At 43.5% G+C, this 72,089-nt stretch overlaps 1 protein-coding gene across 1 annotated transcript; it reads left to right on the top strand.

Annotated features, from left to right (window-relative positions):
• The first annotated feature begins 20,602 nt into the window (after positions 1 to 20,602).
• On the top strand, positions 20,603 to 52,089 carry LOC115118268 (membrane-associated guanylate kinase, WW and PDZ domain-containing protein 2-like). The gene is made up of 8 exons (XM_065022166.1): positions 20,603 to 20,796; positions 21,014 to 21,265; positions 26,618 to 26,803; positions 40,243 to 40,513; positions 43,516 to 43,729; positions 44,142 to 44,285; positions 44,542 to 44,727; positions 51,655 to 52,089. Exons 1-8 carry the CDS (start codon positions 20,691 to 20,693, stop codon positions 52,087 to 52,089), a joined length of 1,794 nt encoding a protein of 597 aa, XP_064878238.1. The 5' UTR covers positions 20,603 to 20,690.
• The last annotated feature ends 20,000 nt before the right edge of the window (positions 52,090 to 72,089 follow it).

The following is a 72,089-nucleotide window of genomic DNA, read 5'->3' on the forward strand; positions in this document are numbered from 1 at the left end:
CTTTAAACGCAAAATGTAGGATAAAGCTGAACAGTACTGTATTTCTTCATCAGCATCTTTATCCTTTCCTTAAAAGAATGATAAAAATACACTTTCAAAATGCAGATGTTTATTTACTTCAAATCAAAGTTTATTTGTCAAGTGTGTTGAATACGACGAATACAACAGCACCTTACAGTGAAATGCTTACTGACAGGCTCTAACCAATAGTGCGAAAAAATCGTATTAGTTGAACAATGGTGAAGTAAAGAAATAAAAACAACAGTAAAAAGACAGTGAAAAACAGTAGCGAGGCAATATACAGTAGCGAGGCTATAAAAGTAGCGAGGCTACATACAGACACCAGTTAGTCAGGCTGATTGAGGTAGTATGTACATGTAGATATGGTTAAAGTGACTATGCATATATGATGAGTAGCAGTAGTGTAAAGAGTGGTTGGTGGGTTGCGGGGCGCAATGCAAATAGTCCGGGTAGCCATTTGATTACCTGTTCAGCAATCTTATGGCTTGGGGGTAAAAAACTGTTGAGAAGCCTTTTTGTCCTAGACTTGTCACTCCGGTACCGCTTGCCATGCGGTAGTAGAGAGAACAGTCTATGATTGGGGTGGCTGGGGTCTTTGACAATTTTTAGGGCCTCTGACACCGCCTGATGGAGAGGTCCTGTATGGCAGGCAGCTTAGCCCCAGTGATGTACTGGGCCATACGCACAACCCTCTGTAGTGCTTTGCGGTCGGAGGCCGAGCAATTGCCGTTCCAGTCAGTGATGCAACCAGCCAGGATGCTCTCAATGTTGCAGCTGTAGAACCATTTGAAGATCGCAGGACCCATGCCAAATCTTTTTAGCTTCCCGAGGGGTAATTGGCTTTGTCATGCCCTCTTCACGACTGTCTTGGTTTGTTTGGACCATTCTAGTTTGTTGGTGATGTGGACACCGAGGAACTTGAAGCTCTCAACCTGCTCCACTACAGCCCTGTCGATGACAGTGCTCGGTCCTCCTTTTCCTGTAGTCCACAATCATTTCCTTAGTATTGGTTACGTTGAGGGATAGGTTGTTATTCTGGCATGACCCAGCCAGGTCTCTGACCTCCTCCCTATAGGCTGTCTCGTCGTTGTCGGTGATCAGGTCTACCACTGTTGTGTCATCTGCAAACTTAATGATGGTGTTGGAGTCGTGCCAGGCCATATGCAGTGATGGATGAACAGGGAGTGCAGGAGGGGACTGAGCATGCGCCCCTGGGTGGCTCAGTGTTGAGGATCAGCGTGGCAGATGTGTTGCTACCCACTCTCAACACCTGGGGGTGGCCCGCCCAGAAGTCGAGGATCCAATTGCAGAGGGAGGTGTTTATTCCCAGGATCCTTAGCTTAGTGATGAGCTTTGAGGGCACTATGGTGGGATAATGGTGTAGATGTGAGCCATGACCAGGTTTTCAAAGCACTTCATGATCACAACTGTGAGTGCTACGAGTCGGTAGTCATTTAGGCAGGTTACCTTGGTGTTCTAGGCCACAGGCACTATGGTAGCCTGCTTAAAACATGTTGGTATTACAGACTCGGACAAGGAGAGGTTGAAAATGTCATTGAATACACTTGCCAGTTGGTCAGCGCATGCTCGCAGTACACGTCCTGGTAATCCGTCTGGCCCTGCGGCCTTGTGAATGTTGACCTTTTGAAAGGTCCTACTCACATCGGCTGCGGAGAGCCTTCCGGAACATCTGGTGCTCTCATGCATGTTTCAGTGCCATTTGCTTCGAAGCAAGCATAGAAGTAGTTTCGCTCGTCTTGTAGACTCGTGTCACTGGGCAGCTCTCGGCTGTGCTTCCCTTTGTAGTCTGTAATGGTTTGCAAGCCCTGTCACATATGATGAGGCCGGCAGCGTAGCCTAGTGGTTAGAGCATTGGACTAGAAACTAAAAGGTTGCAAGTTAAAATCCCTTAGCCGACAAAGTACAAATCTGTTGTGCTGCCCCTGAACAAGGCAGTTAACCCACTGCTCCTAGGTGGTCTTTGAAAATAAGAATTTGTTCTAAACTTGTTATGGCTGCAATCCCCCTATCAGGATAAGTGTCATCAACAACCGCTGAATAGCATAGCGCGAAATACAATAAATATTACTATAAATATTTATATTCATGAAATCACAAGTGCAATATAGGAAAACACATCTTAGCCTTTTGTTAATCCACCTGTTGTGTCAGATTTTGAAATTATGCTTTACAGCGAAAGCAATCCAAGCGTTTGTGTAAGTTTATCGATCGCACGATAAAACATTAAGTACACTTAGCATCAGGTGGCTCGGTCACGAAAATCAGAAAAGCAATCAAATTCATCATTTACCTTTGATGATCTTCGGATGTTTTCACTCACGAGACTCCCAGTTACACAACAAATATTATGTTTGTTCCATAAAGATGATTTTTATATCCAAAATACCTCCGTTTGTTTGTCGGGTTATGTTCAGAAATCCACAGGAAAGAGCGGTCACGACAACGCAGACGAAAATTCCAAATAGTTTCCATAATGTCCACAGAAACATTTCAAAAACGTTTTTTATAATCAAGCCTCAGGTTGTTTTTAAAACATATAATCGATAATATATCAACCGGCACTGTTTATTTTTCAGTAGGAGAGGGAGAGTCAATGGTTGCCCCACTGTGTTGCTCAAGCAAAACTCATGCGAACACCCAGCTATCCACTGACGCAATGTTATCTTTCTCGCTCATTTTTCCAAATAAAAGCCTGAAACTATGTCTAAAGACTGTTGACACCTTGAGGAAGCGATAGGAAAAGGAATCTGGTTGATATCCCTTTAAATGGAGCAAAGGCAGGCTATGGAATATGGAGCTTTCAAAATAGAAGTCACTTCCTGGTTTGATTTTCCTCAGGTTTTTGCCTGCAGTATCAGTTCTGTTATACTCACAGACAATATATTGACAGTTTTGCAAACTTTAAAGTGTTTTCTATTCTAATCTGTAAATGATATGCATATTCAAGCATATGGGCCTGAGAAATAGGCTGTTTACTTTAGGAACGTTATTTTTCCAAACATAAAAATACTGCCCCCTAGTTGAAAGAGGTTCATATAAATAGCGTCAGAGATGCAGGAAAGAGGAGTCTGTTGGGTGAATTTGTAAAACAAAAAAAGTACACGTGTTGTTTCTGCAGGGGGTACATAGAGATGTGGTGAATGAGGTTGATTGGAGGCTCTGGTGGAAATGGGCAAGTGTGTTTAGCCATGGAACAAACGTTAGTGTAGGTGTGACAGTCGTTTTACACCCGCTCTGGCTCTGAGGAGCCTCATTCAGGCTCAGCGGGGGTGTTAAGGGACATCAGTTTGAACTAGTGGATGTTTGGAGAACTAGACATCCCAACACAAGACAGTATACATGGGTGTAGGTCTTTGGGGCTAGGGTGAGTGCAGCCCGACTCAATCAGTTTTACATGTCCAGGAATCAGCAATTGTTTTTTTGTATCACCACATTAACATGGCTCTGCTGTCTATTTCACCAGGGCCTCGGAATGCATCCTATTGCATCCTATTCCAGACTTTTTAGGAAGGTGGGGGCAGCGAAGAGAGGAGTATGAGTCTCAGAGTCAATGGTGAGATGTGTGAAAAATCCAAATTCGGCTTTTCTGTAAACAGTATACAGCTCTCTCACCCTCAGAGGTTACGAGAGTATTGGGGGAACTCGAGCGTAGTATAAGTCTGGTGGAGGTAGAGCTGGTGAGGTAAGGCAATGTAGGTCTCCATGCTAATTAAGCTCAATTACATAGGGACCTTGGCAGTTTTATCCGGGTTAAAGCGAATGACGCACTTGTAAGAGCTAGTTCTCCATGCTCAAGGAGATGGATGCTCCCACTTCCTCCTCCTTTGGTTTGGAAAGACAGAGCGCTGAAGCCAAGGGTATGCATTGTCGATGGCTGTCCGATGTGCGGGTGACCTCTGTGGTGGGGGAGATGCGGGAGCAGACTGTGGAGTTGTATTCTGAATTGTACAGGGCAGAACTGTGTGATCCTATTTGTGCTCAGGTTTTGTTTGCAGACCTCTCTAAGCTCTCTCTGGCAGAGAAGGATGATATTGACATTCCCCTGTTCTCCCATGAACTGGCAGAGGCCGTAATCCAGATGTCCCCCGGCCGTGCACCGGGGTCGATGGACTCCCAGTGGATTTTAATAAACATTTCTGGGGAATAATTGCACTGGACTTCTATTGTATGTCCGTGAGTGCATTGGAATAGGAGAGTTGCCGATGAGCTGTCGTCGTGCGGATCTGACTCTCCTACACAAGAAAGGGGACTTGTGTAAATTTAGGAACTGGAGGCCTGTGTCATTGCTTTGTGCGAACTACAAGATATTTGCCAAGGTCGTCGCTAACAGGCTGATGTTCCATCTGGACTCTGTAGTACACAAGGACCAGACATATTGTATCCCAGGATGCTCCATCACGGACAGCTTGTTCTTAATCAGGGACATGTTGGACTTGTCGAGAGTTTCTAATGTGAACTTTGGACTGGTCTCTTTTGACCAAGAAAAGGCTTTTGATGGAGTGGAGCATGAGTATCTGTTTAATGTGATGTCGGTGTTTGGGTTTGGGGAAATGTTTTTTGCCTGTGTGAAGATGTATGCTGGGTATGCTGGGTGTCATGTATGGTCAAGGTGGGAGGGGGGCTCAGTAGGCCAGTCTGGGTGAGGTGGGGCATTAGACAAGGATGCTCTCTATCGGGGCAGTTATATACACTAGCCATTGAGCCTTTTTTGGGCCTGCTACGCAGGAGACTGCAGGGAGTGTGTTGGACAGGCATGGGTGTGTTGACAGGCATAGCAGTGTCGGTGTATGCAGATGACGTTTCTGTGATGGTCAGGGATGGGCAGAATATGTAGGCACTTGAGACTAGTCTGAAGGTGTACGAAGGAGTTTCTTCAGCTAAGGTGGACTGGGGCAAGAGCAATGTTCTGTTATGTGGGGCATGGAGGGATAGCCCCCCCTGTGCTTCCAGGTCTTTTTCCAGGGGGTTTGTATGTATAGTGCGTATGTTATCGTATGTGTGGGTATGCGTGTGTCTGTGCAAATGTTTGTGTTGCTTCACAGTCCCCGCTGTTCCATAAGGTGTTTTTTAATCAGTTTTTTTAAATCAAATTTTACTGCTTGCGTCAGTTACTTGATGTGGAATAGAGTTCCATGTAGTCATGAATGAAAAACACATATGAATTTAATCCCCTATTGATTTGATTCGTCTGTATACTGCATTTCAGTTTTAAGATGCAATTGTATAAACAATTAAGTAAACCTGACTGTATTAAATGAATGTAATTCATAACTCATACATTTCTCACTTTACTTTCCCTGCTCCCTCACCCTTCTCTCTCTCGCTCTCTTCCTTCCCATCCCTTTCTCTATTTCTGCTGCTGTGCATTCAGGTACCAGAGCAGTGGGACCCCCATGGTAGTCCCCAGACCAGTCTGTCAGCCCCAGTGCTTCCCTCAGGCACACCCTTCCCTACCCAGCCACAGCACAGCACCTCGGTCCCCGACTCTACAGAGGGCTTCGACCTCAACAAGCCCGACCCATACGACCTCTATGAGAAGTCTAGGGCCATCTATGAGAGTAGGCGTAAGTATTGTTTCATGGTATAAGGCAGTGGCGATTTTAGCATGTAAATGTAAATCTTGGTGGGGAAAACTCACTTTTTTATTGCATGCCAGCAAAGCCACTCTTCCTGTTTCTGCACTTTAGTATTTTCCTTGACTGGGAACATATGACAAATTAATATTTGCTTCATCCAGTAGTGGCAGAAATTAGCTCTACTACAACCAAAAACGAACAACCAAATCAACATACAGTAGCTTCATTACATTAATGATATACCCCCTGTAGGTGTAAAACAAATATATATATATATATATATATCTATATACAGTGGGGAGAACAAGTATTTGATACACTGCCGATTTTGCAGGTCTTCATACTTACAAAGCATGTAGAGGTCTGTAATTTTTGTCATAGGTACACTTCAACTGTGAGAGACGGAATCTAAAACAACTATCCAGAAAATCACATAGTATGATTTTTACGTAGTTAATTAGCATTTTATTGCATGACATAAGTATTTGATCACCTACCAACCAGTAAGAATTCCGGCTCTCACAGACCTGTTAGTTTGTCTTTAAGAAGCCCTCCTGTTCTCCACTCATTACCTGTATTAACTGCAGCTGTTTGAACTCGTTACCTGTATAAAAGACACCTGTCCACACACTCAATCAAACAGACTCCATCCTCTCCACAATGGCCAAGACCAGAGAGCTGTGTAAGGACATCAGGGATACAATTGTAGACCTGCACAAGGCTGGGATGGGCTACAGGACAATAGGCAAGCAGCTTTGGTGAGAAGGCAACAACTGTTGGCGCAAGTATTAGAAAATGGAAGAAGTTCAAGATGACGGTGAATCACCCTCGGTCTGGGTGTCCATGCAAGATCTCACCTCGTGGGCCATCAATGATCATGAGGAAGGTGAGGGATCAGCCCAGAACTACACGGCAGAACCTGGTCAATGACCTGAAGAGAGCTGGGAACACAGTCTCAAAGAAAACCATTAGTAACCCACTACGCTGTAATGGAATCAAATGCTGCAGCGCATGCAAGGTCCCCCTGCTCAAGCCAGTGCGCTGTGTCCAGGCCCGTCTGAAGTTTACCAATGACCATCTGGATGATCCAGAGGAATAATGGGAGAAGGTCATGTGGTCTGATGAGACAAAAATAGAGCTTTTTGGTCTAAACTCCACTCGCCGTGTTTGGAGGAAGAAGAAGGATGAGTACAACCCCAAGAACACCCATCCCAACCATGAAGCATGGAGGTGGAAACATCATTCTTTGGGGATGCTTTTCTGCAAAGGGGACAGGACGACTGCACCGTATTGAGGGGAGGATGGATGGGGCCATGTTTCGCGAGATCTTGGCCAACAACCTCCTTCCCTCAGTAAGAGCATTGAAGATGGGTTGTGGCTGGGTCTTCCAGCATGACATCGACCCGAAACACACAGCCAGGGCAACTAAGGAGTGGCTCCGTAAGAAGCATCTCATGGTCCTGGAGTGGCCTAGTCAGTCTCCAGACCTGAACCCAATAGAAAATCTTTGGAGGGAGCTGAAAGTCCGTATTGCCCAGCGACAGCCCCGAAACCTGAAGGATCTAGAGAAGGTCTGTATGGAGGAGTGGGCCAAAATCCCTGCTGCAGTGTGTGCAAACCTGGTCAAGAACTACAGGAAATGTTTGATCTCTGTAATTGCAAACAAAGGTTTCTGTACCAAATATTAAGTTCTGCTTTTCTGATGTATCAAATACTTATGTCATGCAATAAAATGCTAATTAATTAATAAAAAATCATACAATGTGATTTTCTGGATTTTTGTTTTATGTTCCATCTCTCACAGTTGAAATGTACCTATGATAAAAATGACAGACCTCTACATGCTTTGTAAGTAGGAAAACCTGCAAAATCGGCAGTGTATCAAATACTTGTTCTCCCCACTTTATATATATATTGGTTCTGTGTTCATGCTTCATTTTTTTTGAATCGCTCTATGTTCTTTATTATTATACTCACCAACTTTTATTTTTTATGTATTTTTTATTTCACCTTTATTTATCCAGGTAGGCTAGTTGAGAACAAGTTCTCATTTGCAACTGCGACCTGGCCAAGATAAAGCGTAGCAATTCGACACATACAACAACACAGAGTTACACATGGAATGAACAAAACATACAGTCAGTAATACAGTAGAACAAAAGAAAACAAAAAGTCTATATACAGTGAGTGCAAATGAAGTAAGTTAATTAAGTAAATAAATAGGCCATAGTGGTGAAGTAATTACAATATAGCAATTAATCACTGGAATGGTAGATCGGCAGAAGGTGAATGTGCAGGTACATATACTGGGGTGCAAAGGAGCAAAATAAATAAATACCAGTATGGGGATAAGGGAGGTAGATAGATGGGCTGTTTACAGATGGGCCATGTACAGGTGCAGTCATCTGTAAGCTGCTCTGACAGCTGCTGCTTAAAGCTAGTGAGGGAGATGTGAGTCTCCAGCTTCAGAGATTTTTGCAATTCGTTCCATTCATGGGCAGCAGAGGAAAGACAAAGGAGGAATTGGCTTTGGGGGTGACCAGTGAGATATACCTGCTGGAGCGCGTGCTACGAGTGGGTGCTGCTATGGTGACCAGTGAGCTGAGATAAGGCAGGGTTTTACCTAGCAGAGACTTGTAGATAACCTGTAGCCAGTGGATTTGGCGACAAGTATGAAGCGAGGGCCAACCAACGAGAGTGTACAGGTCGCAATGGTGGGTAGTGTATGGGGCTTTGGTGAGAAAACGGATGGCACTGTGATAGACTGCATCCAGTTTTTGAGTAGAGTGTTTTAGGTTATTTTATAGATGACATCACCGAAGTCGAGGATCGGTAGGATGGTCAGTTTTACGAGGCTATGTTCGGCAGCATGAGTGAAGGATGCTTTGTTGCGATATAGGAAGCCGATTCTAGATTTAATTTTGGATTGGAGATGCTGAATGTGAGTCTGGAAGGAGAGTTTACAGTCTAACCAGCCACCCAGGTATTTGTAGTTGTCCACGTATTCTAAGTCAGAGCCGTCCACATTAGTGATGCTGGACGGGCGAGCAGGTGCGGGCAGTGATCGATTGAATAGCATAAATTTAGTTTTACTTGCGTTTAAGAGCAGTTGGAGGCCACGGAAGGAGATTTGTATGGCATTGAAGCTCATCTGGAAGTTAGTTAACACAGTGTCCAAGGAGGGGCCAGAAGTATACAGAATGGTGTCGAGAGCAACATCATTGATGTATACAGAAAAGAGAGTCGGTCCGAGAATTGAACCCTGTGGCACATCCATAGAGACTGTCAGAGGTCCGGATAACAGTCCCTCCGATTTGACACACTGAACTCTATCAGAGAAGTAGCTGGTAAACCAGGCGAGGCAATCATTTGAGAAACCAAGGCTGTCGAGTCTGCCAATAAGAATGTTGTGATTGACAGAGTCGAAAGCCTTGGCCAGGTCGATGAATACGGCTGCACAGTAATGTCTCTTATCGATGGCGGATATGATGTCGTTTAGAACCTTTTTAGAAGTAGAATCTCAAACTGAGGTGCACCCATGACCAGCTCTGAAACCAGATTGCATAGCGGAGAAGGTATGGTGGGATTCGAAATGGTCAGCAACCTGTTTGTTAACTTGGCTTTCGAAGACCTTAGAAAGACAGGGTTGGATAAATATTGGTTTGTAGCAGTTTGGGTCTAGAGTGTCACCCCCTTTGAAGAGAGGGATGACCGCGGCAGCTTTCCAATCTTTGGGAATCTCAGACGATACGGAAGAGAGGTTGAACAGGCTAGTAATAGGGGTTGCAACAATTTCGGCAGCTAATTTTAGAAAGAGAGGGTCCAGATTGTCTAGCTCGGCTGATTTGTAGGGCCAAGATTTTGCAGCTCTTTCAGAACTTCAGATATCTTGATTTGGGTAAAGGAGAAATTGTGGGGGCTTTAGCCGGTTGCTGTGGCTCGTGCCAGGCAGTTGACCGGGGTAGGGGTAGCCAAGTGGAAAGCATGGCCAGCCGTAGAGAAATGCTTATTGAAATTCTCAATTATAGTGGATTGGTGGTGACAGTGTTTCCTAGCCTCAGAGCAGTGGGCAGCTGGGAGGAGGTGCTCTTATTCTCCATGGACTTTACAGTGTCCCAGAACTTTTTTGAGTTAGTACTACAGGATGCACATTTCTGTTTGAAAAAGCTTGCCTTAGCTTTTCTAACTGCCTGTGTATATTTGTTCCTAACTTCCCTGGAAAGTTGCATATCACGGGGGCTATTCGATGCTAATGCAGAACACCACAGGATGTTTTTGTGCTGGTCAAGGGCAGACAGGTCTGGAGTGAACCAAGGACTATATCTATTCCTAGTTCTACATTTTTTGAGTGGGCATGCTTATTTAAGATGGTGAGGAAGGCACTTTTAAAGAATAGCCAGGCATCATCTACTGACGGGATGAGGTCAATGTTATTCCAGGATACCCTGGCCAGGTCGATTAGAAAGGCCTGCTCGCAGAAATGTTTCAGGGAGCGTTTGACAGTGATGAGGGGTGGTCGTTTGGTCGCAGACCCATTAACGAATGCAGGCAATGAGGCAGTGATCGCTGAGATCTTGATTGAAAACAGCAGAGGTGTATTTGGAGGCTGAATTAGTTAGGATGACATCTATGAGGGTGGCCGTGTTTACTGATTTGGGGTTGTACCTGGTAGGTTCATTGATAATTTGTGTGAGATTGAGGGCATCAAGCTTAGTTTGTAGGATGGCCGGGGTGTTAAACATGTCCCAGTTTAGGTCACCTAGTAGCGCGAGCTCAGAAGATAGATGGGGGGCAATCAATCCACATATGGTATCAAGGGCACAGCTTGGGGCAGAGGGAGGTCTATACCAAGCGGCAACAGTGAGAGACTTGTTTCTGGATGGGTACATTTTTAGAAGTAGAATCTCAAATTGTTTGGGTACAGACTTAGACAGTAATACAGAAATCTGCAGGCTATCTTTGCAGTAGATTGCAACACCGCCCCCTTCTATCCTGGCGGAAAACGTTATTGTTAGGAATGGAAATTTCAAGGTTTTTGGTGGTTTTCCTAAGCCAGGATTCAGACACGGCTGAGACATTTTTGGGTTGGCATAGTGTGCTAAAGCAGTGAGTAAAACAAACTTAGGGAGTAGGCTTCTAATGTTAACATGCATGAAACCAAGGCTTTTACGTTTACAGAAGTCAACAAATGAGAGCACCTGTGGGTTGGGAGTGGAGCTAGGCACTGCAGGACCTGGATTAACCTCCACATCACCAGAGGAACAGAGGAGAAGTAGGATAATGGTACAGCTAAAGACTATACGAACTGGCCGTCTAGCACGTTCAGGAAGTAGAGTAAAAGGAGCAGGTTTCTGGCCACGATAGCATAGTTTCAAGGCATAGTGTACAGACAAAGGTAAGGTAGGATGTGAGTACATTGTAGGTAAACCTAGGCATTGAGTAATGAAGAGAGAGATAAAGTCTCTAGAGATGTTCATACCAGGTGATGTCATCGCATATGTAGGAGGTGGAACAACATGGTTGGTTAAGGCATATTGAGCAGGGCTAGAGGCTCTACAGTGAAATAAGACAGAAATCACTAACCAGGACAGTAATGGACAAGGCATATTGATATTAGAGAGAGGCATGCTTAGCCAAGTGAACATATGGGTCCAGTGAGTGGTTGGGCTGGCTGGGGAAACAGCGATTCAGACAGTTAGCAGGCCGATGCTAACAAGCTAACAGTTAGTAGGCTGGGGCTAAACAAGCTAGCAGGTAGTAGACTGGGGCAAGCTAGCAGTTAGCAGGCCGGGTTAGCAAGCAAGCAGATAGCATGGGCTAGCAGTTACAGACCAGGCAGGTAAGCTAGTAGTTAGCAGGCCGGGCCCGGCAGCTAGCAGTTAGTAGACCGGGGCAAGCTAGCAGTTAGCAGGCCGGGTTAGCAAGCAGTTAGCAGACCGGGCAGGCGAGCTAGCAGTTAGCCGACTGGGTCAGGCGAGCTAGCAGTTAGCCGACTGCACCAGCTTCATGACTCCCAGCATCATTGTTACAACATTTTGGAAGTGTACATCCTATATCTAGGAGATATAAGACATGTTGGGAGAGTCAGGAGGGTGCGATAATGAGGGTGCAATAATGAAGGACTCGTTGCGCTATCAACGCTGCAGGGGTAATATTCACTTCGCCCTGTTCCGGGATGAAGTCGAACACCCTGACTTTCAGTGCGACAATTGCCTGCTCGCGGAGGGCTACAGAGAAGAAGTCGCTACGCTGGGCATACAAATAGCTGATTTGCACAGACTACTGGGAAAGCCAAGACTTGCAATTTTCTCATTTTCCTCCACTCCGAGGGCCTTGCATCACAATGGAATGATGGGAATATCGCCTTCAGACAGATTTTCTTTGGTTTTGGAGCTTTGGAGCCTGATGTTCCAGCACCATCTTTTCATGGAGTGCCGGAGGTTCCTTCCATATTGGCCAACATTGCGATGGTATCGCCGGGGTTTAAGGTGGGTTCTGCTTCACTGGGGTCTGTGGTTCTTGGTCAACTAAATTTATTTGAGGACAATGTTAACATTACATGTAAGTCAGTTTTTACCATCTCCTCTTTGGTCACTGTGAGAGTTCAACATGTTGTATCTGAAAGTGGTGACATGCCTAATGGTGCTAACTGGAGAAATGTCATTGCTATTCCTACTTTGTTTAATTTTCCTAATTACTATAATCCAATCTTTCCTGTTGTTCTGAAATCTCAAAGTAATCTGATTTATATTGAAACTCTAAAACTTTACATTCAGAAAAGGTTTAATCATTTTAAAATCTTAATATTCGTAGTTTATTACCTAAAACGGATAATGTCAAGATCTGGGCCTCTCAGGCAGACCCTTTATTTGATCTGAAACCTGGTTAACTGATACAACTCTGGACTCTGAGGTTGTGGTGTTGCTATTTACACAACTAATCTTCTTTCTGTGTCTCTGTTAAAGGCTACATCCAATCCTATACAATTTAAAAGTGTTCGGTTTATGTCTTCAATTGAGTTCAAACTCAAAAATAAGAGTTAAAGGAATCTATCCTTCCTCCTCTACCAAGAAATGTGTACTAGAACTCACTGATTTAATTGCCATTTTTACAACCCCAGAGGTGTTGATCACTGGAGAGTTTAATCTTGCATGGGGAAAGCAGGATGCTCACTATTTAAATCATTTTTGCACTAATTTAAATTTGACCCAGCTGATTACAAATCCCACTTCTCCTAACTTAAAGGGCCCTATGGAATTGCCTTTTATTGACCTCATATTTACAAATAGTGGGGTATTTGTGTCACATTTACTCAAGCTCCCCCTCTCCGGCGCTCGACGTCGCCAGTTGTCTAATCATTACGCACACCTGTCACTATCATTACACGCACCCGCGCCTCATGACATTCACCTGGACTCCATCACCTTCCTGATTACCACCCCTTTATCTGTCATTCCCCTTGGTTCTTTCCTCAGGCTTTATTGACTCTGTTTCATGTCTCTATGCTTTACGTGTTTCTTGGTTTGTTCTATTTATTATTACATTTACACTCCCTGTACTTGCTTCCCGACTCCCTGCGTACACGTTACAGAATAACTTCCTAGGGGAAAAAACAGGAAGTATTGTTTTTACTGGTGACGTCAGGTACAAGTGGCACTGCCGAAGCAACTGAGGAGGCCTCAGCTGGCTCGTCAAGCTTCCATGACTCAGATAGCTAGACAGGTTCTCAAACCACGGATGGCTCGTCAGGCTCCCCATGCCTCAGCTGGCTTGTCAGGGCCTCCCGGGTGGCGCAGTGGTTAAGGGTGCTGTACAGCAGTGCCAGCTGTGCCACCAGAGACTCTGGGTTCGCGCCCAGGCTCTGTCGTAACCGGCCGTGACCGGGAGGTCCGTAGGGCAACGCACAATTGGCCTAGTGTCGTCCGGATTAGGGAGGGCTTGGCCGGTAGGGATATCCTTGTCTCATTGCGCACCAGCGACTCCTGTGGCGGGCCGGGCGCAGTCTGCGCTAAACCAAGGTTGCCAGGTGCACGGTGTTTCCTCCGACACATTGGTGCTGCTGGCTTCCGGGTTGGATGTGTGCTGTGTTAAGAAGCAGTGCGGCTTGGTTGGGTTGTGTATCGGAGGACACATCACTTTCAACATTCGTCTCTCCCGAGCCCGTATGGGAGTTGTAGCGATGAGACAAGATAGTAGCTACTAAACAATTGGATACCACGAAATTGGGGAGAAAAATGGGTAAAAATAAAATAAATAAATGTCATTCTCCCATCCCGTGCCTCAGCGGCTAATCAGGCTCCCATCCTGCGCCTCAGCCGACTCGTCAGGCTCCCATCCCGCGCGTCGGCCGGCTCATCAGGCTTCCATGCCTCAGCTGGCTCGACGGGTATCTCAAGCCTCAGCAGTCTCCCCACGCCTCAACCGGCTCTTCAGGCTCCCATCCCGTGCCTCAGCCGGCTTGTCAGGTTCCCATCCTGCACCTCAGCCGACTCGTCAAGTTCCCATGCCACGCCTCAGCTGGCTCGTCAGGTTCCCATCCTGCGCGTCAGCTGGCTCGTGGGGCTCCCACCCTGTGCCTCAACTGGCCCCCATCCCGCTCCTCAGCCGGCTCATGGGGCTCCCTTCCCGTGCCTCAGCCGGCTTGTGGGGGCTCCCATCTCACGCCTCAGCCGGCTCTGCGAGCTCCCATCCCATGGCTTGTCAAACTTTCAAGACTCGGTTGGCTCAACAGGTTCTCAAGCCTCAGGTGACTTGTCAGGCTCGCATTCTACGCCTCAGCCGGGTCTTCAGGCTCCCATCCCGCACCTCAGCCGGCTCTACGGTTCCCGAGCCTCAGCTGGCTCTTACAGGTTCCAGCAGATGCGACCGGCCCTTGGCGGCTGGAGCCGTCATATGGCGGCTGGGGCCGCACATCAGAGAGGGGGTACTGTCATGTTTACCCCTGGTCCCCCTCTCTAGCGCTCGATGTTGCCAGTTGTCTCATCATTACGAACACCTGTCACCATCGTTACGTGCACCTGCGCCTCATGACACTCACCTTGATTATATCACCTTCCTGATTACCTCCCCTATATCTGTCACTCCCCTTGGTTCTCTCCTCAGGGCGTTATTTCATGCGTTATTACTGTTTAATCTCTGGACGCTTTTCGTGTTTCTTGTTTTGTTCTATTTATTACATTTTCACTCCCTGTACTTGCTTCCCAATGTACACATTACAATTTGCTTTGGATAATAGTGACCACTTTCCTATTGTATGTGTCAAGGATAGATTTAGATCCAAACCTTGTTTTTATCAACAAGGAATTTTAAAAATGACAATGAACAGGCCTTTTTTGAGGCATTTATTTTGGGCACTTTGATTGTATTGCATCTATTCCTGACCCAGAGTTGGCTCTGAACCACTTCTCAAATGTTTTCAATTGTATTGTAGATAAACATGCTCCCTTTACAAACGGAGAATTCAAAATAGGTCTTGCCCTTGGTTCAGTCCAGAGCTATCTGAAGTTTTACACATCCTGCCTGGAAGTCATACATTTCAATAGTGTGCAAAGCTGTCATCAAGGCAAAGGGTGGCAATTTGAAGAATCTCAAATATTAAATATATTTTGATTTGTTTAACACTTTTTTGGTTAGTACATGATTCCATATCTGTTATTTAATAGTTTGTATGTCTTCACTATTATTCTACAATGTTGAAAATAGTTAAAATAAAGAAAACCTTTGAATGAGTATGTGTTCTAAAAATGTTGACCGGTAGTGTACACCCTGTTTATGGTTTCAGAATTATCTTAGTGACAGAACTCCAGCTATCTTGACAGACGGGATTCAATCTGCATTTCTTGAGATTCAAAAAGGTGTTCCTCAGGGTTTGATTGTGGGTCCATTATTGTTCACTCTGTAAATTAATGACATATAGGTAACACTGTTAATACTTGTAACATTCATCTCTATGCAAATGACACAGTTTTGTAATCTTGTATATGATTTTGATTCACTTATAGATATTAAATTAGTGTTACTTACAAGTAAAACCAAGCTCATTCAGGTTTTCTAGGTTATGAAATGTTGACCCTGAGGACCTGCATATTTGCCCAAACTTAGCTTGTTTCTCAATATAAGTACCTTGGTGTCTGGATTGATGACAAATTGTCCTTTGTAACTGACTATGAAGCGAAACAGCCCATGCAAAACAAACAGATATTTAAACAGTCAGATTTTGATGGGGATTGTTGTATTATGTTAATTGATTGATGTGTGGGCGCATCATTTGACACTAAGGGAATTGTATTATCAACACTGCATGTGAATACTAAAATGCAATCAGTATAATTTATGCAGATCATGTTTTTGTTGTTCAGCCTAGATGAAGAAAGGACTCTTACTCCAAACAGATTACAAATCAGTGCTGCATTCTTTCCTCTCTTGGCCACGGTAGTCTATGTTTGTGCAATCTATTTCTCTGTATTAAATTTTTGGTCTATTTCTTCCTCCTCTCTCACCTGTCTTTGTCTGTCTCCACCCCCTTTTCCCTCCCTATCTCTTTTGCCCTCTCCATCCCTCTCCGCTCCCTATCTTTCTGCCCCTATTTCCCTCTGTCTCACTCTGCTTCCTCCACCCCTCTCTCTCTCTCTCTCTCTCCATTCCTCTCCCCTCCCCCTCTCTCCCTGCCCCTCACTCTGTCTCTCTCTCTGTCCCCCTCTCTCCCCTCGTCAGGTCCAGAGTACCAGGATGTGGAGGTGCACCTGTTGAGGGAGAAGACTGGGTTTGGCTTCCGCATCCTGGGGGGAGACGAGGCCGTGCAGGCTGTGAGTCCGGATGCCCGTGACAAGGCTCGTATGGGACGGGCTGGACAACACACACACACACCATATAATGCATACCTAACACACCATAATACAACCAAACTTAACAACATGTAATACACACCTCACACAAGCACGTATATCCTCATTTAACACACCTGCTGCCTGCTGCTGCCTACACACTTAATAGCATACACACCGAACAACATATAATGCCAACCTAACATCATAAAATACACACCTAACACCATAGTAACCACATACACTATAACACACACTTAACGTAATTTTACACACAATATAATCAAATTAAACCTGACAACTGTATAATCACGCTCTCTCTAGCTGACGTGAGTAAAACCGTTAAACAGGTGATAACCTTTTAATGTTAATTCACAAGGCCGCAGAGCCAGACGTATTACCAGGACTTGAACTCAGAGCATGTGCTAGCAAGTGTCTTCACTAATATTTTCAACCTCTTCCCTGACCCAGTCTGTAATATCTACATGTTTCAAGCAGACTACCATAGTCCCTGTGCCCAATAACGCCATGGTAATCTTAAAAAATTACTATCGCCTCGTAGTACTCCTGTAGGAATGAAATGCTTTGAAAGGCTGGTCATGGCTCACATTGACACTCAAATTCGCATACCGCCCCATCTGATCCCCAGATGACGCGCAATCTCTATTGCACTCCACACTGGCCTTTCCCACCTAGACAAGAGGGACATGCTGTTTATTGACTACAACTCAGCGTTCAACACCATAGTGCCCTCCAAGCTCATCAATAAACTATGGACCCTGGGACTGATCACCTGCCTCGGCAACGGGATTCTGGATTTCCTGACGGGCCACCCCCAGGTGGTGAGGATAGGCAACATCACATTCGCTACGCTGACCCTCAACGCGGGGGGCCCTTCCGTGTGCTTGCTTAATCCCCTCCTGTACTCCCTGGTCACCCATGACTGCATGGCCACACACGACCCCAACACCATTATTAAGTTTGCTACCATTATTAAGTTTGCCACACAACGGTGGTAAGCCTGTTCACTGACAACTATGAGACTGTCTACAGGGAGGAGGTCAAAGACCTGGCAGAACAACAACTGCTCCCTGAACGTCAGCAAGACAAGTTCCTTGGTGTCCACATCACCAACAAACTATCATGGTCCAAACACACAAAGACAGTCGAGAAGGGGACATGACAACACCTTTTCACCTTCAGGAGACTGAAAAGATTTGTCATGGGTCCCACAGATCCTCAAAACGTTCTACAGCTTTTCCATCGAGAGCATTGCATTATGCCTGGTATGGCAACTGCTCGGAATCTGACCGTAAAGTGCTACAGAGGGTAGTTTGTACGGCCCAGTACATCACTGGGGCCAAGCTTCCTGCCATTCAATACCTATATACCAGGCAGTGTCAGAGGAAGGCCCAAACAATTGTCAAAGACTCCAGCCACCCTATTCATAGACTGTGTTCTCTGCTACCACAAAACAAAGTCTGGAACCAAAAGGACTCTGAACAACTTCTACCCCCAGGCCATAAGACTGCTAAATAGTTAGTTAAATGGCTACCTGGACAATCTGCCTTGAACCTTTTTGCACAAACTTTTTTGACTCCTCACATTCACTGCTGCTACTGTTTATTATCTACAACTTTATTCCTAGTTATATGTACACATCACCCTCAATTACCTCAAACCCCTGCACATTGACTCGATACTGGTACATTGTGTAAACAGCCAAGTTATACTCATTGTGTATTTATTATTACGTGTTTTACTTTTCTATATTTTCTTTCTGTCCGCACTGTTGGGAAGGTCCCATAAGTAAGTATTTCGCTGTTAGTCTACACCTGTTGTTTATGAAGCATGTGACAAACACAATTCGATTTGATTTAAAAGGTCCACATTATGTAACTTTTTGTACTACCCAACTGATTTCAGATAGAAATGCAAGTTAACGATCTGTCATTGTCATTGAACGCAAGTCTGATAAGCGGTAGATCCATTCTAAACTCAGCAACAAAAAAAAAACATCCTCTCACTGTCAACTGCGTTTACTTTCAGAAAAATGTATGTAAATATTTGTATGACCATAAGATTCAACAACTGAGACATAAACTGAACAAGTTCCACAGACATGTGACGAACAGAAATGGAATAATGTGTCCCTGAACAAATCATAAGTAATAGTCAGTATCTGGTGTGGCCACCAGTTGCATTAAGTACTGCAGTGCATCTCCTCCTCATGAACTGCACCAGATTTGCCAGTTATTGCTGTGATATGTTACCCCACTCTTCCAGCAAGGCACCTGCAAGTTCCTGGACATTTCTGGGGGGAATGGCCCTAGCCCTCACCCTCCGATCCAACAGGTCCCAGATGTGCTCAATGGGATTGAGATCAGGGCTCTTCGCTGGCCATGGCAGAACACTGACATTCCTGTCTTGCAGGAAATCATGCACAGAATGAGCAGTATGGCTGGTGGCATTGTCATGCTGGAGGGTCATGTCAGGATCCAATGATGCTGTGACACACCGCCCCAGATCATGACGGACTCTCCACCTCCAAATTGTTCCTGCTCCAGAGTACAGGCCTCGGTGTAATGCTCATTCCTTCGATGATAAACTCGAATCTGACCATCACCCCTGGTGAGAGAAAACTGTGACTCGTCAGTGAAGAGCACCACAGTGACCAGTGGGTTTGTGCCCACAGGCGACGTTGTTTCCGGTGATGTCTGGTGAGGACCAGCCTTACAACAGGCCTACAAGCCCTCAGTCCGGCCTCTCTCAGCCTATTGCAAACAGTCTGAGCACTGATGAAGGGATTGTGTGTTCCTGGTGTAACTCTAGCAGTTGTTGTTGCCATCCTGTCACAGTACTGTACAGGTGTTGTTATACGTGGTCTGCCACTGCGAAGACGATCAGCTGTCCGTCCTGTCTCCCTGTAGCACTGTTTTAGGCGTCTCACAGTATGGACATTGCAATTTATTGTCTCGGGCCACATCTGCAGTCCTTATGCCTCCTTGCAGCATGCCTAAGGCACATTCACGCAGATGAGCAGGGACCCTGGGCATCTTTCTTTTGGTGTTTTTCAGTAGAAAGGCCTCTTTAGTGTCCTAAGTTCCACAGGTGCATGTTCATTAATTAATTCAGTAATGAATTAATAAACAGAAAATTCCAAATGGTCTACTACATAATGGACTATTATTTGGAACTGGAGCATTCGCCTTGTTGTATTCTAGAACAACCCTCAGCGTGAGACATACAGTGCATTTGGAAAGCATTTAGACCCATTGACTTTTTCCACATTTTGTTACGTTACAATTAATTAACGAATTAATACAACACGGCGAATGCTCCAGTTCCAAGTAATAGTCCATTATGTAGTAGACCATTTGGAATGTTCTGTTAATTGATGCTTACACAACACCTCTCCAAAAGGGGAGACCCCTTCACCATGTTGTTAGAACACTTGCAGTATCTCAGAAAAGACTACACTAAATACAGCTACCCCTCCCCATGGCCGGTCCTAAACCTTCAATGTTTACAGATCTGTGAGTTGGAAGATTTAGCAGTACACTGTGGTAAATGCACTGAGTATACCAAACATTAGGAACACTTTCCTAATATTGAGTTTCACCCCCCCCATCCCTCAGAACAGTCTCAATGTGTTGTGTCATTGACTCTACAAGGTGTTGAAAAGTTCCACAGGGATGCTGGCCCATGTTGACTCCAATTCTTCCCACAGTTGTGTCCAGTTGGCTGGGTGGTGGACCATTCTTGATTCACATGGGAAACTGTTGAGTGTGAAAAACCCAGCAGCATTGCAGTTCTTGACACAAACTGTTGCACCTGGCACCTACTACCATACCCCATTCAAAGGCACTTAAATCGTTTGTCTTTCCCAATCACCCTCTGAATGGGACATGCGCAATCCATGTCTCAATTGTCTGAAGGTGTTAAAATCCTTCTTTAACATGTCCCCTTCCCTTCATTCACACTGATTGAAGTGGATTCAACAAGTGACATAAATAAAGGATGGTAGCTTTCACCTGGATTCACCTGGTCAGTCTGTCATGGAAATAGCAGGCGTTTTAAATATTTTGTTATATATATATATATATATATATATATATACATATATATATATATGCTGCTAATATAGATTGTCGTTGAACAGATTGTGATCGGGGCGATCATAGAGAACACTCCTGCAGAACGCGACGGACGACTTCGACCCGGGGACGAGCTCATCTCCGTGGATAAGATGGTGGTTGCTGGGAAACCACACAGATACGTGATCGACCTGATGCACGCCGCCGCTCGCAATGGCCAGGTCAGCCTGGCTGTCCGGAGGAGAGTCCACTTCCCCAGTGAGTAGTGTACACTACAGAGTAGAAACTAATCACCATTATAATGTATTGGACAGTACTATACACTATACACACCTTACACACTATACAACGGCCAGGTCAGTCTGATGGTCCAGAAGAGAATCTATTTCCCTGGTGAGTAGTGTTCACTACAGAGGGAGGGGCAAAGAAAACACACTCTCTCTCTCTTTCTCTCCCCCTATGCTGCCTTCTGTAGGTGAGGTGTTAGGGGTGAATGGCCGTAGCCCTGGCTCCGTGTCCACGCAGCACAGCTCCCCGCACAGCGACGACGCCTCAGCTTCCTGTCCCGTCACCTCCGACAACGTCCCGCCGCCCTCCGTCACCTCCCCCCTGGAGGGTGCCATCCCCCTGCAAACCAATGATGTCATCATCCACCGCAAAGAGAACGAAGGCTTTGGCTTCGTTATCATCAGCTCGTTGAACCGACCGGAGAACGCTGCCATCATCAGTGAGTCTGACATTCTTTCTCACACACCATAGAAATAGAATTACTCGAGAAAAACTACTAAAGTGATTATACTGTGCATTTGGAAAGTATTCAGACCACTTGTCTTTTCAACACTTTATTACATTACAGCCTTATTCTAAAATTGATTAAATAGTTTTTTTCCTCCTCATCAATCTTCACACAATGCTCCATAATGTCTGTTTTTTTGTGCTAATTTATTACAAATAAATTTTAAAAATGTCACATTTACATAAGTATTAAGACGCTTTACTCAATATTGTTGAAGCACCTTTGGCAGAGATTACATCCTTGAGTCTTCGTGGGAATAACGCTACAAACTTGACAGACCTGTATTTAGGGAGTTTCTCCCATACTTCTCTGCAGATCCTCTCAAGCTCTGTCAGGTTGGATGGGGACCTTCGGTGCACAGCTATTTTTAGGTCTCTCCAGAGATGCTAGATCGAGTTCAAGTCCGGGCTCTGGCTGGGCCACTCCAGGACGTTCAGAGACCTGTCCCGAATCCAATCCTGCGTTGTCTTGGCTGTGTGCTTAGGGTTGTTGTCCTGTTGGAAGGTGAACCTTCACCCCGGTCTGTGGTCCTGAGTGCTCTGGAACAGGTTTTTATCAAGGATCTCTTTGTACTTTTCTCAGTTCATTTTTCTCTCTTAACCTCTCTAGGGTACGCGGGATGCTAGCGTCCCATCTGGCCAACATCCAGTGATGTTGCAGAGCGCCAAATTCAATTACAGAAATGCTCATTGCAAAAATTCAGAAAACAAAACATATTTTACATAGGTTTAAAGATTAACTTCTTGTTAAACCAACCACAGTGTCATATTTATAAAATGCGTTTCGGCGAAAGCATACCTAGCCCAGAACTTAGCCCAGTTGACAAATTATTACAAACAGTAACCAGCCAAGCAGAAGCATTACAAAACTCAGAAATAGAGATACAATTAATCCCTTACCTTTGATGATCTTCATATGGTGGCAATCAGAAGACATTAATTTACTTAATAAATGTTCCTTTTGTTCGACGAAGTCTCTTTATATCCAAAAACATCAGTTTTGCTAGTGCGTTTTCTTCAGTAATCCACAGGCTCAAACTCAGTCAAAACAATCAGACAAAAAAATTCAACTTGTGTCCGTAAAGTTCATAGAAACATGTCAAACGATGTTTATATTCAAACCTCAGGTTGTTTTTTAGCCTAAATGATCTATAATATTTCAACCGGACAATAACGTTGGCAATATAAAAGGTAAACAAGAAATGCACATGCGCCTGAAAAAGCTCTTCGACACGTTAGTGTTCACTCGTTCAGACTGGTCTTACTCCCTAATTATAAGAATACAAGCCTGAAACGATTTCTAAAGACTGTTGACATCTAGTGGAAGGCATAGGAACTGCAAATGGCGTCCTAAGTCAATGGATACTGGAAACAGGATGCAGGATGCAGGGTCTAAATACTTATGTCAATAAGGTGTTTCTGTTGTTGTTGTTTTATACCTTTTATGCATTTCTGAAAACCTGTTTTCACTCTGTCATGATGGGGTATTGTGTGTAGATTTCTGAGGGAAAATGTAATTTCATACGTTTTAGAATAAGGCTGTAACGTAACAAAATGTGGGAAAAGTCAATTGGCCTGAATCCTTTCCGAATGCACTGTATGTCTCACTCTGAGTGTTGTTCTAGAATAGAACAAGGCAGATGCTCCAATTCCAAGTAATAATCCATTATGTTGACTCCAATGCTTCCCACAGTTGTGTCCAGTTGACTGTCCTTTGAGCGGTAGACCATTCTTGATTCACAAGGGAAACTGTTGCAGCAGCATTGCAGTTCTTGACACGAGCCTGGCACCTACTACCATACCCCATTCAAAGGCACTTAAATATTTTATCTTTCCCATTCAACCCCTATTATAAGATGGCGCCGGAGCAGAAGGCAGACATTTTACGTACCCCCAACCGATTGTGTTTTTTTGTTCGTTTATCTGCGTTGTTTGTAACTTATTTTGGACTATTTTTGTACATAATTTTGCCGCTACCATCTCTTATGACCGAAAATAACTTCTAGACTTCCGGACTGCGATTACTCACCCACAGACTAGCAGAATCGTTTTTCTTCAATCACGACTCTGACAAGCCCGAGGCGGAGGACATACGGCTCCCTCTGGAAAGGGCCCTGACCCCAGTGATCTGCGTGAAGAGGAGGTGGAGAAAGAGAGGCAGGAGAGCGGTCTGCCTTCTGAGAATCGGAGGCAATCGTATAAACCCCCACTTCCCTCAAGCAAACATGCAATCTTTGGACAATAAAATGGACGAGATACTTGGAAGATTAAACTACCATCGGGACATTAAAAACTCTAACACCAGCGGTTGCTGCTTCACGGAGTCGTGGCTGAACGACAACAATATCAACATACAGCTGGCTGGTTATACGATGTACCGGCAGGAGAGAACAGCAGCGTCTGTTAAGACAAGGGGCAGAGATCTATGTATTTTTGTAAACAACCGCTGGTGTACGATATCTAAAGAAGTCTTTGGCTATTGCTCACCTGAGGTAGAGTTTCTCATGATAAGCTGCAAACCACACTACCTACCGAGAGAGTTTTCATCTATATTCTTTGTAGCTGTTTTACATACCACCACAGTCAGAGCCTTGCACTAAGATAGCATTGAATGAGCTGTATTCTGCCATAAGCAAACAAGAAAGCTCTCACCCAGAGGCAGCACTCCTAGTAGTTTGGGACTTTAACCTGCAGGGAAACTTAAACCAGTTTTACCAAATATCTATCAGCATGTTAAATGTGCAACCAGAGGGAAAAGAACTCTGGACCACCTATACTCCACACACAGAGATTCAAACAAAGCTCTCCCTCGCCCTCCATTTGGCAAATCTGACCATAATACCATGGAAGCACCAGTGACTAGATTAATAAAAAAGTGGTCAGATGAAGCAGATGCTAAGCCTGTTTTGCTAGCACAGACTGGAATTCCTCCAATGGCATTGAGGAGGACACCACATCTGTCATTGGCTTCATCAACATCGATGACGTCATCCCCACAGTGACTGTATGCACATACCCCAACCAGAAGCCATGCATCCGCACTGAGCTAAAGGCTAGAGCTGCCGCTTTCAAGGAGCGGGAGTCTAACCCGGAAGCTTATAAGAAATCCCGCTATGTCCTCCGACGAACCATCAAACAGGCAATGTGTCAATACAGGACTAAGATCGAGTCATACTACACTGGCTCTGACACTCATCAGATGTGGCAGGGACTGCAAACCATTACAGACTACAAAGGGAAGCACAGCCAAGAGCTGCCCAGTGACACAAGCCTACCAGATGAGCTAAATAACTTCTATGCTCGCTTCGAGACAAATAACACTGAAACATACATGAGAGCACCAGCTGTTCCAGAAGACTGTGTGATCACGCTCTTCGCAGCCGATGTGAGTAAGTGTGTCAACATTCACAAGGCCGCAGGGCCAGACAGATTACCAGGATGTGTATTGTGAGCATGCGCTGACCAACTGGCATGTGTCCTTCACTGATATTTTCAACCTCTCCCTATCCGAGTCTGTAAAATCAACATGTTTTAAGCAGACCACCATAGTCCCTGTGCCAAGAACACTAAGTTAACCTGCCTAATTTACTACTGACCCGTAGAACTCACATCTGTAGCCATAAAGTGATTTGAAAGGTTGGTCATGGCTCACATCAAGACTATTTTCCCAGAAACCCTAGACCCACTACAATTTGCATACCACCCCAACAGATCCACAGATGATGCAATCTCTATTGCACTCCACACTGCCCTTTCCCACCTGGACAAAAGGAACACCTATATGAGAATGCTATTCATTGACTACAGCTCAGTGTTCAACACCATAGTGCCCTCAAAGCTCCTCACGACTCTAAGGACCCTGTGACTAAACACCTCCCTCTGCAACTGGATCCTGGACTTCCGGACGGGCCTCCACCAGGTGGTAAGGGTAAGGAACAACACATCCGCCACGCTAATCCTCAATATAGGGGCCCCTCAGGGGTGCGTGCTAAGTCCCCTCCTGTACTCCCTTTTCAGTCATGACTGCACGGCCAGGAACGACTCCAACAACATCGTTCAGTTTGCCGATGACACAACAGTGGTAGGCCTGATCACCAACAACGACGAGACCTATAGGGAGGAGGTCAGAGACCTGGCCATGTGGTGCCAGGACAACAACCTCTCCCTCAACGTGATCAAGACAAAGGAGATGATTGTGGACTACAGGAAAAAGAGGACCGAGCACTCCCCCATTCTCATCAACAGGGCTGTATTGCAGCATGTTGAGAGTATCAAGTTATTTGGTGTCCACATCACCAACAAACTAACTTGGTCCAAGCACAACAAGACAGTTGTGAAGACGGCACGACAAAACCTATTCCCCCTCAGGAGGCTGATAAGTTTGGCATGGGTCCTCAAAAATGTTCTACAGCTGCAACATCAAGAGCATTGCATCACTGGTTGCATCATTGTCTGGTATGGCAACTGCTCTGCCTCCGATCACAAGGCACTACAGAGAGTAGTGCGTATGGCCCAGCACATCACTCAAGCTTCCTGCCATCCAGGACCTCTATACCAGGCAGTGTCAGAGGAAGGCCCTTAAAATTGTTAGACTCCAGCCACCCTAGTCATAGACTGTTCTCTCTGCTACCGTACATCAAGCATTACCGGAGTACCAAGTCTAGCTCCAAGAGGCTTCTGAACAGCTTCTACCCCCAAGCCATAAGACTCCTGAAGATCTAATCAAATGGCTACCCAGGGTATTTGCATTGCCCCCCTCCCCTTTTACACCGCTGCTACTCTCTGTTGTTATCATCTATGCATAGTCCCTTTAATAACTCTACCTACAGTACATATTACCTCAACTAACCGGTGCCCCCGCACATTGACTCTGTACCGGTACCCCCCTGTATATAGTCTCGCTATTGTTATTTTACTGCTGCTCTTTAATGACTTTTTTTTTTCCATTTTTTTTTTTAACTGCACTGTTGGTTAGGGGCTCATAAGTAAGCATTTCAAGGTCTACACCTGTTGTATTCAGAGCAAGTGACTAATAACATTTGATTTGATTCCTCTGTAGTATGCTCCCACAATGGTTTGCTGAGTCACACACAAGACAGAGTTTCTTCAGTTTCCCAGAAGGATCAAACATTTTCTTGTGTGTGCACTTCTCAAAAAACACTTGAGAGCAGATTACAAAGTTGAAAACATTACTACTTTTTTTTCTTCTTCTGTCCAGCACTTGACAACCCTCATATTCTTCCTTTTTCTAACATTTTAACCATTGCTTCTACCACCCTACTAGCTGTGCCCCATAAGATCGGTCGTATCATCAAGAGCAGCCCGGCAGACCGCTGCGGGAGCCTGAAGATTGGTGACCGGATCCTGGCTGTCAATGGGCAGTCCATCATCAGCATGCCCCACGCTGACATTGTCAAGCTCATCAAAGATGCCGGTCTCACTGTCACCCTTCACATCATACCAGAGGAAGGTGAGTGATAGTGAATTAGAGAGAGAGTATGAGAGAGAGAGCGAGAAAGAGAGTGTGAGAGAGAGTGTGAGAGAGTGTGTGTGAGAAAGAAAGAGAGAGAGAGAGAGTGTGTGTGTGAGAGAGAGAGAGTGTGAGAGGGGAGAGAGAGAGAGAGTGAGAGGGAGAGAGGGAGAGAGAGAGAGAGAGAGAGAGAGAGAGTGAGAGAGTGAGAGAGTGTGTGAGATGTTTCTCATGAGACAGAGAGAGGTCACGATCAGATGAGCTCCTGCATTTTTCAGCATTTTCTTTAAAAAAGATAGATTAGGAGTTAGATAAACTTGGATTTTTTGTCAGGAACACATACTGGATTCTACCCTCTACAACATAACCCCCACTTCAAATCAAAATTTAAAACCTACAACCAGATTTTGGACGGAATTACGGAATCACCTGGAAGGTTCACAACTACCAAGATTTATTTCTCTATACAGCAAATTCTCTGGAAAACAACAGAAACCTGAAAACACCATTCAACCTGGAACTGAGTGAGTAATGTTTAGTCTGAAACTATATTTTATCTCCAAAAGCCAAGAAGAAAAATACACAACATTACTTTATAAGGACTGAATTCTAGCATAATTCTGCCAAGCTTGATACAGCTTCAACTAGCACTGACGTGTCAAGTGAGAGGTGTCAAAGCCCATTAGCCCAACAATGGCAGGAGAGTCACACAGTCTACCCCAACCAAATGGAGAGGCCTTAGAAGCTCCCTCCCGCTGTTCAGAGGTAATTAAAATACAGTACCCTTTGCATGTAAAGAATGATAAGGCAAGAAAAGATTACAAAATGAAGCTCCTTATGGAAAATCAAGATACACTTTTTGCTGACTATTACAAAATGGGAACATCAGCAACCTTAGCTTCCACACAAACCATCCCCTGGCATGGCACAGTGCTATATTAGCACACTACCCCTTTGTTAAGAGAGGGGGGGGGTTAACGAGGGGTGGAAACTCAGAATACTTGATAACGAGGACTCTGAGTCAAGTAATATAAATATCTATAAGTCCGGAACAGTAATGGTACAGAGTAGCCCCAAACAGTTTCAGCTGGACTTTCACCTAATCAAAGAATTAGCCCAGCAGGAGAAGCTCTCCCTTGATAAAGATACCCCCACACCGAGCGGGTCAGACCAGACCTCTTCAGTTGAAGGGGACGGCGTGTGACAGAGAACAACCCACTAGAGAGGTGGCCACCCCACAGAGAAGCCAGCAGAACAGCCCACCTCAGCACCCAACAAAAGTCTCGACACCACAGCTGAACAGTCCACACCAGACCCTGACCATAGAGTCGACACCACAGCAGAACAGTCCACACCAGACCCTGACCATAGAGTCGACATCACAGCAGAACAGACAAATGAAGAACCCCAAGCCCAGAGGCTCTCACCCCCTCTGAGCACCCCCCCTGTCAGCCACCCTGATAGCCCTTCTGACAACCCCCCCACACCCACTGAGGACAAACACAAGACACAGATTGTACTACGTATGGACTCAAATGGGAAATATATAGAAGACAAAAACTTTTTCCCAAACACAGTGTGTCTAAACTCTGGTGTCCAAACACCCAGCGCGCCCTAGACCTTCTGTCTGAGGCCAAACTAGGCTCACCCAGCCACATAATAATACACACAGGCACAAACGACATGAGAGCACAGCAGGAAAGAGTGGCCACAGCACTGAAGGGAGTGATTGAAAAGGCTTCTTCTACTTTCCCCAACGCACAAGTGGTTATCTCCACCCTGCTACCACGAAAACACTTCCACCCTGCCACAATACAGCGGGTAAATGCAAGTATTTCCCGTGACTGTGCCTCAAAACCAAACGTTTTCCTGGCCCACCACTCCACCCTGGACTTGAACAGCCTCTATGACCAGGTCCACCTCTACAAGTCAGCAGTGCCCACCTTTGCCCGAACTCTAAAGGACATCGCTCTCAAACGTATCCCCAACACTTCACACAGGAGCAACAGATCAATAGATACCCCACCCAGACCAGCGAGACACCCTCCCAGATCTGCAGGACCCCCCCCCCTGGACCTACACATAGAGGACCCACGCCAAGAGGAATTACATCCAGACCACAGTACACCCAGACACATCCACACCCCCACCCCAACCAATCAACACCCCCCCACGTCAACCATGCCCACACCCCATTTAGGCCCCCTCAGATCAGATCTATGCCACTCCTGCCCACCCCATGCACCCCACCCCCGCAAAGAGGGCCTCAACATGGAAGCCACACATATGCCCAGGTAGTGAGCGGGCAAACAGTCCCAACCCCCACTCTCACACTCGCCCAAGCCAATGGCATGTACCAGATGCTCAGCAGGCTCTGCTCACACTTACTGGCCTGAAAAGCCAAACCACGACCAACAACATTGGACACTCTATGGAACAAAAAGCCTTTACTATATTATCCTGGAATATCCAAGGCCTGAGGTCATCTGCCTTTGGCCTAAAGAGCAGAAACCCGGACTTCACCAAAGAAATCGGTAATACAGACATTGTCATCCTGCAAGAAACCTGGTATAGAGGAGACGGACCCACTGGTTGCCCTCTAGGTTACAGAGAGCTGGTAGTCCCATCCACCAAACTACCAGGTGTGAAACAGGGAAGGGACTCAAGGGGTATGCTAATTTGGTATAGAGCAGACCTAACTCACTCCATTAAATTAATCAAAACAGGAACATTCTACATTTGGCTAGAAATTCAAAAGGAAATTATCCTAACAGAGAAAAATGTCCTCCTGTGTGCTACCTATATCCCCCCACTAGAATCCCCATATTTTAATGAAGACAGCTTCTCCATCCTGGAGGGGGAAATCAATCATTTCCAGGCCTAGGGACATGTACTAGTCTGTGGCGACCTAAATGCCAGAACCGGACAAGAACCTGACACCCTCAGCACACAGGGGGACAAACACCTGCCTGGAGGTGACAGCATTCCCTCCCATATATGCCCCCCTAGACAGAACTATGACAACATAACCAACAAAAACGGGTCACAACTCCTGCAGCTCTGTCGCACGCTGGGTATGTACATAGTCAACGGTAGGCTTCGAGGGGACTCCTATGGTAGGTACACCTATAGCTCATCTCTTGGCAGTAGTAGTGTAGACTACTTTATCACTGACCTCAACCCAGAGTCTCTCAGAGCGTTCACAGTCAGCCCACTGACACCCCTATCAGACCACAGCAAAATCACAGTCTACTTAAACAGAGCAATACTCAATCATGAGGCATCAAAGCCAAAGGAACTGAGTAACATTAAGAAATGCTATAGATGGAAGGAATGCAGTTTGGAAACCTACCAAAAAACAATTAGGCAACAACAAATTCAATCCCTTTTAGACAATTTCCTGGGTAAAACGCTCCACTGTAATAGTGAAGGTGTAAACTTGGCAGTAGAAAATCTTAACAGTATATTTGACCTCTCAGCTTCCCTATCAAATCTAAAAATCTCAAATAGAAAACCGAAGAAAATTAACAATAATGACAAATGGTTTGATGAAGAATGCAAAAATCTAAGAAAGAAATTGAGAAACCTGTCCAACCAAAAACATAGAGACCCAGAAAACCTGAGTCTACGCCTTCACTATGGTGAATCACTAAAACAATACAGAAATACACTATGGAAAAAGAAGGAACAGCATGTCAGAAATCAGCTCAATGCAATTGAAGAATCCATAGACTCTAACCACTTCTGGGAAAATTGGAAAACACTAAACAAACAACAACACGAAGAATTATCTATCCAAAATGGACATGTATGGGTAAACCACTTCTCCAATCTTTTTGGCTCTATAACAAAGAATAAAAAGCAAAAACATATACATATTCAAATACAGATCTTAGAATCAACTATTAACCTCTTAAGTCGACCCTCTACTTTTTTGAACATTCTGTTAAAAATCGCGCAACATTTCAGCGCCCTGCTACTCATGCCAGGAATATAGTATATGCATTTGCTTAGTCTGTGTGGATAGAAAACACTCAGACGTTTATAAAACTGGTTAAATCACTGCTGTGGCTTTACCAGAACGGCATTTACATCGAAAAGCACAGGAAAAACTGATCACTGAAAATGGGAAAATATATCCATGCGCTACTTGAACCCATTGATAAAGGTGAACCACAATTAATTGACTGAGGTTGCAGTACCTACAGCTTCCACACGGTGTCTAGAGTCTTGTCATTTCCCTTCGAGTTTTTTCTTGGTCAAACACATGCAGGGCACCGTATCTCCTCAGGTCTAGGACCGGATATTTTCGTTGAGTTTCTAGCCGGACATTTTTCCAGACGGACAGCTAATGATTTTACATTGCCTCCTGATGAATTTTATCGCTTATTAACGTTTACTAATACCTAAAGTTGCATTACAAACGTATTTCGAAGTGTTTTGTGAAAGTTTATCGTCGACTTTTTGAATTTTAAAAAATGACGTTACGTTTTGAAACAATGTTTTTTCGTTTATCACACAGTCTACATATAACGATATCTAGGCTTTATATGGACCGATTTAATCGAAATAAAGACCCAAATAGTGTTTATGGGACATCTAGGAGTGCCAACAAAGAAGATGGTGAAAGGTAATGAATGTTTTCTATTTTATTGTGCGGTTTGTGTAACGCTGAAATGCTAATTATTTTGTTTACGTCCCCTGTGGGTCTTTTGGGGTGTTACATGCTATCAGATAATAGCTTCTCATGCTTTCGCCGAAAAGCATTTTAAAAATCTGACTTGTTGCCTGGATTCACAATGAGTGTAGCTTTAATTTGATACCCTGCATGTGTATTTTAATGAACTTTTGAGTTTTAACTAATACTATTAGCATTTAGCGTAGCGCATTTGCATTTCCAGAGCTCTAGTTGGGACGCAAGCGTCCCGAGTAGAAGCAAGAGGTTAAAGACTACCAGAACCCACTGGATTCTCCAATTACATTGAATGAGTTACAGGACAAAATAAAAACCCTCCAACCCAAAAAGGCCTGTGGTGTTAATGGTATCCTCAATGAAATGATCAAATATACAGACAACAAATTCCAATTGGCTATACTAAAACTCTTTAACATCATACTTAGCTCTGGCATCTTCCCCAATATTTGGAACCAAGGACTGATCACCCCAATCCACAAAAGTGGAGACAAATTTGACCCCAATAACTACCGTGGAATATGTGTCAACAGTAACCTTGGGAAAATCCTCTGCATTATTATTAACAGCAAACTCGTACATTTCCTCAATGAAAACAATGTACTGAGCAAATGTCAAATTGGCTTTTTACCAAATTACCGTACAACAGACCATGTATTCACCCTGCACACCCTAATTGACAACCAAACAAACCAAAACAAAGGCAAAGTCTTCTCATGCTTTGTTGATTTCAAAAAAGCCTTCGACTCAATCTGGCATGAGGATCTGCTATACAAACTGATGGAAAGTGGTGTTGGGGGTAAAACATACGACATTATAAAATCCATGTACACAAACAACAAGTGTGCGGTTAAAATTGGCAAAAAACACACACATTTCTTCACACAGGGTCGTGGGGTTAGACAGGGATGCAGCTTAAGCCCCACCCTCTTCAACATATATATCAACGAATTGGCGCGGGCACTAGAAAAGTCTGCAGCACCCGGCCTCCCCCTGCTAGAATCCGAAGTCAAATGTCTGCTGTTTGCTGATGATCTGGTGCTTCTGTCACCAACCAAGGAGGGCCTACAGCAGCACCTAGATCTTATGCACAGATTCTGTCAGACCTGGGCCCTGACAGTAAATCTCAGTAAGACGAAAATAATGGTGTTCCAAAAAAGGTCCAGTCACCAGGACCACAAATACAAATTCCATCTAGACACTGTTGCCCTAGAGCACACAAAAAACTATACATACCTTGGCCTAAACATCAGCGCCACAGGTAACTTCCACAAAGCTGTGAACGATCTGAGAGACAAGGCAAGAAGGGCATTCTATGCCATCAAAAGAAACATAAATTTCAACATACCAATTAGGATTTGGCTAAAAATACTTGAATCAGTAATAGAGCCCATTGCCCTTTATGGTTGTGAGGTCTGGGGTCCGCTCACCAACCAAGACTTCACAAAATGGGACAAACACCAAATTGAGACTCTGCACGCAGAATTCTGCAAAAATATCCTCCGTGTACAAGGTAGAACACCAAATAATGCATGCAGAGCAGAATTAGGCCGATACCCACTAATTATCAAAATCCAGAAAAGAGCCGTTAAATTCTATAACCACCTAAAAGGAAGCGATTCACAAACCTTCCATAACAAAGCCATCACCTACAGAGAGATGAACCTGGAGAAGAGTCCCCTAAGCAAGCTGGTCCTGGGGCTCTGTTCACAAACACAAACACACCCTACAGAGCCCCAGGACAACAGCACAATTAGACCCAACCAAATCATGAGAAAACAAAAAGATAATTACTTAACACATTGGAAAGAATTAACAAAAAAACAGAGCAAACTAGAATGCTATTTGGCCCTACACAGAGAGTACACAGGGGCAGAATACCTGACCACTGTGACTGACCCAAAATTAAGGAAAGCTTTGACTATGTACAGACTATGTACAGACTGAGCATAGCCTTGCTATTGAGAAAGGCCCGCCGTAGGCAGACATGGCTCTCAAGAGAAGACAGGCTATGTGCTCACTGCCCACAAAATGAGGTGGAAACTGAGCTGCACTTCCTAACCTCCTGCCCAATGTATGACCATATTAGAGAAACATATTTCCCTCAGATTACACAGATCCACAAAGAATTCGAAAACAAATCCAATTTTGAAAAACTCCCATATCTACTCGGTGAAATTCCACAGTGTGCCATCACAGCAGCAAGATTTGTGACCTGTTGCCACGAGAAAAGGGCAACCAGTGAAGAACAAACACCATTGTAAATACAATCCATATTTATGCTTATTTATTTTATCTTGTGTCCTTTAACCATTTGTACATTGTTAAAACACTGTATATATATATAATATGACATTGGTAATGTCTTTACTGTTTTGAAACTTCTGTAAGTGTAATGTTTACTGTTCATTTTTGTTGTTTTTCACTTTATATATTCACTTTGTATGTTGTCTACCTCACTTGCATTGGCAATGTTAACACATGTTTCCCATGCCAATAAAGCCCTTGAATTGAATTTAATTTAATTGAGTGAGAGAGTATGAGAGATACAGTGTGAAAGAGAGAGAGAATTGTGGGGTCTCTAGATGCTCCATAGACTGTTGCTGTTTTTTTCCAATTACAGGGCCTTACACCGAATCTAACTCCTTAATGCTGAGTGCAAAGCAAAGATGTATTGTGTCCCGTTTTTACATTCTTTGTTTATTTTTTGTTTTTTTATAAAGGTTTGGTCACCATTGAGACCTGGGTTTCATTTGCAAGGGAGCCCTGTAAACTAGAACATACAATAAATCATATCAATACAATAAATACATTTATCAAGATGAATCAAAACAAATACAACTCTCACATATGACCTCCCTTAAACTCCATCTAAACTTTCCAATGGAGACCAGCGAGTCTAATTTCAAGGTGGCCTGAAGGCTGTTTCATGAGCTGGGGGCATACAAACTAAAAGCACTCCAGTCAGAGATAGTAGTCAATCAATCCAGATTAAGATCACCCAAAATTCCTAATTCAGATTTAGCATAGTTAGATAGATAGCAAGTCAGACCATTGGCTAAGAGCACATGTTGAGGCAGAGAGAGGGTGATAAATTCCCACTAGCGTAAATGGGGCATTATTACCAAGCCCACAATTAGGACTAGACATTCAAATTGCTTAGAGACAGATGTATTTTTTGTATTTATACAGGTTTTTACTCTCTTTTACTCTCTCTTTTTCAAGAGAGACCTGGTCCAACAGCAGCAGGGGGAACAAAGTTTCAGACAAAACAAATTACATACACTAACACATAATTGAACAAAACTATGGACACACATACAGTACAACAATTACATATTTTGTAAAGAAACATGAATTTCACTCAAAAACAGCTGGGGAGTGAACATTTAATTAACCACGGTCATGGAACAGGACAAGGCAGCATCTGGACAGAATATAGGAGGGGCAATCAACATAGTGATGGAGTCCAGGTTTGTCCAATGAAGCGCAGGTGCATGTAACGATGGTGACAGGTGTGCCTAATGATAGGCAGTCTGGCGCCAGAGAGGGAGAGCGGGAGCAGGCGTGACAGTACCCCCCTAAGGGTGCCACCCAGCATCCCACTGAGGCATGGGCGCTGGACAAGCCGTCTGGGGGTGTAGAGGCCTGACGAACCGGCAGAGGCGTTGGAGCCTGGTGAGCCGCGTGGGAGCCTAACGATCCGGCTGAGGCGTGGGAGCATGATGGCCGGCTGAAGCATGACGTGGGTGTGAGTGCCTGCCGAGCCCACCGAGGCAAGACGACCTCTCAAGCCAGCTAAGGGTTGTAAGCCTGATGAGCTAGCTGAAGCACCCCCGGTTCCCTCTGCGATAGCACCCAGACCCGACGTCACCAACCGAAACTCCCAAATGTTTATTTTAGGGGTGTCAGCATTCTGTGAGGATCTACGCCAGGGACGAGAAGCAGGTACAGGGAGAGAACATTTAATTAACCATAGACATGGAACAGGACAGGACAGTGTCTGGACAGGAACACACTATGAAATGAATGCTGACACAGGGATCTAACCAAATAAACAGATATAGGAGGGGCAATCAACATAGTGATGGAGTCCAGGTGTGTAACAATGGTGACAGGTGTGCGTAATGACAGGCAGTCTGTCGCCCTCGAGCGCCAGAGAGGAAGAGTGAGAGCAGGTGTGACAATACCAGTGTTTAAGCCTATGCAAGGTCAATGATGACCAGCCAATGGCGCTGTAGAAATCACAATGTGTTAGACGTTTTTGACAGATACAGAAACATTTAAGTTGTTTATAAATATGGTGACACCACCACCTCTGCCAACTCTGTCAGATCTTAAATCATTATAACCAGTCAGAGACACATCAGTATCCAGCACAGTCTTATTTAGCACGCTTCAGATATAACCAGAATCTCTAATTCAAGCATACTATGCCAGTTGGTAATCCCCTATTTGAAAATACCATTTGGCTAGCTTGAATTTGTATAAATACAAGATTGTCCAGAACTGTACCATTGTGAATTTCCTTTGAGTGAGGACGTGGATTAACGTGGGTTAACTGCAGTATGATGATAATGCTATTAATTTATGGTTGGGATTACCTGTGCGGAAACAGGATGTTGAAAAGTTGCCTTGAGAAATGCGGGGACAGGGTCCAGGAACCAAGATGATTTGGATGGACCCCATATTCTCTGTAGAGCATTTTCTGTTTCCAAAAGGTGTCAAAGTAATCCACAAAAGTAACTCCAACAGAACTACAGACTCCTAGACAGTCGTGTAGCGCCAGCAACCTACTGAATATTTCACTGCCACGACTCAGTGATAGCACTGGTCCTGAAATAATTGGATGCTTGTTGGAGTCTTTCAGAGTTCCAATCAGTTCTTTAAAATCCTTCTCAGTGTAAAACAGTAGGACACAGTCTAGTAATGTGCTGTACCCAAGACCCAGGATAGCTCAAGGTTTCTACCCCGGGAGCCGAGATGTTTCTCAGTATAGAGCTGCTGGTGATAACGGCTGGTGGAATTGCAGAGGAGCTTCGGCAGTTTTTGTGCATCCCGCCGGCCGCAAAACCCATTATGGCTGACAAACGCTTAACCAACAGTGCAGTTCAAGAAGAGCGAAGAAAATATTTACCAATTAAACTAAAGTAAAAAACTAAAGTAAAAAATAATAAAAAGTAACACATTAAACAATACCAATAATGAGGCTATATACAGAGGGTACCGGTACCGAGTCAATGTACGGTTTAGTCGAGGTAACTTGTACATGTAGGTAGGGGTGAAGTGACTATACATAGATAATAAACAGTGAGTAGCAGCAGTGTACAACACAATTGGGAGGGGGGTCAATGTAAATAGTCCGGTGGCCATTTGATGAATTGTTCTTATGGATTGGGGGTAGAAGCTGTTAAGGAGTCTTTGGTCCTAGACTTGGCGCTCCGGTACCGCTTGCCGTGCGGTAGCAGAGAAAACAGTCTATGACTAGGGTGATTTGGAGTCTCTGACAATTTATGGGGCTTCCTCTGACCTGCCTATTTTATAGGTCCTGGAAGGCAGGAAGCTTGGCCCCAGTTATGTACTGGGCCATACGCACTACCCTCTGTAACGCCTTACGGTCAGATGCCGAGGAGTTGCCATACCAGGCGATGATGCAACTGGTCAAGATGCTCTCGATGTTGCAGCTGCATAACTTTTTGAGGATCTGGGGACCCATGCCAAATCTTTTCAGTCTCCTGAGGGGGAAAATGTGTTGTCGTGCCCTCTTCATGGCTTTCTTGGTGTGTCTGGACCATGATGGTTCGTTGGTGATGTGGACACCAAGGAACTTGAAACTCTCGACCCGCTCTACTACAGCCCTGTCGATGTTAATGGGGGCCTGTTCGGGCCTGCCTTTTCCTGTAGTCCACGATCAGCTCCTTTGTCTTGCTCACATTGAGGGAGACGTTGTTGTCCTCGCACCACACTGCCAGGTCTCTGACCTCCTCCCTATAGGCTGTCTCATTGTTTTCGGGGACCAGGCCTACCACTGTTGTGTCGTCAGCAAACTTAATGATGGTGTTGGAGTCGTGTTTGGCCACTTGTGGGTGACCACAAGGAGTGGAATAGGAGATGGTAATACCTGGTTAATACCAGGTGATGTTGTTCAGTTTACAAGTGAGTTGTTAATGCCTAGAGTTTTGAAACGTGCCCTTTTGATTATGCTTTGACCTTTTTGTGCTAAGAGTTATTTGGGTCATTCTACCAAAATGGTGGCTTTCCTGTCCTGGCCTTATTCACAAGGAAACCACTTAAAAGTGTGAGATAATGACACAATTTTATAAATTGAAATGTTTTATTATTAATAAACATATGTAAGACAGTTATATTGCGAAACATGTTTTATATATATTGTAGAGCACAGTCAATACCATGAAATTGGCTTGTCCCTCAGGTCAGGAGTCATGGTTTAGTGACAGATTTTGAGTTTTAAAATATATTTTTCTCCCTCTTTAAATGTCATAATACAACGGAAAGTATTATATTTTCTAGTGGACTACTTACCAGTAATAGCTGTCCCTCAATTTCATGTCACTGGTGTTAAAATGTATAAAAAACGACCACTTTGAAAAAATACAACATCCTTGCCAAATTCGTCCTGGTTTAAAGATTAATTGCAAATATTCTACAGACAGCGCAGGGATGCTGACCCACACCGCAGAGCAGTCTACCTTAAACAAAAACCCCAGACTTACTTAAAGGATTTAGAGAGTCAAAAAAGAAATAGAGTGAAGGATCTCAGATAAAGAGAAAAAAGACAAGAGCGTAGGAAATGGCGGGTCAGACAGGCGAAACACAGAGAGATTGAGAGCAGGAATGGCAGTGTTGACCCACCCATCCACTCCAGACAGTGAACCCAGTACTGCAAGGTCAGAATTAAGACAATGTGTCTGTAGGAAGACGTATGTACTCTGTATCTACAGAGTTACTTAAAGGGAGATTATAAAATGACATATTTGTTTCCTAACCATGTAAAATGTGTACTAATGAATGTAGCAACAGTTAGGTATATTCAAAAAACATATTAAATAAAAAAATTGGGCAACTCTGAATGCCAGAACACCAATATGCCATACAGTAATACCAGTGATGCAATGTAACACCAGTGACACAATGTGAAACCAATGACAAACATAAGACATACAATTTTATCAATTTATTAGCAATATTTTTTATTACAAATAATGTCCTACTCTGTCACGCAGCTCACGTCTATCCACAAAACTACATAGCTTGTTAAAACAGTATATATATATATTCTTGTGCCATGTGACAAATATTGTATAGGCCTACTTAAAGGGATAGTTACGAAATTACATATTGGTTTCCTTACCGTGTAAGCAGTCTATGGACAAGGTATGACAGCAAGCCATGCTTTTGTTTACCTGGCCACTGTTTCAAATGCTAATTATGTTTTTGCATTTGTGGCACAAAACCAAAGCATTGATTGCTGTCATATCTTGTCCATAACCAAGGTTGCCAGGTGCACTGTGTTTCTTCTGACACATTGGTGCGGCTGGCTTCCGGGTTGGATGCTTCCTGTGTTAAGAAGCAGTGCGGCTTGGTTCGGTTGTGTATCGGAGGACGCATGACTTTCAACCTTCGTCTCTCCCGAGCCCGTGCGGGAGTTGTAGCGATGAGACAAGATAGTAGCTACTAAACAATTGGATACCATGAAATCAGGGAGAAAAATGGGTAAACATTTGAAAAACAACCCCCAAAAATATTACTAGTAATAATAAATTGTATGGACAATTTCTTAGTATTATCATTAACCTTTTCTCCCTTTGTTTATATATGCAAATTAAATACAGAAATTACATTCTAGAAAGAAAGTCTTCTAAAATATAGGTAACCAGTGTCAAAAAGACAGCACAAGTATTTTTTTACATAATGTAGTAAAAATCTACAAAATATGTTATGCTGTCATTTATACTGATTTATAATGTTAAGGGGTTAACTATTATCTGACTATAAGTTTTGATTTAAAAAAAAGCAACATTTGTAAAAGTTGGCTGTTCAAAAACCAACCATTTTCATAGAATGACCCAGTTGTGAAAGTTATGATTAGCTTCAAAGTGAAAAAGAATCTCTTGACGAGACATACCTGGATGAATAATTAAGCAATAAGGCACGAGTAGGTGTGGTATATGGCCAATATACCACGACTAAGGGTTGTTCTCATGCACAACACACCACGGAGTGCCTGGACACAGCCCTTAGACGTGGTATATTGGCCATATACCTCAAACCCACAAGGTGCCTTATTGCCATAATAAAATGGTTACCAACATAATTAGAGCAGTAAAAATAAATGTTTTGTCATACCCGTGGTATACGGTCTGATATACCATGGCTGTCAGCCAATCAGCATTCAGGGCTCTAACCACCCAGTTTATAATGTCTGTTAGGGGTCGATGGAAAGGGAAAATAAAAAGAGAGGAAAAGTGAGAGATATAAATATATAAAAATGGCAAGAGAGAGATAACAGCGCCTACATCTTTGGGGACTAAAGTGACATTTCTTACATTTCCTTTTCTTATTACATCATGTTAATTTTTCAATTCGTTTTCAATTAGATTTCTCCCCTTCCCTCTGTCTCAGGGCACACAGTGTTGTTTTGTGTCAATTGTTGCTATGAAACCTCTCCATTACTACTACGAAGCATATCTGTTGTTACCATGAAAACTCAATTTCTCCATCTCAGATCCCAACTCAGGGCCCAGCTCAGAGAAGCAGAGCCCCATGACCCAGAAACACAGCCCCCAGGCACAGCCCAGCCCTGTAGCCACCCAGCCCAGCCAAGGAGCCTCCCAGGCAGGCCCAGCACCACCAACAGCCCAGCCAGGCCAAGTACTAGCAGTAGACACCCAGCCGGCCCCAGGAGCAGCCGCCCAGCCCAACCCGCCAGGGGCCCAGCAGAGCCCGGTCGCCCAGCCGCCCAGTCACCCTCCCCCAATCTACCTCCACGATGGAAGGTATGTAGAGAGAGAGGAATGCTTGACCCTATCTGTCAGTGAGAGTCATTATTGTCAGAAGTTACAACTACAGTTATTAGGATGCTTCTCCTATGCACTTTGGACATGGCGTTTTGTGTGTGTGTGCATGACGGATTGGGTGAGGGTGGATTTTGGTTGTGTGTGTACATGTGTGTGGGGTGGGGGGCATTGTGGATGTTTGTATACATTTACTGTGTGTGTGTGTGTGTGTGTGTGTGTGTGTGTGTGTGTGTGTGTGTGTGTGTGTGTGTGTGTGTGTGTGTGTGTGTGTGTGTGTGTGTGTGTGTGTGATGACTGAGTAAAACAGGACTGTTTAAGGAAGGAAAGTGATCCGGTTCTTGCTGCTGGCCTTGGCAATGGTGAGTGTGTGTGAAAAAGAGTGCCACCAACTGGTGATGGTCTCTGACAGAGGTGCCGGTTTAGTATAGGTACAGGACGGAAATGACCAGCAGGAGACAGATGCACAGCTCATACATTTATTACCACACCGGACAGAGAAGGCAGTACAAGGAGATTGAATGTGAATAGTATAAGTGGTTTCTTAAACCGAGACAGAAATACACAGTGTATTACAATATGTTATATCAAATCAAATCAAAGTGTATTTGTTACGTGCGCCGAATAAAACAGATGTAGACCTTACAGTGAAATGCTTACTTACAAGCTCGAACCAATAGTGCAAAAAAGGTATTAGGTGAACAATAGGTAAGTAAAGAAATAAAACAACAGTAAAAAAACAGTTGAAAATAACAGTAGCGAGGCGTTATACAGACACCGGTTAGTCAGGCTCATTGAGGTATGTATGTGCATGTAGATATGGTTAATGTGACTATGCATATATAATAAAGAGAGTAGCAGTAGCGTAAAAGAGGGGGTGGTGGGTGGCGGGACACAATGCAGATAGCCCGGGTAGCCAATGTGCGGGAGCGCTGGTTGGTCGGGCCAATTTAGGTAGTATGTACATTAATGTATAGTTAAAGTGACTATGCATATATGATAAACAGAGAGTAGCATAAGTGTAAAAGAGGGGTTGGGGGGGCACACAATGCAAATAGTCCAGGTAGCCATTTGATTACCTGTTCAGGAATCTTATGGCTTGGGGGTAAAACTGTTGAGAAGCCTTTTTGTCCTAAACTTGGCACTCCGGTACCACTTGCCTTGCGGTAGTAGAGAGAACAGTCTATAACTGGGGTGGCTGGGGTCTTTGACACCGCCTGGTGTAGAGTTCCTGGATAGCAGTAAGGCTATAGGAATAGTAATGCTATGGTAGCAACATAGGCAGCAATAGAGGGTAATGGCATATATACAGCGATAAGATATTAACAAAGGGCTAACAGGGGCTATGTACAGGGGCTAGGCTAACCTAACACAAAATAGGAACCAGGCCGACTAGCATTAACAGTTAGCATGCTAGGCTAGTAGGCCAAAGTCAATGGGTTACTACACAGTAGAGATACTAGCATTGGCTAGTGGGGCTAGCATAGTACACAGTATGGCTGTATAGACAATAGCAGCTAGCAGTGGCGTGCTAAATCAAATTGTATTTGCGCCAAATATAACAGGTGCAGACTTTCATCATGAAATGCTTACTTACGAGCCCTTTCCCAACAATGCAGAGTTAAAAAGTAAAGAAAATGTGCTAAATAAAAATAGGAAATAGTAATACAATAAAATAACAATAACAAGGCTATATACAAGGAGTACCAGTACCGAGTCAATGTGCAGGGGTAGGAGGTCATTGAGGTAATATCTACATGTAGTTAGGGGTAAAAAGTGACTAGGCAATCAGGACAATTAACAGAGTACGAGCAATGTATGTTAAAGTGTGTCTATATATATATATATATATATATATATATATATATGTGTGTGTGTGTGTGTGTGTGTGTGTGTGTGTGTGTGTGTGTGTGTGTGTGCGTGCGTGCGTGCGTGCATGTGTGTGTGGCGTCAATATGCGTGTGTGTTTTGTGTTAGCGTATGTTTGTGTCTTTTGATCTCAGATTGTGTTCCGGTATCGCTTGCCATGCGGTAGCAGAGAGAACAGTCTCTGACTTGGGGGGACTGGAGTCTTTCACCATTTTTAGGGCATTCCTCTGACATGGTCTGGTATTAAGGTCCTGGATGGCAGGGAGTTCGGGCCCAGTGAAGTACTGGGCCGGAACGGCACCTCAGTACCTCCAGGCTCTGATCAGGCCCTACACCCAAACAAGGGCACTGTGTTCATCCACCTCTGGCCTGCTCGCCTCCCTACCACTGAGGAAGTACAGTTCCCGCTCAGCCCAGTCAAAACTGTTCGCTGCTCTGGCCCCCCAATGGTGGAACAAACTCCCTCACGACGCCAGGACAGCGGAGTCAATCACCACCTTCCGGAGACACCTGAAACCCCACCTCTTTAAGGAATACCTAGGATAGGATAAAGTAATCCTTCTCACCCCCCCCTTAAAAGACCTAGATGCACTATTGTAAAGTGGCTGTTCCACTGGATGTCATAAGGTGAAAGCACCAATTTGTAAGTCGCTCTGGATAAGAGCGTCTGCTAAATGACTTAAATGTAAATGTAAATGTAAATGTACGCACCACCCTCTGTAGGTCCTTACGGTCAGATGCCAAGCAGTTGCCATACCAAGCAGTGATGCAGCCAGTCATGATGGTCTCAATGGTGCAGCTGTAGAACCTTTTGAGGTTCTGAGTGCCCATGCTAAATCTTCTCAGCCTCCTGGGCGAAGAAACGTTGTCGTGCCCTCTTTACGACTGTATTGATGTGTTTGGACCATGATAGGTCCTTAGTAATGTGGAAACTAAGGCCAAGGGAAGGGTGCCTATTGAAAGAGCTAGAGTCCCACAGTTTCTGGCTCTAACTCCCAGGGTTAGATAGAGGGTTAAAGTCTGAAGGGTTTTTGTGTGTGTTTGTGTGTGCACTACAAAGGGAGTACGGTGCCATTTGGGACATAAACACTCAACCCTCTGTCTGTTGTCCACAGGTCAGAGGTGAAAGCCAGGCAGGATGTGAAACCAGACATCTGCCAGCCTCCGTTCACCGACTACCGGCAGCCCCCCGTCGACTACCGGCACCCTCCAGTGACTGATTACCGGCAGCCGCCCACACTGGACTACCGGCACCCTCCTCCCCTCATCGACTACAGACAGCACTCGACATCACTCGCTGCACAGTTTCCCCCAGACTTCCGACCACAGGTAAGACTGAATATCCCAGACTTCCCTACTACAGTACACACCATACCATAGCCCAGAATTAGCACAGCATTCCATAGTACAAACAACACACAAAAACTGCACAGCTTCCACTGGCACAGTTCCCCCATACTTCAGACCACAGGTAAGACTACTACACATCAATTGACTATGAATCCCAGAATCCCCTTTAACAGACAAAACTCAGTGGACAGTTGCATTTAGGGATTTACCCCAGACTTCAGACCAGTGCCGATCCGAGTATCCCCTACTACACACCACAGGTAAGACAACACACCCCAGAATCCCATATTACAGACAAGTAAAACTACACATCCCAGACTACAGACAGGTTATTGGTTGGCTATGTATTGGCTTTAATGAATGTTGGTTATTGGTTGTGTGTTGTGCACAGGACTTTGACTACTTCACGGTAGAGCTGGAGAAGAGTGTGAAGGGTTTTGGCTTCAGTATCCGTGGGGGGAGGGAGTACAAGATGGATCTGTTTGTGCTGCGGCTCGCCGAGGATGGGCCGGCCATCCGCAATGGCAGAATGAGGGTAAGTGACATCACTTCTTGTCCTGTCTGCAATGCAGCCACATTATTTTCCATCTCAATAGTGATGCAGTACTTCATACAGTATGACCTCTCTATGCTCATCCTGTCCCATCCTTACTTTCTCTTTTTAATCGCTTTTTCTCTCCTCTCTAACTCTCCCTCTCTCTATTTCTATCTCTCCCCCACTCTCCCCCTCTCTCTGTCTCTCTCAATCTATCTCACTGCCTCTCCCCTCTATCTCTCGCTCTCTCTCTCAGGTGGGGGATCAAATCATTGAGATAAATGGGGATAGTACCCGAGACATGACTCACGCCCGGGCCATCGAGCTGATCAAGGCAGGGGGGAGGTGGGTGAGACTGCTGCTGAAGAGAGGCACAGGACAGGTGCCTGAGTATGGTGGGTATCCACCAAACACACCTCCCATATTTATTTCTCTTTCTCGCGCTTTCCTTCTCTTGCTCTATCAATTTATCTCTCTCTTTAATTACATTTTTCATATTTTTGTTCCTGGGTGACTGTCTGTTTTTTGCTCTCGTTATTTAATTTAATTATTGTTCTCTCTCTCTCTCTCTCTCTCTCTCTCTCTCTCTCTCTCTCTCTCTCTTTCTCTCTCTCTCTCTCTCTCTCTCACTCACTCACTCACTCACTCACACATCACTGCAAATGTTACAACCATGATTAGGGCTGTTACGGCACAGTCACGAGTCATGACAGCAGTCAAATTTGACTTGAATGGTGAGTCACAGTAACTAGACTTCTCCAAAACTGTGCTCTGATGCAGCTGATGGTCATTAATAGCCTACCAAATGTGTTACAGTTTTTCTCAATTGCTAAAACACAATTTCTGAAACCTTGCTCCATTTCCTGAAAACATTAAACACAAAACCTCATCTTCAACCACTATTTACATAACCTCTGACTCCTCTCGCAAAATGAAATATTCGCCTCAAAACAGTATGTTCAAAATCAAACATTGCTCTCAAATCATAAACAAAGAAATCAAAATTATATACACTCTAAAGCAGTCAGTAAACGATACACCGAAAAATAGAAAACACATTGTTCAAAACATACAATTCTCAGGGAGAAGTACATTTTTAATCTTAAAAAATATTCAGATTTTTCCGTCATTGTCTTTTGATGAAGAAAACATGTTCTATCATAGTAGCTCTAATTGTATCAGAAATTACAACTCTGCTTGGCTCTTTGCAATTTAGTTTTTTGTTCTTCCTCCTCCTTGTACCCCTATTTTTACAGTACTGTACCCTGCATCTCACAAACTTGTCCTTTGTCTCTGTGATACTGTAATTCTTGTGCTTTGTTGATATGAACCTGCAACCAGTCAAAATCTATTGAGCAGTCAGTACTGTTAATAAATGGAAAGCACAATGTTCAGGGCCATACAATTTGTCCATTGTACAGTATACAGCCTACAATGCACTGTACTACAGTATACAATACTAAAAGGGACAACAATCAAAAGAGTAAACATGTGATCAATGTACTTCTTCTTGTCTTTGGGCTGGGTCAGGCCAGAGCACTTCATCGACATCACAAGCAATATTGTCCCTCCTGTGGCAACGGGGGAAGAAGCCTCTTGTGTGCCGTATCCAGCCCTGACATGATTCCTCACCTATATCACCACAGGCTAAATCCATGGCTTGCAGCAGATTTACTCTGGTGTAGGGTTGTCTATCATACACTTTCCATCTCCAAGAGGAGAAAAACTCCTCAATCGGATTCAGGAAAGGCGAGTATGGGGGGAGGTACAAGTTCATAAACTGCCCATTGATGTTAAACCATTCCCTTACCTGAGCAGCTCGGTGGAAACTGACATTGTCCCACACTATCACATAGGTGGGAATGGGATTCTCATTTAGCTCTTGACCCTGCTGCTCTTGAACCTGCTGCTCAAATAAAATATATCTTAGATTGGCAATTAATCTTAGAAGGTGCTGGGTGTTACAGAACAAGTATTTGATACACTGCCGATTTTGCAGGTTTTCCTACTTACAAAGTATGTAGAGGTCTGTAATTTTTATCATAGGTACACATCAACTGTGAGAGACGGGAAATCCAGAAAATCACAAGTATCGGATCACCTACCAACCAGTAAGAATTCCGGCTCTCACAGACCTGTTAGTTTTTCTTTAAGAAGCCCTCCTGTTCTCCACTCATTACCTGTTTTAACTGCACCTGTTTGAACTCGTTACCTGTATAAAATACACCTGTCCACACACTCAATCAAACAGACTCCATCCTCTCCACAATGGCCAAGACCAGAGAGCTGTGTAAGGACATCAGGGATACAATTGTAGACCAGCACAAGGCTGGGGTGGGCTACAGGACAATAGGCAAGAAAAGAAAACCATTAGTAACACACTACGCCGTCATGGATTAAAATCCTGCAGCGCAAGCAAGGTCCCCCTGCTCAAGCCAGCGCATGTCCAGGCCCATCTGAAGTTTGCCAATAACCATCTGGATGACCCAGAGGAGAAATGGGAGAAGGTAATGTGGTCTGATGAGACGAAAATAGAGCTTTTTGGTCTAAACTCCACTCGCCGTGTTTGGAGGAAGAAGAAGGATGAGTACAACCCTAAGAACACCATCCCAACCATGAAGCATGGAGTTGGAAACATCATTCTTTGGGGATGCTTTTCTGCAAAGGGGACAGGACGACTGCACGGTATTGAGGGGAGGATGGATGGGGCCATGTATCGCAAGATCTTGGCCAACAACCTCGTTCCCTCAGTAAGAGCATTGAAGATGGGTCGTGGCTGGGTCTTCCAGCATGACAACGACCCGAAACACACAGCCAGGGCAACTAAGGAGTAGCTCCGTAAGAAGCATCTCAAGGTCCTGGAGTGGCCTAGCCAGTCTCCAGACCTGAACCCAATAGAAAATCTTTGGAGGGAGCTGAAAGTCTGTATTGCCCAGCGACAGGCCCGAAACCTGAAGGATCTGGAGATGGTCTGTATGGAGGAGTGGGCCAAAATCCCTGCTGCAGTATGTGCAAACCTTGTCAAGAACTACAGGAAACGTATGATCTCTGTAATTGCAAACAAAGGTTTCTGTACCAAATATTAAGTTCTGCTTTTCTGATGTATCAAATACTTATGTCATGCAATAAAATGCAAATTGATTACTCAAAAATCATACAATGTGATTTTCTGGATTTTTGTTTTAGATTCTGTCAATTCAATTCAATTCAAGGGCTTTATTGGCATGGGAAACGTGTTAACATTGCCAAAGCAAGTGAGGTAGACAACATACAAAGTGAATATATAAAGTGAAAAACTGTCTCTCACAGTTGAAGTGTACCTATGATAAAAATTACAGACCTCTACATGCTTTGTAAGTAGGAAAACCTGCAAAATCGGCAGTGTAATGCTTGTTCTCTCCTGACTGCATAATTAGCTAAATGAGTCCAGGCTACTGAGAACTTTGTTCAGCCAATGGGTTTTAGTGTTTTAGCAATTGAGAAAAACTGTAACAGTCAGTCGCTAATGGCCTGGAACTCAGCGCTCTATTGTCCCTCAATGCAAATGCCATCAAAAATCAGATCAAACACATCATGAGAGCCCTGCATTCAGAGTTTGAGTAGAAGAGGATTAGCTCTTGCGCAGGGAGAGCCAGCTCCTCATAGCTGGTTGATGCATAGAATAAGTGTTCCTTTAAGCCCATGTTACGCAACATTTTAATAGGCTATGCTATGCAAATGCATGAGAAAACTGTTTTGGTGGCCTCTATTTCAAAGAGGAGGATCCCATAAGCTTTGTATAGGCTAGCCCTACTATGTTTATTTCTCAACTTTTCCTAATTTTAATCACATTGCTTCACTTTACAACCGGAGTAGCCTACCTGGCTGGCATGAAAATGAACCCTGGGAAAAGAGTCCTCCCTTCGCTATTTAAGTGCATTATAGATGGTCTTTAACAGGTGCATGAAAATGGCCCATTCTAAATCAAAACTAATTTCACACATATTATTTAGTATATGTAAAGACAAGATTGAGAAAAGTCTGATGGCTGAGAATATTATCAAGTGCTTGTCAAATTGTGAACGATAGACAGATGAAGTGTGTGTAGCCTGCACAAGAAGCAGAGCAGAGCGCACACACCCTGACCAAACAAAACATAGAAACAAACAACGCAAATAATGGTCAGAGTGTGACATACAGTTGCATAAATAACTCTGGAGAAACTGTTTCAAATTATCACTTTGTTAACTTCTCAACACAGAATAGCCGCATGTGCGCACTCCATCGGAAATCATTTAAAAAATATATCCCTTCTATTTTATCCAGCTATTTTCAGTTGTATTCTTCTTACTATAAAATAATATAAGTAATGCTACGGGAATTATAAGCAAATCTTATCTGCTAAATGTTAGGCCCTGAAACCACAGCTATATGGCATAGCCAGATCAGGGCCTAAAATAAGGACAACTCAGAATATGCTAGTCTGTTCTTCTGAAATAGGCTACATTTTCTTCAAATCATGTTTCTTTGGACCTGCTTAAAATATATAATTTATTGTGATGGTGTTGGCTATATTAAATGCATTTATGAAACTTTTTCAAACGTAGATTTTCCAAACGGTCTTCATCAGTGGCTTGTAGGTTATGCGTGGAAGCCCGGAGATGCTAAAAGTGTTTATGTTAATTAGTGGTCAATTACCGTGAGACCAGCAGTTATTTGCATGACAGTTACTGGCTGACAAAATGTATGACCTCCACAGCCCTAACCATGATGTTTGCTATTAACAGCAGATAATACCTCACATTTTTTATAACTACCTGCTCTTACTGCTGCTGCCCTGTGGAACCTGAAATACATATTAACTGATACAACAAAAACTTTAGCTAATTCAATCTGCTTCCATAACCCGACATTCAAACAGCATCTACTTTATGTCTGATCTTTTGTCAATATTCTTCTGTCCTCTGTATTTCTCTCAAGTATAACCCATGCCCAGTCTTCTGCCGATGCTTTCTGCATTTCAAACTATACTTTGTGAGCTAACAGTTGTGAAAGGGTCTATTTTTAACCCCTGCTTTAACGCTAATGATTGGTATAGGCTTTTTCTCCCCTTCCCTTAGGAATGGTACCTTCCAACCTCTCCATGTGCATGAAAAGTGACACGCTAAGTTCCCCCTATTTCTTCCTAATGGGCCACTCTAAAGACACGGTTCGTGAAAATCTGCATGTCTTTCTCTCCATTTTGACTCTAATTTAAACCTGTGTGTGTGTTTGTGTGCGTGCGTGCGTGTGTGGGTTTGTGCAAGTGTGTGTGCGGGCATGTATCCTACAGTGGGGCAAATAGTCAGCCACCAATTGTGCAAGTTCTCCCACTTAAAAAGATGAGAGAGGCCTGTAAATTTTTATCATAGGTACACTTCAACTATGACAGACAAAATGAGAAAAAAAATCCAGAAAATCACATTGTTGGATTTTTTATGAATTTATTTGCAAATTATGGTGGAAAATAAGTATTTGGTCAATAACAAAAGTTTAACTCAATACTTTGTTATATACCCTTTTGGGCAATGACAGAGCAGTGATGTTTTGGGGCTGTTGCTGGGCAACACGGACTTTCAACTCCCTCCAATGATTTTCTATGGGGTTGAGATCTGGAGACTGGCTAGGCCACTCCAGGACCTTGAAATGCTTCTTACGAAGCAACTCCTTCGTTGCCCGGGCGGTGTGTTTGGGATCATTGTCATGCTGAAAGACCCAGCCACGTTTCATCTTCAATGCCCTTGCTGATGGAAGGAGGTTTTCACTCAAAATCTCACGATACATGGCCCCATTCATTCTTTCCTTTACACGGATCAGTCGTCCTGGACCCTTTGCAGAAAAACAGCCCCAAAGCATGATGTTTCCACCCCCATGCTTCAAAGTAGGTATGGTGTTTTTTGGATGCAACTCAGCATTCTTTGTCCTCCAAACACGACGAGTTGAGTTTTTGCCAAAAAGTTATATTTTGGTTTCATCTGACCATATGACATTCTCCCAATCTTCTTCTGGATCATCCAAATGCTCTCTAGCAAACTTCAGACGGGCCTGGACATGTACTGGCTTAAGCAGGGGGACACGTCTGGCACTGCAGAATTTGAGTCCCTGGCGGCGTAGTGTGTTACTGATGGTAGGCTTTGTTACTTTGGTCCCAGCTCTCTGCAGGTCCTTCACTAGGTCCCCCCCGTGTGGTTCTGGGATTTTTGTAATCATTTTGACCACACGCCCCAGATCGAGGGAGATTATCAGTGGTCTTGTATGTCTTCCATTTCCTAATAATTGCTCCGACAGTTGATTTCTTCAAACCAAGCTGCTTACCTATTGCAGATTCAGTCTTCCCAGCCTGGTGCAGGTCTACAATTTTGTTTCTGGTGTCCTTTGACAGCTCTTTGGTCTTGGCCATAGTGGAGTTTGGAGTGTGACTGTGAGGTTGTGGACAGGTGTCTTTTATACTGATAACAAGTTCAAAAAGGTGCCATTAATACAGGTACGAGTGAAGGACAGAGGAGCCTCTTAATGACGAAGTTACAGGTCTGTGAGAGCCAGAAATCTTGCTTGTTTGTAGGTGACCAAATACTTATTTTCCACCATAATTTGCAAGTAAATTCATAAAAAATCCTACAATGTGATTTTCTGGATTTTTTTTCTCATTTTGTCTGTCATATTTGAAGTGTACCTATGATGAAAATTACAGGCCTCTCTCATATTTTTAAGTGGGTGGCTGACTAAATACTTTTTTGCCCCACTCTATGTGTGTGCATGCTGGCATGTGTGCATATATCCTACATGTGTGTGTCTGTCACTGCATGTGTCTGTATCAGTTTGTATGGTAAGATCTGTTTTTTTCTGTTGAGACAATCAGGCTTGTGCTTGGTTCTGGTGGTCTCAGTAGAAAAAACAATCAGGTCTGAAGAGGACCACCACCACGGTTGAGTGTGCAGTGAAGTGCACTCTCAGTAGCGTGAAACTGCTCTCAGTGTTGGCCAGGGCCGTCCTCACATATGCACACACACCTCTTCACTCACAGAAAGTTACTCTTGTCACACACAATGTGCATCCCAAATGGCACCCGTGTTCCCCCATAGGGCTCTCGTAAAAAAAGTTGTGCATTATATAGGGGATAGGGTGCCATTTGGGACGCTGACATAATGATCTATATCTTTATAGTTCTGACTGTCCTGGTGATGATATTGTAGCTGTATGTGTGTGAACAGAGATCTGGGTGTGGATGAAGATATATATCGTGCCTTTATCATTATCTATTCATAGGCAAAACGATCAGCTTTGTAGATGTGTGTGTGTGTGTGTACTTGCCTGCATGTGTGTGTGCTTGTCACTGCGTATCAACCTGTAGTGTGAGTCTCCTCCTTTTTCAGTAGACAGTGCCCCTCCCTGGGAGGCCATTCCTCCAGCCCTCTCTGCCCTGCAGGAAGTGACCCTTGACCCCCAGCAGCTGTCCACCTCATCTTTCTCATCCCATCCAGCCTTCACCCCATACTCCCCCCACCAGCTCCTTTTAGAGGCCACACCGCGTATGGCAGCCCATTCTCCAGACCCCAGCGCCACGAAAGGGGCTATAGGTGGCAGGTGCACCCAGCCCAGGGGCACCGTCCGTGGGCAAAGAACCCTGCAGTGGCCTGAGGAGTTGGAGGAGGGGCCCCGAGAGCCCCAACCTCCGCCGCGGCCCCCGAAAGCTAGATGGAGGTCTGCGGAGAGGAGAGAGAGCAGCAGCACCCACCCATGCAGGATCCAAACACCGCCGCATGGCCCTGGGACTCTTCCTACCTGAGTGTGAGTCTGAACGGAGGCAGTTGGGTCCGTGGGGAGGGACATGTGAACCTACAGGAGGGGTTTGAGCTGAGAGGTCTCCAGCCAAGGGATGAGGAAGGGGCTCTGCCGCCTCCCCTCAAACCATGGATGGCCCTGCAGGCAGGAGTGCAGCCGCCTTCCTAGGGCCCTGGAACCCACCTGGGGGTGACAGACTGCCCGGCACCCTGAGGTCCTGGACCTACACTGTCAGCAGGGAAAACGGATCCAGATCAGACTGGTTTACATTGGATCCGACTGGATTCTGACTGGGTTGGACTGGCTAGCTGTACATAGGCACCCAAGTCCTAAGTACCACTCACACCATCAGATGCCAGAGGAATCTTTTATTCTCTCTCTCTCTCACTCTCATTCTTTGAAATCAAAACGTTTTTTTTCTTCTTGTTCTTCCCTCTTTCAAGATGATTATAACCATCACCTTCAAAACCAAAGGACATTTTACAGCTGGTGTGTGTAAACAAAAAGAGGACTCGCTCAACTCAACACTTTAGTCCAGGTAGCCATTTTGAAACCTGATGATACAAATCCCATTGCTATCCCACTAGGCTCTTTGGGTGTGGGCAAGGTGAGCTATCAACATGTTCCTAGTTTCACCAGTCAACCCCATCAGACCTAAAATGGATGGTCAGTTTCAACCACTGATGGGATGACACTTATCTAAAGAGAGATTGGAATATTGAGGTCGTTTGCCTATCGTTTAACTTTCTGTGCAATTGAGAGAATGATGAGATTATAGAACTGAGGGAGACGGAGGGAGGGATGTTAATTTAAAATCCTTCTGAAAGGTGAAACTTTTTGGACAGAGCTCTGTCGACAGACATCATACATGCCTATTGATATATTGTACATACTGTAAATGTACAAATGTGAAAAATATGTACATTTGGTCATCTCCCAAAAATATGCCTAGTGTATTTTTTATGCATTGTTGTAGGTACATTTTAGAAGAACATAAAAATACAGATATCGGGACCATATTTTAAGATTCATATTTCCACGGCCTTGTATTATATACTACATATTAAAGACTCTGTGTGGAGTCAGCTGACAAGGGACTAGAGTGATGCAGGTCACATACCCCTGTTCAAAAGTTACGTGCATAAACCAATGGTTGCATGTCACGTCATCGACTGTGTCATTGACTGACAGATTGCTGTAGCATATGATGCAGTTAGCTGATACGTAAAATACCAATCCAGGCATTGTAAAATCTGATGTCAGCAATGCCTGGGCAGAGGAATCGGCCCTCAGTGTTTTTGTGCATGAACCACCATCATCAAACAGGGACTCAAAATTCTTCTAGAAGTAGAATATAGAGCTGACATCCTCACTGGGTATAGGTAACTGCCTAAATAAAGGAAACACCAACATAACGTGTCTTAATAGGGCATTGGGCCACGACGAGCCAGAACAGCTTCAATGCACATTGGCATAGATTCCACCAGAAATTCCATAATTTGGTGTTTTGTTGATGTTGGTGGAAAATGCTGTCTCAGGCATCGCTCTGGAATCTCCCACAAGTGTTCAATTGGGTTGACATCTGGTGACTAAGACGGCCATGACATATGGTTTACATCATTATCATGCTCATCAAACCATTCAGTGACCACTCGTGCCCTGATGATGGGCCAAATGGCCAAAATACTGGCCTGCCCGACATTTTTATACATGACAATTAGCATAATGGGCTGTTAACTGCTTAATTAACTCAGGAACCACACCTGTGTGGAAGCACCTGTTTTCTATATACTTTGTATCCCTCATTTACTCAAGTGTTTTCATTATTTCGCAGTTACCTGTAGCTAACAGTTGTGTATTTGCGTAATTTATTAAAAATTGTCCATTACCGAGTCAAATGGAACGTTCAAGGTGGTTAAATCCAATTGTTTAGGAACTCTGTGAGTCATAATACACAACGTTTATCAATCATGCAATCAGTCATGTTCATAGAAATAAACTATCTTGATTCTATTTCTATGGTCATGTTTAGATGGGCTATGTATCAGCAGCACTTGAAACAGAGAACTCTAGCTGCCCATTCTATATTTCCCATGTCTATGCCTTTTACTGTGCTACATGAACCACACCACTGTGGGAGGGGAGGCATATGAGTCATTGAGGAGCAGAAGGATACATGGGATATGAGGTGGGGCGGAGTGCCTTAGTGAAAGTAGAGCAGAGCTGTTAACCTTGCAATCGCTAGCGTTTTTTTTTGCATGAGTGAGCAGAATGCAAAACTGGTTTGAGAGATTACAGTATACTGTACAGTACACATATCAGACAGCACGCCATACAGTAAGTGGCTAGTGCGAAGGTGTAAGCCAACTGACGCTTTTTGGCTAACAGGGCCAGATTACATTTTGAAACATCCCAAATTCACAGTGCCACAAAATAATTATGAAAAGTCTGACTTCTATAGCCTACTAGCTTTGTCATCATCTCATGGGTGCCTAAATACATTTTGAGTAAAGTGGACTTTGGGCTTTCCTATGGGGATGATGTATAGCTTGTAGCAGAGGCTAGCCGTAGACATGTAGAGCCCTCCATGTTTGCACCAAACATTAGGACTCATACCATATTTCTCTCAATGCAGATTCACTAGACTGAGTGCAGTGTTCCAGTCCAGATGATAAACATGTAATTTCTATGGTATTTATTTTTTACTGAAACTGGTTGTGTTCCAGGCCACCCAATGCATTGCATCCACCAATGGTTGTGTGCCACATTATAGACTGTGCAGTCGGGCATCAGACTGCTTTATCTTAGTATGTGGTTAGGTGACATGTTAAACACCTCTCCAGTCATTGTGAGATCTGGCATGTGTCTCCAATTTAGTCGGCGAGGAACGCGGACGATATCACTGAGCCTTCTGTGTATCACTTGAGGCTGTTCCCTGCCTGCCTGTTGTGAGTGATTTTGTATACAGAAAAAATAGTTGACTAATGATAAATCTGAAGGATGACATGTTCATGCATCTACCATTAAGCTCAGTATACATGTGTCGTCTTAACCATGTATAATCCACCCTGTATAGCTGTATTCTTACAAAATATGGTTTACTGCACCATTGATACTGTAGTTTCAAAGACTAAAGTGAACAACTATTTTTATGAAAATGTGGCAGTACTGATATAACATTTTGGGGAAAAAAAGAAAAAAAATTGTTTACCTAAAGATATTCTGAAATACTGTAAAATAAACTCGACATGGTGTAAAGTACACCTTTTTGGATGTCTGTGTGGGTTTTTAATGTCTGAATGTGCTTAAAATTATAATAATGTATCAATTGTGTTCACTTTAAAATTATCCATGTAATAATTGGCCCATAGGCTGTTTAAAATGGATTGACCACATTGTGTTATGGAAGGTTATGTCTCAAAGGCTCCATCTAATGCAGAATACTTGAAGAAAGCCCCAAATATATTGCATATAAACACAGATGGTCAGTTTTAAAAGATGCAGTCTAGGAGCTGTAAAAAGTTAAATTCTAAATACATTGTACCATTTACTTTGGTTTAAATTTTACCATAACGTTGTAGAAATGTACTTTTAGTAGCATTGCGCACACTGTATTGTGTTTCTCTTCCTGTCCGCAAGATGGCGGTCTAAGCTGAATGAATGGCTGTTGGTCGTTTTTTTATCATTTTTAAATATTTTATTTTTGCATTTTCTAATTAAGAACATTCAAAACAAAAATGAAAAGATATTAGACAACAATAAAACCAAGTGACAATAACCTTACAAGGCAACAAATGAGTGTAAAAAAAAATATATATATATACACATAAATACAATTTAAAAAAGTCACAATGAAACATTGGATCATATGGTCACCTGCCATAGGCTACATATTATATATTAAGTGTGAAACATTACGTGAGGATTATATAGAGATTAAATCAATGTGATGTGAGGGGAGGGGAGATTCTCCATATAATCAAAGTTTGCCAAATTCTGTAAAATGTCTCTAACTTATTCCTCAAGCAGTAACTGGTTTTCTCCAGTGGAATACAACTATTAACTTCTGATAGCCACTGGCAGGGGGAATCCGATTTCCATTTCAAGGTCATACATTTCTTGGCAATTGCTAGCAATATTTCTGTTAACTTTATAGTGTAGCTTTGCCTAAGATTGGAATTTTGAACACTGCAAGTGAAATGGAGGAATGCTCCTTCATTTGAGCCACATCTAAAACATAGGGAGGAGAGAGTTGAACTTCTGCAAACTAGATGGGGTGATATAGAGCTGATGGAGGAAATTAAACTGGATCAGTCTGTATCTGGAGTTCAGTGTGGATGTAACACCATCCTTGCATAGGTCATCAAGATTAATGCCCAGATCTTTTTCCATCTATGTCGGGGTTTATCAAGCTCAGGCAGTGATAGTCCTGACATAAGAACATCGTAAACATGGGAAATCGGGTCTTGAACAGTGGTTGGTCTGAATGGCAGAATAGTCCAATAGGTGACATCTAAGGTAGGTTCCATTGTCCCTTGGGTGTCACCCTAATAAAATATCGTAGTTGTAAGTAACTAAAGAAGTTCCTGTTAGACAAGTGGTATTTCTGTTTCAGCTGTTCAAAAGACATAAGAATTCCCTCCTCATAACAATGTTCCAGAAGAGTGATACCCTTATCAGACCATGGTCTAAAGTCACTATTCTGGAAAGACATAGGAATCAATCTATTGTTCCATAGAGGGGTTTTAAGGGAAAGAAATCACTCTCATCTGAACAGCTCATGCCGTTTGCACCATGACAGGACTGTATGTATAATTAAAGGGTTGTCTGTGATGGTTTTTATATATTTCCTGTCCATTTGTAAAACAATTCTGCCCCAGTGTCATCATTTACCTCAAACTTTCAATGTTTAACCATGAGGGAGAAGGACCATTGTCAAACCTCTGAGCTAGAAATCTAGACTGCACAGCCCAGTAGTACATTCTGAAATTGGGGAGGTTTAAGCCCCCTTGACCATAATCAAGGGTCAGTTTATCCAGGTTAAACCTAGGGGTTTTGTTGTGCCAGATAAAAAGTCTGGTCAGTTTGTCGAGAGAGGAAAATAATGCTGCGGGAACAGGGATAGGGAGAGATTGAAACAAATATAGAAATATGGGCAGGACATTCATTTTAATTACATTATTCTACCCAGTAGGGTGAGAGGCAAGTTCATACACAGGTCACCCTCCACCTTTTGCAACAAACTGGCCAGATTGAGTATATAGAGGTTGTTCAGGTTACCATCCACCATTATGCCCAAATATGTGAAGCCAATTGGCGATCATCTAAAAGGAAACTTATGCTTGATGGTCAAAGACAGACAACAGTAAAATTTCACTTTTATCAAAGTTGACCTTATATCCAGAGAAAGAACTATAGTACTGTAATACGATCTGTAGAGAGAGGGAATGTACTGGGTTTGTTAGAAATAATATAAGGTTGTCCACAAAAAGTGATAATTTATGGTTATGGGGGCCCACCTCAAAGCAATCCTAGCTTTAGGAGATTTGTAGAGTGACTTTATCAAAATTACAAACACAGTGCCTAAACCAACCTTTTCCAAGACGCAAAAGGGATATGGCCATTCAACCCTATTAAAGGCCTTTTTGTCTGTGACAAGGTATTTTGTTTTTGTTAGCAAGGTGAATTATGTCAAAGAACATTCTGAGATTATTGGAGGACAATCTATTAATTATGAAGCCAGTCTGATCTGGGTTGACCAACATGGGAAGACATGACTCCAGTCTCTTAGATAGGATCTTGGTGACCAGTTTACAATCTGTGTTAAGGGAAAGGAGATTGATCTGTAGGAGGCGCACTTTAGCGTGTTTTTCCCTTTCCTGTGAATTACTGTAATCACTGCTTGAGAAAAGGATCTGGAAAGCGGTTGTCTTCCCCGGCTTTTTTAAGTCGCTCCTTAAGGTAGGGTACCAACAGCTCCTTAAATTCTTTATAGAACTCTGGAGGGAAACCATCCTCCCAAGGAGATTTATTAGAAGGTAAGGATTTAATGGCCTCCACAATTCATAGACTAAGAACTGTTCACTGAGGGGCTCTCTGTCTTCCTCTGATAGGCATGGGAGGTTGAGAGAGTAGAGAAAAGCGTTGGTCTCTGATAGATCATTTCTTGATTGGGAAGTGTAGAGGTCTTTAATATTTCTTAAAAGTATAATTAATTTCAGTAGGGTCAAAAAATATCTCTTTAGTAAGAGTTTCTATAGCATTAATTGTCCTATTACTTTCCTCTGCTCAGTTGCCATGCCAATACTTTTTACTTTGTACTTTGCTTTCTCTTCAAACTCGTAGTTACGCTGTTTTGATTTAGTGATGGCCCTCTCAACTTCATATGTGTTCAGAGTATTATATTTCAGTTTTTTTATTCACCAAAAGCCTGTATAGATCTTTAGTCAGGCCTCTTTGGTAGGTTCTCTCTAGCTCAGATATTTCAGATTCAAGGACATTCAGTTCAGCACCGTGTTTTCTCTTCAATCCTTTAGAATAGGAAATGATCTGTCCCCTCAGATAGGCTTCCGATGCGTCTCAAAGGATGAAACTGTCAGGAGCAGAGGGTTTGTTTGTCAAAGTAAAAATATTGATCTGCTCAGGATTCTTCAGGAGTGTAGAATTTAGTCTCCATCTACTGTATATGCTCTATTTACCTTGGTAGGAATGGAGATTGATAATACTAGAGGAGAATGGTCACTAAGCAATCTGGGGAGATAATCGGTATCTAACACTCTATGAAACAGTTGGGTTGATACTAAAAAGTTATCTATGCATGTGTGTGTGTGTGTGAATAAAAAGAGTAGTCCCTATCCTGTGGGTGCATCTGTCTCCAGATGTCTAGTAAATTGATATCCTTCATGATTGACATGGTGAGCTTGGCAACTTTGGTAAGAAGGGAGGGTTTATCAGAGGACCAATCATGAACTGTATCTAAACAAAAATGTAAATCTCCTCCAGCCAGTAACCATCCTGGTGTTGCTTGAGCAACCTAAAGGAAGACATACTGCCGCAGGACCGGTTACAAAATACTTCACAAAAAAACTATCTGAGAAACAACTAACACAGGACATCAGTGAAGCTCTCTCTGAGCAACAACTAACACAGAACATAACCAGCTCTCTTCTCCTACAAAGTAATGGGATACAGCTGTATCCTCTGACGAGAGGGCGGGGTCAGCTCCAATTAGCAATGGGGCTGACCAATCAGCTGCTTTGGGGAATTTAAGGAAGCCATCCTGAAACACACACATACAAACAAAACCACAACACAGAAACTGGGGAACGTAACAGAGAACCAAAGCAGATGTAGCAATAGCCGTGTGGTGGGATTGAAAGTGGACAGCGAGGGCCGTGACCCGGTCGGTTTCTTCACTCAATGGATGTCCTAGGCATATTCAACTTCACCAAGCCGCTGGAATTATAACGCGCCCACAGAACATCAGCACCGAAACCCCGGCCAGATGAGCCCCCACAGCCTGTCCTGATCAGGTTCCTCCGTTTCCAGGACAGGGAGAAGATACTGCAACTCGCAAGAGCCAAAGGGGACATCACCATCGATGACAAGAGGGTCAGCCTTTCCCAGATATGAGCGCGAACCTCGCCAGACATCGCAAGAAGTACAGATCTGCCACCAAAGCAATGAAGGAGAAGAACACCACCTGCTACCTCTTTCACCCTGCGTAGATGAAAGTTCAGCACAATGGCCGAAGCAATCTCTTCGATACACTGGGAGAAGTGTTCACTTTTCTCAAAGAACTGAACCGCGTTTGATTCATAATGGTCTTTCTGTGGGATAAGATGCAGTTTATTGTTTTTTCTTATCTGTGCGATCCTGGTACTGAACTGCTGATGTCTTCTTGGAATTTGGATCCTTTTACCCCGTTATCCGGTCGCTACGGTTGATTTGGACATTTTCAACTTTTTTTTCCCCATGGTGAGTTCTATTACATTTATAGGATAGTATATTTTGGTTTAGTCAATATCCACTTCAATATCTACAAATTAGTAGGCTTAGGCCCACTGCTTTCCTACCATTTATGTTTCTTCTCTCCTGAAAAGAGACTCAAGAAGCCCTTACTGTGGACAGTAAATATTCAGCCATAAATGTTTATTTACAACGTTTGTTTTCAACATAGAGCTCGTAGGTTTTAGTTTACGCCAAGGTTTAGCTAGTAAAGCAAGATGGAAAGCGAGTAACAATGTATTTGTGTTTTCATGTTTGATTGTTGGGAATGTGGTTTTAGTCTGACAATCAGGGTGGGTGGGTTTTCTGTTTTTATTCTATGTTTATTGTTGTTTCCTTCCGAAAGAGACGCATAGTTCAGAGTTAAAAAATAAAGTTTAAACATTACCTGACTATTTCCATATGCGGGATTACCATTCGGTTATATATTTGAAATCCAACCTATGCTTAATCCACTAAAATATGTAACATTCAACATGAAAGGTCTTAACAGCTCAATTAAGAGGAAAATAATGTATACATAACTTAAGAAATTAAAGGCTGACATTGTGTTTTTACAATAAACTTTTTGTGTCCTCTTTTAACTCCAAAGCAAGAGTAACTGCAATTTTGATAAGTAGTCACATCTCCTTCTGCGTTAACAACACCATCTCTGATCCCTCAGGCAAGTTTGTTTTGGTGCAGGGGCATATGTTTTCAGAGTCTTGGACCCTATTTAATATTTATGTCCTTTTAGATTAACTAACTTCAAAGTAATGACTCTGGACGACGGGTTTGATATGAAAGCTTATTTTAGTAATAATACTTGTTCACGTTACATTTAACAACTTTAGATACTACAGAGCAATGCAGGTAAGATGCTAGTGGAAAATCAGCTTAATCACTTTGACACTGCACATAACTGGTGTGTTATCTCTCTCATTCCTGTCGCAAGGCATTCTGGAAGTTGCAGTCAAAAGCGTAATTCAATACAAACCAATACAATTACATATGTAAATAACTGTAAAGCAATATCTTTAGATACAGCTCAATGAATAAACTTAAACATTAACTTTGTAACACATTAAAGTTACAACACCCCCCCCCCATCCCCCCCAATGAACAATTGTGTTCATCTAGATCTCTAGGCAGTATATCAACTGAATAGGTCTCCTCAACAAAGTCCCTGAAGCAGTACGAACTGAACATGATCTAACTAGGCCATCTCGGCCTGGAAAGAGTTCCTCAATCTTTCCTAGTTTCCAGGTTTGTCTGGGTGTGTTATCTTCTCCAATGAGTACAACGTCACCCGCCTTCAGTGGGGTGGGCTGTGGTGTGTCACAGCGGTGTGCTGACTTTAGATCAAGCAAGTAGTCTCTTCGCCAACTGTTCCAGAAACTGTTCACAAGTCTCTGCCTGTACTTCCATCTGCGTGTCATTTCCCCCTTGTTTAACGTTGGGTGCTGAGTGTCAGCTGGAAATGGCTTTGGTGGCAAAGAGGTTTGTCTTTTACCCACCAGGAAGTGTGCTGGGGTCAGGGGTTGTGGTTCATCCACCTCATTGTGCACGAAGGTCAGAGGCCTGGAATTTAGGATAGCTTCAACCTCTGTCAGGACTGTGCACATCTCTTCAAAATTAAGTGAAGCTCTCCAAAGAACCTTTCGCAGGCATGTTTTTACTGACCTGACGAGTCTTTCCCAGAATCCGCCCCACCAGGCTGCTCGCTCTGCGATGAACCTCCAGGTGATGCCCCTTTCTGAGAAGAACGCCAAGAGTTGGGGCTCTTCGATTGCCTTCCACAGCTCTTTCAAGTCCTGATCAGCTCTCTTGAACGTTTTTGCATTGTCTGAGTAGATTACCTTGCATAGTCCTCTCCTTGAGATTAATCTTTTTACAGCTAACAGGAATGTCTCTGTTGACTGATCTGAGACCAGTTCCAAATGCACTGCTCTGGTTACAGCACAAGTGAACAGTGCAACGTATGACTTCTTCACAGAATAATTTTCTTTCACGTAGAGCGGTCCTGCAAATTCCACACCTGTGACTTCGAATGGTGGGGATTCAGTTATTCTGTCTTTTGGTAAAGGTGCAGTGACCTGCTGTCCGGCCCTTGCCTTGAATCTCTTGCACACTATACATCTTGCCACTGTGCTCTTGACTAGCTGCCTAGCACTCAAGATCCAGTATCGCTCTCTGATTTGTACTAGAGTGTCTCTTGCTCCAGAAAGCATCACCTTCTCATGGTGGTACTGCATCAGCATTTCTGAGTATCTGGACTTATTGGGCAGAACCCATGGGTGCTGCTCTCTAAATGTGAAGTTGGACTGTTGCAGTCTTCCTCCTACACTGAGCAGTTCGTGTTCGTCCAGGAAAGGATTCAGTTCTGATTTTACAGTCATTGTTTAGGCTTTATCCTGCCGTCAGTAGTTTGATCTCCTGTCCAAACCTCTGTTGTTGTGTTACCTTAATCCAGTACTTTTCTGCATCGAACAGTTCGTCAGCAGTCAGTTCACCTTGCATCTTTATGGTTGTACGAGCATTGGCTATTAATCTCTTTATCCAGGTGGTGACTCTGAACACTCTTTTCAGTTTGCTGTACCTTTCAAGCTCCAACACAGGTTCAGTAATGTCTGTGCTGTTTGCTGCGAGTACAGTAACCTGGCAACTGGACTTGAGTTCTATATTCACCTCTTCCGGAACCTTGTTATAATCAGTCTCTTCGGACTGATTGGGTGATTTCAGATTTCTGGGTCCATTACACCATAGCTCGCTCTGTGTCAAGTTTCGAACAGTTTGTCTTCTTGTAGGGCAGTTCTGAACACCGCTGTTGCCATTCTCGTGTCAGATCAGTTGGTAATTCTTCGTCCCAGCTGAGCCCCTCTCCCACATCTCCTGGAACATGCAATTAATCCTGATGGTGAAGGGAGTTAAGAAACCAAGAGGGTCGAAGATACGTGCAGACGACTGCAGAACACTTCTCTTTGTTTTCCTTTTGCCTTAGAATGCTCAGTAGCGGCCTGAGGTCAAACAGTCATCCGTTTCCGGCCTCCATACTAAACCTAAAACCTTCAGCACTAATCCTTGTGTTTGTAACGTCAACGGGTGGTCAGTTGTCGTACTCTCCTCCCATTTTGTTTTCAAATCAGGAGAATTGGTCATCCATTTGCAGAGGTCCATGCCTGCAATCGACAGCATTCGCTTTGCAGTTGTCACAAGTTAAGCCTCTTCAACATTGCGTGAACTTGCAATAAAGTCATCTACATAGAGTGACTCTCTCAGTATCTCTACAACTTCTGGTTGTTCGGTTTCATATTGTTTCAGGTGCTTCCTGATTGTAGCTGCCAGCAAAAATTGACTTGGGGAAGCTCCAAATACCACTCTTCATCCTCAGCACACGCAGCTCCTCTTCATTTTCTCCCCTTGGTGGGCCAGTGAGCCATAGAAATCTCACGGCGTCGCTGTCTCTCTCTGCTAGGGATATCTGCCGGAAAGCTTTCTTGATGTCTGCCATGAATGCGATCTCATGTAGTCTGAACTTTATCAGAACGCTGAGCAGATCCGGATTCAGGTTCGGTCCTGTGAGTAGACAGTCATTGAGGGATGGACAGCCATCTTCATGGGACGAGGCATCAAACACCACTCTCAGTTTTTTTGTCACCTTATTTTCTCGGAGTACTGCATGGTGAGGTAAGTAGTATTCTACGTTGTCTGCACTTGATGCGTTGCCCTTGGGCACGTCCTCTGCCATATCTTGTAGTCCTCTACTACTTCATTGTATCTGCTGTACAACGTCACATCCTTCTTCAGACCTTCAAACTGTTTCTTGGCGATTCTATAGTTGTCTTGGAGTTCTGGCATTTCTCGTTTCCATGGCAACTCCACATTGTATCGCCCATCTTTGAAGGTGGTTGTTTCCTCAAACCTTTGTAGAGCCTCGTTTTCCTCTGGGTTCTGTGTTTTCTTGCTTAGAATACCCAGAGACTCAAGCTCCCAGAATGAGTTGGCATCACTCACCCGTGCTGGTAGTGGATTGACGTCCTATTTCTTCGTTATCACTCTTTGTGCATGATACTTCAGCATGATAATGCGCTCTTTATAATCCTCCAATCCGTCCAATGACGTTAACTGTTCAATTCCACGATTGAGTTCAAACAAACTGTCCTCCTTAGCTGATGACAATTCCAACAATGTACTCAAGTGATCGGTATCCGGATTTGACTGGGATATTTCCACGGCAATCTGATTCAAAAATCCGGGTTTTGGTTCCTCGAATGGTACCCCGCTTTCGTCTCATTCTTTCTGCTTCATGCCGACGTTCCTCCTCAGCCATTTCAGCCACTTCTTCGTCGCAGCTCATATCCCGGGTTTCGGCACCAAATTTTAGATTCACTAAATTCAAAGTAATGACTCGGGAAGTCGGGTTTGATATGAAAGCTTCTTTTAGTAATAATACTTGTTCACGTTACATTTAACAACTTTAGATACTACAGAGCAATGCAGGTAAGATGCTAGCGGAAAATCAGCTTAATCACTTTGCACCTGCACATAACGGGCGCGTTCTCTCTCATTCCTGTCGCAAGGCATTCTGGAACTTGCAGTCAAAAGTGTAATTCAATACAAACCAATACAATTACATATGTAAATAACTGTAAAGAAATATCTTTAGATACAGCTCAATGAATAAACTTGAACTCTGTAACACATTAAAGTTACATGTCCAAAGGACTGTTTGATTATTGAAATTGTTTGTATTCTGGTTTTGTTCCCAGGGGGGAAGGGGAAGGCACCTAGGGAGTGCTTAGGCAAGAGGCCTGCGAGCATACATAACCCATTGTATTTACTGTCTATGCACACTAGGTAAGACCTGGGCGAGCTACCCCCTGTATTTTGGTTAGCGCACCAGGTTAGGTAGGTAGGAGAAGGGGCTTTAACTGGAGGATAACGTAACATTCTCCATCTGGTCCACCTTGTTGAGATAGGCATTGTCCTTCTGCAGCTGTATCAGAACCTGGTCATGTCGAGTGACGGTATCTTCAACTGTGCTAATGCGCAACTTGGACTCAGGTGTTCTCAAAAGGAGGTCATTTAGGGAGGATTTCAGGTCATCAATGGAAGAGTGGCGTTCAGCCGATTTCTTGTCAATTTTCAGAGAAAGACCTTTGTTAACATCTTGAATTTCCCAGAGGAGAGTAGCAAGCATGCCGGCAGGCTCGGAAGAGGTTGCTGAGAGCAACAGGCTGGATCTGTCATCTGAGTTATGAGGGCTAATACTAATCTTGCTAGCTGTGGCTTTATCATTATCTTGGGAATCAAGGAAATGTTGGTCATCCTTCTTGCATCTTGGCCGGAGGTCCATGGCTCTTTGGGAAGGTAAGTACTTGACAGTTAATCAGTCAATGTTCAAATATTGTTTCAATGTTCTTTACATACCTTAAGGGAAGATTTCGGCAGTAGCTGTATGGTTAGTGAGAAAGTCCATATTGCAAATGTACGGTCCCTTACTAGACGTCCGAAATCGTTTGTAAAATTCGCGGACGGCGTCGGGCCGAGTGGCAGGGCCGGACCTACCAGGAAGTCATCAAATGAACTTTGTCGGACATTCGGTTTCCGTTTTACAAAAATAATACGATTTTGGTCATTTTGCCGCTGTCCCGGGAATATCCCACAAGAGGGCATAAGCAATCATATTGCTATTGGACAAAACATCACGATTCACGACGGGGCCTTATCTCGAAAACTGAAAATATTTAGAAGCCGAAACTCGGTGAGCGTAGGGGCGGCATAATGGGCAGTTGGCCCCGAACAAGATGGTTTCTAGGCCTCAACGGTTTTTGAGTTATGGCCATTTATCTGGGATTAAAGGTCCAAAATGAAAATGGAGAAATTATTTTTCCACTTCACGTCAAAGTCAAGGAGCCACCGGTGTCAATAAAAAAAGAACCAGCCATTTATCTATCGTCATTTAAGAGAAATCGTACAACGACAGATTGGTGATGTTCACGGATAGGTGTTTTTTTTCCAATGGTTACAGATCCAGTTGCAGGGTGTTCTTACGAATCTTTTTAAAGTGTGCTGCGGAGCTCTGCGAGATTTCTGTGATTTTCTATGATTTTCTGAAATAACACACACTCACTAAAACCTCCGTAAATAACTCAGTTCTTAACGTAAAGACTTAAAACTCTGGATTCTGTAAAGGCATACCCCAATCATGATATGAGTTTATTTATAGCTTCCTGTGCCAACCGGAAGTGCCTTAAATGGTGTCACAGTGGCAGTTTCCAAGGGTTAAAAAGGTCAGATCTTTTCAAAACTTCATATGTGTGATTAGGCAACCCCCATAAACTGTAAGTCAGTCATTTCTCCCAACAGATGTCAAAGAAAAGCTCTCTCTCTCTCAAACACACACACAGCAAGGATGGAGTGACAAAGTGCGGTGCTTAAAGACACACAAAGCCTAAAAAGTGGGTTTGGTGTCAATTGGTATCAGTTTGGTGTCAGAATGACATCTAATTGAATGATGGACACTGACTTGCTAGTTGACTTTTGTACATTAGCAATATGTTTAAACGGAGAGGGACCATCACCAAAATGGCATTCTGGCATCACCATAGTCTCCAGACTGTGCCGAGTTCAACGAGACGCCCCGCTTGACCGTAGCTCACTCTGAGTGCAGTGACCTTGAAAAAAAGCAGAACCAAAATGAAGCCTGGCCCTCAATGTCATTTGCTTTTGGGTGACAGTGAGAGAACCGTTAGGAACGTACCTGAGGTCGAATTGTGCTTCTCACCCTAAGGTCCTCCCGATCCGTGCAAGCCTAACCTTGACCGTGCAGCATTAACCCTTAATAGTTAAAAAGGTGTTTACTTCAAAGAGTTTGCATTGACTTCTCTCCCCATAGGAATACATTGCCTGCACCTCTAAATTCAACCTGAAGCCTATGTGGGTTATGAATGCCTTATGAACCTGTCTTCTATGACAGTCCATCAGACCACTATGAGGTCTACCTGTGCCAATTCTAAGCTTCCTGAAGCAACCGGAAGTGGTTGAAATCACCTTATCAGTGTTGATCCATACACTGCCTGCAGTTTGATAGACAGTGCATTCAACCCTGTGTAGATCAGTCAATTCTTAACTTAAAGACTTAAAACTCAGGATTCTGTAAGAGGCTACCTCAGTCAAGACATGTGTTTACCTATAGCTTCCTGTGCCAACCGGAAGTGCCTTTAATTGGGTCACACTGTCTGTTTTGAAGGGTTAAAAAAAGTCACATCTTTCCAAAACTTCATATGTGTGACTAGGTAACCCTCATGAACTGTAAATCAGTCATTTCTCCCAACAGATGTCAAAGAAAAGCTCTCACACACACACACAGCAAGGATGGAGTGAAAAAGGGTGGTGCTCAAAGACACAGAGAGCAGGCAATGGCATAAACATAATCTCTAGGCCGTGCCGAGTTCAACGAGATATCCCGCTTGACCGTAGCTCGCTCGGTCTGAGCGCAGCGAACATGAGAAAAGTAGGCCCAAAATTAATCCTGCCCCACCACGTCATTTGCTTTTGGGTGACAGTGAGAGAACCGTTAGGGTGAGAAGCACAATTCGACCTCAGGTATGTTCCTAAGGTCCTTCCGATCCGTGCAAGCCTAACCTTGACCGTGTGGTATTAACCCTTAATAGTTAAAAGAAGGTGTTTACTTCAAAGAGTTTGCATTGACTTCTCTCCCCATAGGAATACATTGCCTGCACCCCTAAATTCAACCCTAAGCCTATATGGGTTATGAATGCCGTATGAACCTGTCTTTGGTAACAGTCCATCAGGACAGTATGAGGTCTACCTGTGTTGATTCTAAGCTTCCTGGACCAACCGGAAGTGGTTAAAATCACCCTAAAAGTGTTTTTCCATACCCTGCCTGCAGTTTGATAGACAGTGCATTCAACCCTGTGTAAATCAGTCAGTTGTTAACGTAAAGACTTAAAACTCAGGATTCTGTAACAGCATACCCCAATGAGGATATGTGTTGACTTATAGCTTCCTGTGCCAACCGGAAGTGCCATAATTGGTGTCTCAGGGGCTGTTTCGAAGGGTTAAAAAAGTCAGATCTGTCCAAAACTTCGTATGTGTGATTAGGCAACCCCCATGAACTGTAAATCAGTCATTTTTCCCATAAAATTTAAAAGGAAAACTAAATCACACACACACACAACTTGGAAGGAGGGACGTATTGGGGTGTGTAGAGACAGACAGTGCCTCAAAGATAGCTTTGTTTGAGCTAAAAAAGAACCGTCAGACCTAGAGTTCCGAAACTTTAGAATCCTGTTCTAGACCTCCGGTCGATAGTGCGTGGTGAGTTACGTGGCTCTAGAAGGTTCTTGGACCGAGAAACAGCCTCGTACATTTGCAATGACTTCAATTCATTTTGACCATTACGAAAATGGCGACATTTAGAAAAGTCTCAGAGACACAAGACTAGGTGCATTGAAACCGGCTCGGCCCATAGAGACGGACCCCAATGTTTCTGTCCGATAGTTCATTCAATGACCCCATAGCAAGGCATTGAAAAAGTGGATTTTCAGCACCAATTAGGGTTTTGCTCGGACACCAAATGACCGATCAAGCCGAAACTTGGGATTCGGGGTCGCCTCAGCTAGGCCTACACATAACATAAGAAAAGGACCCGCAGCTAGAATGTAACTACGTGTTTTATGGTTTGAACAGAAGGCTTTGTGAATTTTGGGCCAGCTCTGAAGTATGTGATAGTTGGCTACTAAACGAGTTGGAAAAAGTGGGTTTGGTGTCAGAATGATATCTAATTGACTGATGGACGGTGACACCAAACCCTAACGAGCGATTGAGATGAAGCAGAATCACTGCCCAGCCATCCCGAGTTCATCGGGCCAGTCAATTTCACATTCCTGCAGGATTTTTATAGCATGACAAATTCGTGATGGTACCTGCCCATTGAACCATATTGCAAATGCACAGTGACCTTTGCAAAAGTAAGAAAACATAAACAAATGGACATAATGAAATCACCTTATTTTTATTTTTGGGTTACCAGTTGCACAACAATGCACGTGCATTTGCAATATGATTCTATAGTGAAAAAACATCACCTAATGGACATTCTGAAATCAACCCTAACGAGCGATTGAGATGAACCAGAATCACTGCCCAGCCATCCCGAGTTCATCGGGCCAGTCAATTTCACATTCCTGCAGGATTTTTATAGCATGACAAATTCGTGATGGTACCTGCCCATTGAACCATATTGCAAATGCACAGTGACTTTGCAAAAGTGAGAAAACATAAACAAATGGACATGATGAAATCAACACAAAGAGTGATGGAAAGGTACAACTATCACTGCTCGGCCATCCTGTGTTCATCAGGCCAGTCAATTTAGCATTTTTGAGCATGTCAAATTTCATATGGTAAATGCCCATTGAACCATATTGCAAATGCACGTGCACTTGCAATATGATTCTATAGTGAAAAAACATCACCAAATGGACATGATGAAATCAACACAACGAGTGATGGAAAGGAACAACTATCACTGCCCGGCCATCCCGAGGTCATCAGGCCAGTCAATTTTGCATTTCTGCAGGATTTTTGATCATGTCAAATTTCTTATGGCATTTGGCCCCCAAAAAAGTGACTTTTGACTTTGACTTTTGACTTCCTATGAAATCATATTGTAAATGGACAAATCATATTCCTTATGCACAAGTAAAAAAATAAAATAATAATTATGATAATAAAATACAACTAAAGTATGTTGATACGGTTCTTATACGTCTGTAATTGACACAAAATTTGAAAGAATTTCGAAAAACGGTCCAGAAAGCACTTTTAAGGGGTGATAAGTTTTTGACAAAAAAATCATTTTTTCAAAATTTTGTTTTTGGACATTGACTTGAGTTACATTTCCAATATGAAAAACCACGGTGGAGCAGATTCGCCACCTGTTGAATTTTTTAAGTGTTACAACTGGCAATTGCCATATGGCATTTGCAATATACTTTGCATGAATCAACGCCGAATTGGGTGGTATTGGACAATGTGTATATGGTTTGTCCGATGCCAATGACTTGCCATTCATTTTTGTCCAATACAGGGGGGTCTTCCCTTACATGATTTACAGACACTTGAAAGTGAGGCGATGGGTTACAAAAACGGCTATAGTTACAGATTGGTAGCCCCGATTTCAAATCCGACTTTTTCTATGAAGAGCAGAGAAGCAGGGGAAGATTTTATTCCAAACTATGTTTGTGTAACTGTCTGTTTAGTGGTCAAAACGATAGTTTGTGAAAGTAATAAATTGCCTTGCTTCTGGCATGATTTACAGACACTTGAAAGTGAGGGGATGGGTTACAAAAACTGCTATAGTTACAGATTGGTAGCCCCGATTTCAAATCCGACTTTTTCTATGATGAGCAGAGAAGTAGAGGAAGATTTTATGCCAAACTATGTTTGTGTAACTGTTTGTTTAGTGGTCAAAACGATAGTTGTTTGTGAAAGTAATAAATTGCCTTGCTGCTGGCATGATTTACAGACACTTGAAAGTGAGGCGATGGGTTACAAAAACGGCTATAGTTACAGATTGGTAGCCACGATTTGAAATCCGACTTTTTCTATGAAGAGCAGAGAAGTAGAGGAAGATTTTATGCCAAACTATGTTTGTGTAACTGTTTGTTTAGTGGTCAAAACGATAGTTGTTTGTGAAAGTAATAAATTGCCTTGCTGCTGGCATGATTTACAGACACTTGAAATTGAGGCGATGGGTTACAAAAACGGCTATAGTTACAGATTGGTAGCTCCGATTTCAAATCCAACTTTTTCTATGAAGAGCAGAGAAGCAGGGGAAGATTTTATACCAAACTATGTTTGTGTAACTGTCTGTTTAGTGGTCAAAACGATAGTTTGTGAAAGTAATAAATTGCCTTGCTGCTGGCATGATTTACAGACACTTGAAAGTGAGGCGATGGGTTACAAAAACGGCTATAGTTACAGATTGGTAGCCCCGATTTCAAATCCGACTTTTTCTATGAAGAGCAGAGAAGCAGGGGAAGATTTTATACCAAACTATGTTTGTGTAACTGTTTGTTTAGTGGTCAAAACGATAGTTGTTTGTGAAAGTAATAAATTGCCTTGCTGCTGGCATGATTTACAGACACTTGAAAGTGAGGCGATGGGTTACAAAAACTGCTATAGTTACAGATTGGTAGCCCCGATTTGAAATCCGACTTTTTCTATGAAGAGCAGAGAAGTAGAGGAAGATTTTATGCCAAACTATGTTTGTGTAACTGTTTGTTTAGTGGTCAAAACGATAGTTGTTTGTGAAAGTAATAAATTGCCTTGCTGCTGGCATGATTTACAGACACTTGAAAGTGAGGCGATGGGTTACAAAAACGGCTATAGTTACAGATTGGTAGCCCGATTTCAAATCCGACTTTTTCTATGAAGAGCAGAGAAGTAGAGGAAGATTTTATGCCAAACTATGTTTGTGTAACTGTTTGTTTAGTGGTCAAAACGATAGTTGTTTGTGAAAGTAATAAATTGCCTTGCTGCTGGCATGATTTACAGACACTTGAAAGTGAGGCGATGGGTTACAAAAACGGCTATAGTTACAGATTGGTAGCTCCGATTTCAAATCCAACTTTTTCTATGAAGAGCAGAGAAGTAGAGGAAGATTTCAGGCCAAACTATGTTTGTGTAACTGTTTGTTTAGTGGTCAAAACGATAGTTTGTGAAATTAATAAATTGCCTTGCTGCTGGCATGATTTACAGACACTTGAAAGTGAGGCGATGGGTTACAAAAACGGCTATAGTTACAGATTGGTAGCTCCGATTTCAAATCCGACTTTTTCTATGAAGAGCAGAGAAGTAGAGGAAGATTTTATGCCAAACTATGTTTGTGTAACTGTTTGTTTAGTGGTCAAAACGATAGTTGTTTGTGAAAGTAATAAATTGCCTTGCTGCTGGCATGATTTACAGACACTTGAAAGTGAGGCGATG

Source organism: Oncorhynchus nerka, linkage group LG9a (genome assembly GCF_034236695.1).
Source record: "Oncorhynchus nerka isolate Pitt River linkage group LG9a, Oner_Uvic_2.0, whole genome shotgun sequence".
Classification (NCBI taxonomy): Eukaryota; Metazoa; Chordata; class Actinopteri; order Salmoniformes; family Salmonidae; genus Oncorhynchus; species Oncorhynchus nerka.

What these genes read in the sequence shown, in the direction of transcription:
- LOC115118268 (XM_065022166.1), top strand. Translation starts at nt 20,691, where the DNA reads ATGGTGGTTGCTGGGAAACCACACAGATACGTGATCGACCTGATGCAC. An exon ending in CCCCAGACTTCCGACCACAG is followed by an intron (nt 43,730 to 44,141) that starts GTAAGACTGAAT and finishes TGTTGTGCACAG; the next exon opens with GACTTTGACTACTTCACGGT. An exon ending in TCCGCAATGGCAGAATGAGG is followed by an intron (nt 44,286 to 44,541) that starts GTAAGTGACATC and finishes TCTCTCTCTCAG; the next exon opens with GTGGGGGATCAAATCATTGA.